Consider the following 72,089-nt stretch of genomic DNA (forward strand, 5'->3'; position numbering starts at 1 on the left):
TCTTCAATCTCTTTATGACTGGGGTGGAAAAATGGGGTCCAGCACATGTCATCAGTATACATCAATTTCCACTGGCTACAAGAAATGAAACATTAAACAATATTAATTCTTCTTAGTAGGTCATTAATTGAAAGAGATTTCCTGAAAAAAAAATCAAATCTAATAGTGTGGTGACCCACGTGATGGAAAAAAATCAGCATTTTTGTTCGTTTTTTTTTTTTTTGAATCGATTCTATTGCAGCTAAACAATAATAATTCACAAATGATTTAAGACTGCATCGTTAGTATAATATGTTTCTGAGCTGAGCAGATTGTGCTTTTACATCTGTCAAGTAGGAGGGGCAATGTACTCCTGTTAATTGATAAACAGATTCTTTCAATGCAGGGATCCCTCTGCCTCACTTCTCAGTGATTTCAAAGTTCTGTCTCTTGCTTGTGAGCTTTAAAATGTTCTCTGATCTATTTATTTTCATTTTTTATTTAATGAAATGGTTCAACTGTTTGGAAGTCTTCCATTTCTGTTTAAAAATGAGAATTAAGCCTGAAAATTAGTTTGATTTGCCTATGTTGTGTCATGTTGATAAGAGATACGTAATATTAGATAATTGCATTATTCTGGTAATGTAGACTGGTAATGTAGACTGCTTTAGCATATAAAGAAAGATTTTATTTCTGTGGTAAATAGTTAGCTGTTGTACACGGTAATTTGTTCCGTGATAGAATTTTTCTCAATGACAGTGTCACTGCAACATAAAAACATAAGGTTGGGGGAATGCATGGCTCTTAGATTTTAACGTATCTTAATGAATGATGCATTATATAACATATCACGATGAGAAAATACAGAAAATGCATTTCTGACAGATTAAGATGTTTGAATGTCTTGCAACAGCTTTGATTGATTCAAATATTTTTCATTTCAAATTTCCAATTTTAAAACAGCACACCCTAAAAATCAGGTCAGAATGCCGTGTGTAATGTCAGAGCTAAGATCTATCAAACTGAAAGGCTCCAACAACGTTTTCAAACCTTTCTCAATTGTCAATTTAAGTTAATTGAAAATGAAAGGTCTCGCTTTCAGGATTGGGCCATTTAAATAGAAACCTGCTGCTTTCATTTTGTAGAAGGGCAATCTCCCTCCACATACGTGTTTTTAAAAGGTTCATTCATAATTCTCCCTTCACACTTCTATTGGAAATGACAGAATTCATTATTTTGAGTTCTTGAACTATTTTTCTGCAACTTGGGTGATGAATTGTATGAGATCTAGTTCATAACGTGGCACGGCAACCCACAAGATTTAAAATTCTCAAAGCTCGATCTGTCTTTTTCTGGCATTTGCCTGGCACAGGCGCAGGAAGCCTCCATGTGCATCTTCTGCCTCTTATGGAGTAGGAGGTTGGGATTGTTTTATTTAATAGTGACTAGGAAAAAGACTCGCACCCTTGCTCGGTAATTCACTAGAGGTATCCAGGCAACAAGGACATACATTGCAGTCAGCAGTATACAAGGTGCTGTGTGAATTTTCCTTGCCTCCTGTTTATCTGGGAATGCAACTGCAATAAACCTACACAAATAGCACTGTTTCCACTAGCTATTCCTAGCATGGCAATGTTTATCCCTACTCTTTTGGTTTTTTATTTGTATTTAGTTCTCTGATGGAAGAGGATTTTTTGATGTGTATGTGTGACAGTACCTGCCCAAACACGGGGATTCGGCTCAGGTGGGAGAGGGAGATCGAGCCTCCATGAAATGACAAATACGACTCAGCTTGCAATTGATAGTGAATCTATGGCAATGTTGCAATGAGAATCCCCTTTTTGAGAATCATTTTTGGATGGGGTTGCTAGGCTACACCAGCCTGGTTTGTACTTGTCTGAGACAGTAGCAATGTCCATCAGTAACCAGCTACTTGCTAACTAAAATAGAAAGTTATGCAGATTGAATTCTCCTTTTTCTTTGTTAAATAAGACATTTTTTTCATTCACTGCCGACATTTGAAGTATCAGCACTGGACACTGAGTGGAACTAGTTCATACTCTCAGGGCTGGTCCAGGTGCTTGAAGATTACTCACCACAATGACCACATTGCCTCATGTATCTCAGGCAGTTTTTGTGCCTCCTGCAGCTACACAGTTGTTTGTTTGTTTTTTGTTTTTTGTTTTTTTTTTTTTAAATTGATGACTATAACGAGAACATGTTTCAGGATCACACCCTAAAGTATCTTGCAGGCTGTCTTTTGCTATGCCCTTCAGGATAATAGCATTTATTCCTTTTTCAAGGAAATGTCAACCTGATGCTACATTAGCAGAAAAAAAATCCTTGAGTAGAGGTCTAGACACTACTAAGAGAAGTGAGAAGGTGATCACGTTGTGATTGCAAATTAATACACACTCACTGTCCTCTCTCTGCACCTGATAGCTGTAGTCAGGTGTTGGCTTGTACCTGCTGTTGTAGTTCCAAGGGTAAAATTATGATTTTGGAAATGGGTAGGATTTTGTTCACCAAATTGCTAAATACTTCACCTGTTTGTTACTCTCCTGCTCCCAATTGCTAAACAAGCTGAAAACAGTCTTTTCTGCAGGATCATTTAGTAGCCACGCAGTGACCCTGTTAGGCGGGATAGACATCCTGTACGTTGTTGGCTGCATGTATAGTTTCATATGATTTCTGGGCAGTTATCATTCAATCTGTATTTCTTCTCTTGTCTTCACAAAAATGGAAGTAGGCTTTTTACTTGCGAACGGTGAAAACAATGCATAGCTTTTACTGCTAGTTCTGATTTTGGTGGTAGACGCTATCTATATATTAAGTATATATTATCCTTATTTAATATCCTTCTTGCCTTTTGGGACAACAGTGATATTCCTGACTTTAATGTTCAAATCCAGAACATTTCAAAAAGATTTACATTTTTTAAAAGACTTTAATGTCTTCCAAGCCTCTTGTCTCAGTTCACGTTTTACAGTGTCTTACTCTATATTATTGCTTTTAACTTTCATTTTTTCCTTTTTATCTGACTCTCTGAGCTTCTGTGACTTTTTATATTACGATTAAGCATGCAATTTTAATGAGTGGTTTAGAGAGACTTAGAGACAATGCTTTTTAATTTCCTTCAGTTTTGAAGTGCCAGAACTTGGTCTGACACAAGTTTAAGGCAGAACTTTAGATTTTATCATAGTAATATGAGTAACTTTGACCGTGATAGTAAGAGAGAAAAAAAAATGCAAAGGAAGGCACTCAGTTTTAATATGAGATTTATCTTACTATGTTTAATTTCAGAATCTTCTTGATAAATTACAGAAATACAAGGTAGTCCCTTTAAGAGTTTAGTGTTGACACCCAAGCTTGCATGGAAAACAAGATCATTATATCAAAGACCAAACACTAACTGCAAAAATAAAAAAAAAAAAAATAAAAGGAACTCTCCACTGTAATTTTCCAAAGAGCAAAAAGTAGCCTCAGGATTAGGGGGAAGAAGTTTTAGTTGTAAAAATGTAAAATACATTAAGCTAATTGCAGGTGTATTAGTCTGTCTTTGTGAGTGGTTTTTGTTTGTTTGTTGGTTAGGGCTTTTTTTGGTTTGAAGTGAGTCAAGATGAAAAGAACTTATCTCAAATAAAAAGTACTTTACAGGGTCTGTGTCTCCTTAACTACTGTTATTTAGCACTGAAAGTAAAACATAAATGGGATGAACCTGAGCGTCCGCTCCCAGGAATTTACTATCTATATTACATTTAAAAATGTAAGTGCATTCTGTACTTCACAGAACATGAGTCTCTTTTGAGCTTTGGGGTTAGTTTGAGGTCCACATCTCAGCCAAAGTTTTCAAGCTTCATTCAAATGCCCTTGTTTTCAGATAAGTAAGAGTGGAGAAGAAACACTGTAAGTTCCCTGACGCAGGCTGGTGCATTTCACTTCCATTTTCAGGCTCGGCCGAAACAACTGAGGTAGCTTAAGGCATTAACATTGCTTGCTTGTCCACCTCATCTCCCACCTCTCCTGAATGTCGTTGTCCCCATAACAAAGGTGCCAGGATTAATACATATCCCTGTCCGCAGCTGAGATAGTTGCTTAAATTGCCAAGTACGGGGACGCTTGCGTTGATCTAGTGGATGCTGAACTTCGGGGGCTGAGATATGGGTGCGTGCCCACCTCTTCTGTCCCCGTGGAAAGGAATGGTCAGTTCTGAGGAGGCTGATGTTTTAGAGTTTTGCAGTTAGACCTCATCAAATTGTTCTGTCAACAACATCAGTCATTTATTTTCTTGCCAAAAAGAATAAGGTGGATATATAATGGTAGGGATATTTGCCTGCTTGAAAATTGACTGAGGGCAACTAATTTCTCAATTTTAACATCACCTGCATTAGTGGTAAATAGGAGAACAAGCTACTCTACTATAGTAAGCTTTCCAATAGCAAGTCTATAAAGAGCTTTTTAATAATGGAGCAAAACTGTGAAACTTTCAGTTAATCGGCTTACACTTCCAGAGCAAGGAAATGTTAAGCAGTTTGCAGGCTCTAGCTGAGAAAGGAGTTCAAATTTTAACAGAAAATTTACCATGAATTTTGCTAGTACAGAACTTAATAGTGGAGGTTTTATCTTATTTTAATCCAATAGGTCAAGTAATTTATTTCCCAAGATGTATTTGAAGCTGAAAGAGGGTGGAAAATGAAAAACACTCCCAATGATCGTTCCCAAGTTTCTATGGTACCAGAGAGTGTAACTGACCATTCTGAAATTAAGATACATGTATGAATTGCAAAAACCTTGGCAGGTAGAAAATGAGCACAGCTTCGAACAGCCTGAAGAACATATCTCTGAGATTGCAGCAAACTTTTTAATCGTTTATCGTCTCCTTTTGCATCTAGTAGCCTTGAATTTGTAAAGCTGATTTCTTGCTTTCGGTAAGAGGACAAAAATAGCATTGTAGAGCAGTTCCAGCCAACAAGGTGCTTATAAAACCTTAGATACATAGAGAAGATAATGGAGGAAAAAATCTCCTGGTACAGAAGTATTTAATTAGTAACACAGTTAAATCGTTGTAGGGAAACTGCTATTTAGAACGAAACACGTTTTCAAACCCAGAAAGACAGTGTGCCCTAGGAGGTCACTATGAAGACAGCTTCTTTTTCTGCCTTGCTGTTAATTTTAGGCAGTCAAAGTTATAGATTTCTGTTTTTCAGTTTAAGAGCTCTGTTCTACCTCCGACCAGTACAACTGGAAGCATAAACTTTGGGGAGTCCTGGCATCAGACCACTAATGACTTAGAAATCTTGAAAATGGGTTGTGTGGTGCACTTTGCAAAGGCTACATCTGCCCACCACAAGTGCAGCTTGTGATGCTGGAAAATTAAAGATGCGTCATTGCTCTTAGCTAGATGAAGAATTCAACATGTCCTGTAATCTTTGATAAGTCAAGGTGTATTTTTTCAGATATCAAGAAAAATCTGTGGCTTGCTAGTGGCTGCTGTTGGCAGGAATCCTTTTCTTTCAGCTGAAATGCTTTCCATACACAGTTTGGATTTGGTGTGCCAAGGAACACAAACGTCTTCATCTTTGCCTCTTTCTCTGTGTCCTGATCCTAATACCACCAAATTCAAAATTCTGACCCATTTTGTGTCAGAACCAGCATTGGCTATTTGCGACAACCCTGACCCTAGAGTCAGTGTAGTTATATTAGAATTGAAAGAGCAGCTTGTGTACGTACAAGGATATCTTCCAGCTGGGAACACTGGGAACTACTTATAGTGTATCTCAAGCTTTAGATACAGCATTTGGATGAATGTGTATTTTCTATGGCTGGGACTAAATCTGTGAATCATATGAGTCTGCGACTCACTTGCCTTCTTGCCCTGATACAAAGCTGTTATTAGTATGTGACATAGGTAGATTCCTGTTGAAAATCAATAACCTTCCCATAAAGCAAGCCTTACATCCTTTCCTAAATTCATTTAGAATCATTTTGTGTGCCTCATTAGCCTTGTAATTTAAGAAAGAATAAAAGAAAAAGAAAACAAACCAGCCACCTAATATTAAACAGTGATGTAATTTAATTTTTCCAACTAAAGGGGATGTTTACCACACTAAATCTATTTGCTAGTCTATAAATACCTGTGTTTACAGTTGAACAGAGCAGTGGTTCTCAAAATGCGGTCCATCAGACACTTAGTGATGATACACAGTGTGCTGTAGGTAGTATGATGCCACTGCTACCTTTCTTTCTTTCATCTGCAACATTGCTTTCATGGGAACTCAGTGTACCACATTAAATGCATCCCTAAAGGTTCTGTGCAATTGCCCATTAGAAGGTGGATGGTCAATGTGAATAGATACAGAAATTGTTTTACAAACAGGCCCTATACTTAAGCACAGTCAACATTTAAAGCAAAAGATATTGAGTTCTGGAGAGGAAAGACACCATACAACATAGAAGAATATTGTTGACTTTTGTGAAAAACTTCCAGTGAGTGTTTTTGAAGTTCTTTGAGCAGATTATAGCTCAAGAAAGGGTCACTTACTTTTATGCATAGCTGGCAACCTTTAATGATACTGAATCTTTGCAATTCCTTGCAGTAACCCTGTGGGAATTACGCCAAATGAAATAAATGGGATAGGGTTGATGATGACCTACAGAAAAAACTGAAGATAGGCATTATTTGAGTTAGAAAAATATTGAATGTCATATGTAATGAATGTGTGAAGAAATAAGATTTGCTATGCTTGTAAGTATAGTGACACCTACTTTTTCGTGTTGTAAAATGTGCAGCAATACCAAAGCAGATGCAGCTATACTAGACATAGTTGTAAGAAAAAACAAAGCCTTTAACAGCTGCTTTATTAAACAATTCTTACTTTTTTTGTAATTATTTTTTACTATATTTATATTTATTGCCAACATGCAGTCAGTGTTTAGGAATTTTAAATTAAGCAAATTCTTTGCTTATTTAAATTTATTTTTTAAGAATAATCTCCATCAAAATAAAGCCAAAAGCAATAAATATTTCAATGGTTTGTTTTTTGAAATAGATCCTTAAAATAATACTTAAAATGAAAACATAAAATTTAAAATAAAATTCAAATAAGTGGTTGACTAGTCTAGGTCTTGACCAACACATTTCTAAGAACTTCACTTAGAATGATGTCCCACATGTAAGAACCTTACTGTAGACTGTTACTTAAATAAAAATTTATGGTTTAGTAAACTTTGTTAAGAAACAACGCTGGTTGTAATGAAAGAAAGAATCCCACATGTTTTAAATTCTCTGAGCAATTTCTTGATGTCTGTCGATGCCTGTCAATGCCTGTCGATTGAGCCTTGATGCCTATTCTGTCTGCGTTGATACCTATGTCCAAACAGCTCATTTTGAACTTTTTATGTGTGTTTCTATAGAAGAAGAACAACTATGCACATTTTTATTTAAGCAAAACTGTAAATTGTTTAACATCTATGAAGGTCAAACTTGTCTTTTCCCGTTACGTATTTTTCTCCCCTTTTTAGTACAGCTGTCCAGTTCTATCAGAATTGCCTTGCTCTACCTGAATAAATGCATGTGTCCAAGTTATTTATAGACTTGAGTACTAATAAACAAGAATAATGTGCAAAGGTAATTTTTTCTGTACAAGGCTGATCATATATGCCTTGGATTTTGTGTGTGTGTTTGGGAGTTTGGCTTTTTTGTTTGCATGTTTTCTTTTGGTTTTGTTTGTCTTTTGAGTACTCCAACTTTTGCTAAAGACAGAAGAGGAACATCTGGTCGTATATTAGATGTAGCTGTTTGGTTGGCAGTTGCAGCATGAAAAAATGTGGCATACCGTGTTCTTCTTGCATCACTGTAAATTTCTTCCAATCAAATACTTTGGAGAGGGAGTGGTTATTGTCAGAGGAAATATATTATTTTTTTGTAACTTACTCTTGGAGGAGCAGGAGCATCATTCTGTGTGTTAGAGGATGGATTACAGTCTGTACATCTGTAGGGCTGGAGAGCTTGGCTTTAGGGCAGAAGGAGATGTAGCTTAATTGGAAACAGATGAAAGTCAAGATGAGGAATTTGGTGAAGATGTGTGTAGGGCATATTTCCAAAGGGTCTGCTCGCCCATCTTGTGTTTGGAAGGGATGAAATGCAGTGACTGGCCTCCAGCACCTGGAGTCATTACGGCCGGGAAGATCACAGTTCAGACATTGATCATAGGAACTACTGGATAGCGTTGGACTTCTAGGCAGAAGTATCCTGGAAAAGGGACAAAGTCTGCAAAATTTTTCATTGTGAGTTCTGAGATTCTGAGTAAGCTTTTGCCCTCACGTTTTCTTTTGGGAAAAAAGCACACTTCGGTTGTGTGCCAAGGAAATTTTTATATAGAGAGAATGTTTCAGGAGTCAGCAGGCAGTTTGCAAGCAGATGAGATGCAGGAGGAGAAGAACCAGATTGATGCTGAAATTATGAAGCATGGAAGCAGCTGAGAAAGAGCAGAGACAAGGGGTAAATGATGAAAGAGATGCTTTGTTTGAAAACATCTTGGGCTTTGGTGTCATAAGCCTAAAACTTACTTGAACAGCAGGGACAAAAGAGAAGGAGATATGTTAACAGGTGTTGAAGTGTCTACAGATAAGCATCACTGAAGCTGGTGTGGTGGTTAAGATTATAGGTGACTGATGACCTCAGGTTTGATGCTTGGGAAGTAGTAAGGAGTGATGACCTGGATGAGAAGAGAGCAGAACAGAGAGCTCTAAACTGAGCCTTGCAGGAGTCCACAAAGGAAGGATACTCTGCTTAGAAGAAAACAAAATGTTGAGACATGAAAAATGAGTGTTTTCCAGATAAAGTAGTAGCAATAGATTTGTGTTACAACACAGCAACGGGAAAGCTGAAGGTATTAGAGAAATGTGTGTGCATTACAAGGTGTGTATACATCTGCACGTTAGAAAGTTACTTTTAATATATTGCAGCTTATCAAGTTCATTAATGTCTCATTCTATACCATATACACACTCATGGAATCACATCAGGGTAAACCTGATAAGAAGGAGGTACTGCTCTGAAAAGTCAAGGAGAAATTCTAGCAATTTTTCATTGCAACCTAACTTTTTAAAAGCTCAGCCGAAGAAGTAAAAAATAGCTACAGATTTCCTATTTGCAGCTGAATAAAGAATTCTAAGTAAAGCTTTTCAACAAAATGGAACTGTTTTAATAGTCACAGAGACTCTGTGATCATGATCGATAACGCTGTTATTAGTATGTCACATGTGGCATACGGGAATATTCGCACCAATTCTATACACTCTTGCTGATTTCTCTGCTGACCAAACTTTGATTAATTGAGTTACAGCAATTTAAAATCTCTGTGATAGAAGGCAAAATGAATTTCATAATTTTCATTAAAATGCACTTTCATTGTGTTAAACTAATTTTTTAATTCAGTGTAACTCCCTCTGCATGTCGTTCTGTTGGAGCAATTGTATGGGCTTGCCTTGCTTGTACATCAACAACGGCACAGTATGGATACAGACAATTACTTGTTCTTGATTGCAGAAATTACTTACAGCCACCATTATATGACAGAGTATTTTCTAACTGTAGAGAACCTTAATAGATTCTTTGATCAGTCCTTTTATTTCGCAGGTTCACATATAGTGGCTTATGCCAACATTTACGAATGTTTCCTAAATCAGTGCTGTATTTTTGGTGTTTTCCAGATTTTCGTTTGAAGGAAAAGCTTCATAATCCAGTCCTATGAGTTACAGCTATTAGAGCTTTCTTGGGGAGGCTTTAGCGGGTGGGGCTCTGTACGAAGCTACTGAAGGCATATGAATAGGAGAAAAAAATGCATGCAGAGAGTTGAAGACAGTAATTACAAAGCTTTTAAAATGCAGTATAAGAAAGTGCAATAAATGTCCTAAATTTTGAAACAAAAAGAAATTTGTCCCTGTCTAAAAGTTCTTTAAACTGAGATCCTTTGCAGCCCAATGCTTTGTGCAGAGGTATAGATGACATAAATGTAAAGGTTTTTCTCACCTTCCTGGCTACTCAGGCTGTTAAATGTCTGAGAGAAAACTCGGATGAGCATAAAGGATTTCTAGGTGTTACCATTACAGTAAATAATTAGTATTTATAGTTACCATAGTTTAGCAACACACACCAGATGTGTGACAGTTTGCATCCCCGTTTATTTAAACAATAACATTTCATCTGGAAATCACTTTTAAGATCAAGAAGCGTATTTCAGCCAAATCAGTGATTAACATTGACATTGCAACGTCCCTGGAAGGAGGTCTTGTTTTTATTAACACTTTCTCATTTGGCAATGAGAGAGGTGATAGCACCTTCTTGTAGTTCAGGTTTACTTGATGAAGCAAAATAACTTGCAGACCTTGTGAGAACGGGACCCATAGGATTGGTTGTGGTCCACTTTCTCATTTGTGATTTTCTCTTTTTCATTTTGTTTGAGATTGAATTTGAGAGAGCGCTTTGTTCCGGACAGTAGTTTATGGCAGTGGGCTGAAGAGATGAGATTTCATTGAATCATAGAACTAATACACAAAGAGAAAATATGTGAAAATTGAAATGACAAGGTAGAGTAGCTTGGTTGTTGAGGTAGATAAAATAACTAGGTTCTCAGGGAAATGAGGTGGGGATTTTTTTCTGAACTAGATTTAGTTTGAACAAGAACAGTTGAGATGGAAAACCTAGACACTATAAAAACTTGACAAAAACAGAAAAAAATATTCATCCTGCTTTTTCTTGTAACTTTTTGTTGAAGGATCTGTAACGGTGTGATCCCACAGTCCAAAGAAAGAAAACCAGAGTCTGTTTTTTTGTCAGTGTAACACAGCTAAAGAAATAATAAATAGATTTGATTAGAGTGGATTTCTTTTTATTTTATTTACTATGCAACATTGCTCTCAGAGCACCTTGAGATACTGGCATGCACAGGAAAATCTGTAGTACTCAAATCTGTGCGTTAACGTGAGTTGGTTTCATGTTGTGGTTTTTTTTTTTTTTAATCTAGAATAATAGTATATTTATTTTTCTTCCTTTTGCCTTTAGAATCGTTGGGGCAAGTTGTGACTGATCTAAGACATGTGAAGTACCCCTTTGTGAACAGAAGAATAAAGTCGGCTTGATGCAATCATGCCGCAGCACTAACAAGAGATGCACTGGTTTGAGATGAAAAAGCCAGGAGTGCTGCCAGGGCTCTCCAGTTTCCCAAATACTGCCCCCCGCTCTCTCCTTATGTGGCTGGAAGTGAGAGAATTATTTTGCCTTTGATTAATAAGGAGTTAATTTCAGTAAAGCTTCCTTTAACTCTTTGCAAACACTCGGGGGAGGAAGCGGGCAGCCGTTGCTCCCGTGCACGCGAAGGAGCGCGTTGGTGCCAGCGGAACAAGCCTGGGCTGAACCCCCCAAGCAAGAGAGTGTTTCCGACTTTTTTATATTCTTACTTTTTGTATCTGAAAAAAAAAATGTCCATTGCAGTCAAATCTCATATACTTTGAACTTACGAGGACTGTAACAAATTGGTCGGGTTTTGTCAATTTGCTAAGGTTTTCTGCAGAAGTATACTTTTTATATTTGTTTGTGTGCTTTTGAATTTCTATGTTACTTCCACTAGATTCCCACGTAGTATTGTTTACAGCTACCCTGGATAATTTTTTTTCACTCTACCAAAATCCTCAATCTGGCACAAAATAACCACATTCTCATCCTGGCACTTTCAGCTACCAATTACTTCACCAGTGAGCAACACTTAACATTATACGACTGTACTAAGCTCTTACTTCTCTCGCGTAAGCAAATGGTGACATCTTACACGACTGCTTCACTCTTCCGTTTTACTTCTGGAGGAAGTCTTATGTTGACAGCTGCGTTAATTTAAGAGTATGTATACAAAGGAGAGCTATACAAAAATATATCCTGGGAAAGTTTAAAAGCCAGTAATTTAATTTGCTGACTTCTAACTTACCCTACATCTAAGGTTCAGACAAGACCCCAAACTGATCTGAACTATTACTGTGTTTTTCGTATGTTACAGTGATGCTTGTTGGCCTCATGAGGCTGAGTGCTGTTTGCTGCCATAATAAAAAGGTGGCCTATGCTCTAGGATTTTTAATGCTTGCTAAAGTATTATCAGTAAAGTTAATATTTCTACTGCAGACCTGACTTCTATAACCCCTTCCCTTCTTTATTTGCCAAAAGAAATCAAATCAGCTTCATTTTCCACGTGTAGAGTTTTCTGGCAAAACAGATTTCAAAATCTAACCCAGTTAGAGTTTACTCAATCTGCATGTTTGCCAGGGTGACAATTTACAAAGGAAGGAGAACTTTTAACTTTTTGAAAGTGTTGTAATTTGTTGTTTTGTTTGCAGCATGACACACTTTTTTTTTTTTAATGTAAATTTAATGAGCTTGTCCTCTGTTTTGGGAAAGCTGATGGCTAGATGTTTGGATGTGTTAAGTAAATGTATTAGAGGAGGCTAATGCATAACTCTGACGAGCCGTATAGTATAATCAAGACCTACAATGTTTGCTGTAACCATCACAGTCTCTATAATATATTGAACGAATATTGCAGAATAATTTAGAGTCAGATTTTTTATTTGCTGATGACACCACCCCCCCCCCCCCCCCCCCCCGCCCCAAGTCTTCTTGCTGCCACCTGCTGAGGTGGCTTTTTGTTTGATGTTTATACCTGGCCCAAAGGAACTCGGCTGGAAGTGACTCTTTTGAGCCCTCTGGGGACAGCTGGTTATTTGTTAAACAACCAAGTGGGACTGCAAACTTCCTTCCTTAAAAACTGTGAAGTTGATTAATCACCACAGTTAGAACAAGAGGGTGATGAGGCATATTTAATATGAGTGTGAAGAATGATTGTCATAAGAGATAGGTAAGTTGACTAGGGTAGTATCTTCATTAAGTTCACTTACTCTTGCGCAGTACAAACATCATAGATAGAAACAGCTCTGGTAACGTCCCTGTCTTCCTGCCTTTACGAGAGCACTGCTGTAGTTTAGGCTGCACTGCAGAAGTTCGAAGTAATGCCATGGTACCTTGAGAGACGGACCGTATGTGTTCACTGGGAGGTACTGATGAAGGAGCGTGACACTCCCAGTAAAGCTGCTCTTGGTTTCACTCCAGATAGCAGGTAATAAACTAGATCAGAATGATATTTTGAGGCCTCAACCACTCCAATTTCATATCAACTATTTTTTTTATGAAGTACCTTTAGTTGTGTTTGACAATTAAACTTTCGAAAGTAGACTTTTACTTCTTGCTTCAATAACAAGTCTCTCCAATAATTTAACTTAATTTTTATTTGTCTATATACATACATACATGTATACATATATATAGACATGTATTTTATGTGTGTGTATATATAAATTTTACATATATGTATCTATATACACACATTTCAGTGGGATTGAAAATGCAGTGGTCATTGTCTAGTAATAGGGGAAGACACAGCCCTTGCCAGCAAAACATTTGATGAAAGTTTTCAACTGACTTAAGAAATGAAGTTGTTTTCTACAGTTAACTTGTCTTTATTCTTATCAAAACCGTGGGGCTTTCCAATGTCAGGACACTTGGTGGGTGGATACTTCTCAGAAGAATAGAGGACTTATCAGTGTTTGCTTAGGATCTATTACATTCTCAGCCATAAAAGTAGCTATGCTGTCTATAGCACTCATAAATCTTCACCTAGTCAAGGCTACTGTCTCTTTTATCATGCCAGTTTGCTATTAAAAAAATGAGCATAAACCAATTGCATAAAGTAATTATAATCTCAAAACATCCAACTACTTCATTGCTGTTTTTGAAATAATTGAGTTTGGAAAATTGACCATATTACTTATCAGCCCTGCCACAAAATCTCTCTCTTTACCCTTATAATGAAAGCATATTGCTTGAGCACGTCCTCACCAGAGGGCACTGTTACACATCCTCTTGCAGATAATTTTTCTTTTGGTGAAAATAATATCTGGTCTTAGAAGAAATGGTGTATTGGTGTTAGATTTAGATGCACGCTTTTCTTAGGGGAGCTGTTGCTTCTAAGGTACTTTGAACCATTTTAGTTTCTTTGTCTAGATAAATATATTCTCCCTATGGAGAAATGGCCATTGCTACCAAAGCTGGCATTTCAGTAGAGGACCCATCTTTGTGTATCTTTAACAACATTACGTCAACTTATGTAATTTACAAAAAGCAAGTCTAAGAGCTCCTGAATTCTTAGATTTCCACTGAAACAGTAGCAGAAGGGCAAAGACATTTCTCTTGTTCCTGTTTATTTTTGTTGAAGAGAACGGACAGGTAATATCAAGTAAAACCAGTAATTCAACTTTATATAATTATTATGTCTGCTGTTTATTAATTAAAAACATAGGCAATATGATTACACAGGAGATCTCTGTATCTACACAGTTCCATAAGTTTGTATTGCTATTAATAAATGAATAAAAGCAGTTGAGAAAAATAAATAATGATAAAGTTTATGCTTCAGGCTATATTTTATTGTGGAAATGGGCTAGTTTTGCAACATCTCTCAAGACAAATCTTACTCCAATGTCTTTTTGGCCTGATTATGTGTTTATTGGATTTTTATTTATGTTTTTCATAGCTAAAAGTGTTTCAAGTTCTCTAGTATCTGTTTGAGCTTTTGTATGTGTATTTTTACTTTGCTTTGTTTCAGTATTTCCCAAACCACTCCAAACCACAAAAATTAAATAACATGCATCATATAAAAAAATGGACCTTCCACCAAAAATGATTGCAGGCATTTGTTTATAATCAGATACTTTTCTAATGACTGCACTCCAGCATCTACTATTTGTGAACTTTAGTGGCTTTTTGATCACAGAGTGGGTTTTTTTGGTTTTAAGTGAGTCTGTTATCACTGGTCTATTTGACAGCGGCTGTAGAGAGAGAGCTTCCATCTAGAACCCGAGGTGGCTGGGCTGTGTTTGGGGTGACCAGCAGTGAGGTGTCTTCCCGTGGTTGTGTAGGATCCATCTGCAGGGTGACAGGAGACGGGGAACAAAGATTCTTCTTGCTCTGCCTTAAATATTTTCTGGCTCATCTGTTCAACTTTTCCATATGAAGTTCTTGCACACAGTGCTGGTAAAACAGGCGTTACTTTCACTCTGTTCACAAGTAGGAAAGTATTTGAAGGTATTATTATTTCAACTATCTTGTTAACAGAACGATTCATATTTCCTAATCTGTCTCACCAGTCTGTGTCTGTTATGTCACCCTGTACCCCTGTATCAAAGGACCAGACTGTCATGGAAAATGGTAAATGCCATGCAATTTTTATTTTCATTTTTTTCCTAAGAAGGGCTGCAGATGAATCTGTGGAAGTACAGTGTGTCCTCGACACAAAGAAAAAATGTTTAAATCTATAATAAAAATAATTTTTGCAGTGGGAGTGCTCACTGCGTAAGCTTGCAGTTCTTTCAAGGAGTCACTAGGTATAGGTAAAAGGATGTGATCACCAGATGATCTTTAAGGTCCCTTCTAACCTAAACCATTCTATGTTTCTGTGATTGTATGTTATCAACATGTGTGCCTCAATGGACCTCCTGGTGTTGTGTGCTCCCTATGTCCTGGTCCCTGATTGTCCCATCTTGAGAGAGGAAGCAAATGCCATAGCTCCTGTCCTGCTTGCAAGGCCAGTGAGAGGGAAGCAAGTGGGAAGGTGCCCTTCCAGATCTCATCCCAATATAATATGTAGTAGAGCTGGGGTATGTTAGGCTTAGGAGCTTTGAAATGGTTGTGATTTTACACATTGTAACTGTATAGTTAATTTTCCAAAAAGCCTCTGGCAAATTTCCTCAAAAGACACTTAAAGAAACAAAGCTGTCATGGGATAGGATGGAAAGATTTTTCCTGGATTAATGATTGTTTAATAGATAGTAAACAAAGGTCAGGGCTAGGCTTGGGTTTAAGGTTAGCTTTTGTAATGAAAGGAAATTGCTAACGAAGTCACACATAGACCTGTCCAGATAAACAGAGATTCCTGAGACTTCTGTTGTTTAATATATTCATCAGGGCTTCTTCAAAGGAGTCAATTCGTGAGGTCGCAAAGTTTGCTCAGACCTACTGTCACAGGGTACGTCTAGTGTGCATCCATATCTTGAGTATTGGATGTGGACCTGGTAACCCACTTAAAAAGATGAAAGAGAGCTTGCGAAGATACCTTTTACACGTCATTTTAGTGATAGTCAAATGGCAGCCGTCACAGTGATACTGGGCAAGTTTTTGTAACTATTTCAATAGCTTTGGGCAAGGAGCAAGGTACTAATGAGCACTGACACTTTAGTTCTTTTCTCCACAAACTCTGCACTGGAAATCCTAGCAAAACAGATATGTTACAACAGTCGAACAACACTGAGTTCATGGGACTCCTAAGCATGTCACTTTCTTTTCTATTAAGTGTTTCGTAATTTCTGCTGATTTTTCTGCAAGCCCATTTGATTATACTTAGTGCAGCCTTGATGCAGTGTGCTTGAATTGCTGTATCAGTGAGATTTGCTAAAATAAGTCACACATGAATTGTAGGCCATTATCTATCATTAACTCATCTAGAATTTCATGGTGAACTAAGTGCTATGTATAATGTGTTTTCTCAATTGCTACTGGCTGTGTTGTCTTAGTATAGCAGAATGTGGCTGATAGTACAGTCACATGCAGTTCAGATACACAGAAACCAATTTGGAGGAAAAATGGGTTTAGTTAATAATGGCAAATATTTTAAATTATTTCATTTATTTCAAATAATTTAAATAAAAATTTATCATGTATTTATTTTAGACTTGTTAGTTGCATGCATTGCCTGTGAAATTCCTATCCATGCAGAATTAAAAAAAAAATACAAAACAAAACCCCCAAACTTAGGCTCTTTTTTTTAGGATGTGTCTACTACAAAAAACGCATTTTCCATTTAATCAGTTGATGTTTATACTTTCCAAGACTTTATTTCGTAAACCAGATTTAATGTTCACCTGGAACTGAGCTCTAAGAATTCTGTGCTAGCATTTATGAATGCCTTAATAATTTACAGTTAATTGACAACTGATGAACAATGCAACAAAAGATCTAGCAAATACAGACTCTTATCATCACACTTCTCTAGGGAATACTTAGGAGTTGGGTTAGATTTTCAAAGGGGTTCATGCATCAAAAGATGCGAACAGACACCTGGTGAAATACAGCCTGCCTATCCTATGCGTTGCCTGTAAACTCATCGTCTTGCCTGCCAGCGAAAAGGAATAAGGCAAACAAAACCATCAGAAATAGTTGGGGTTGTGGGTTCTCTTTCCCCTTGAGGATGGTGGCACAGTGAATACTGTGGCTATGTGTGTATATGTGTGTAAGAGGGAATCCTCTTTGTTTTGGAGAAGTCTCTGTGCAAGATACCTGCTCTTGTTCAGCCCATTCTGAATGCCAACGATCCTGCCCTTCCCTCTTTTACTCTTCCAGTTGAGAATCATGCTTTTCAGGATGCTGGTTCCCAACAGGATGAGGCCAGTCGTTGTCAAGAGCCATGGGTTCTCTTACAGGCTGTATTTGCGTCTTAAGGTGCCTGTATACTTTTAAAAAATCTCTGCAGCTCCTTTTTATCCAGGTACTTGATCTTCTGCTGGTCTGTGGTTTGTCTGTGCTGCTCATTTCAGTTTGTCCACAGATGTTTTGTTGAGAAGATGAGTTTTAAGCAGGTCTAAGATCTCTCTGCTCCCCACCTTCTACAGCTTTTTGAACTGATGAGGACAGAACATTCTGTATGAAAAGAACATTGGTAGGCAGTGTATCTCACTGTTTCTTCTAGTTTCTTTTTGTTTCATCTCATCTTATCTTGTCTCATCATCTCATTTCATCTCATCTTATGTCATCTCATAATTTAATTTAATTTCCTGGAGACTAGCTACTGCTTTGCACAATCTTTTCTATACCATATCTTCCAATAATTAATGGAATGTTTTAACTAAAATCACTGGAGCCTATAAACACGTTACTAAATATTTTTATGGCATAAAACAATTGCAGAGTTTCCCTTTTATGGCATACAAAACCTGCAAAATGTATTGTCTTGATCTGACTAAAATTTGATTATCTTTTATCCAACTCACCATCAAGTCATCATCTGATTCTATTTCTAGATTTAGTACTAGTTCTAGCCTCAAATGTCTTTTCTTGTTCTACACATTAATAAGAATTTTAGGTAGCTTTCCTCACAGGCTGGTTTGGAGGAAATTTCAGTCAAAAGAATGATACACCATTTTTTAATACTGAAAGGGATTCTGTCCTTTGTTCCCTAGTGCTATCTAGGAGATAGTGCATGTTGCTAATGTTTCAGATGTAGCGCTGCTTTGTAATAATTTGCACATTTTCTGTGTGGATTTGGTTACTGAATGGTATACTTTATGACTACATTCAGTTAAATATTGGAAGTTTATTGTGTGATCATATTTGTTTAACTTAATGCAGATACGTTGGAAAATCAAGAGGAGTGACTTGATAGAGCAACAATATACTAATACTTCTGGTACAATTAATGTCATTTGCTTTTGCATACCTCTAATGAGCAAGGATTTCACTGATGAACTTGTCAGAGGGAGTGGTAAAAGTCTATGTTCATTAACACAGGAAAATAAAAGCCTAATAAGAGTGAAAAGGATAAAGAACAAGCAGACTGACATGAAAGGGTAACAGAATGAAAAATTTCCGGGACTTGAGTGACTTGCAAGGTGAGAAGTGATTAATCTCATCCAGACATTGCAAAAAGGCTGGTTGATCATTCTGCTCCTCACTGGTCACAAGCTCCCAAAGACAAAAAAGATTAATTTTGTTGGCTAGCTGGGCAGGTGGGCTGTGCTGCGGTGCAGCTCTCAATCTAATATGTTATTTTGTAGAGAAGAGGTAAAGAATTGGCAGAAATAGATGTAAATATGAACCTGGGTTCAGTGTTGCACCTAACTATTTAAGCGCTAGGTAGAAAATTTTATAATTTGTTGAAGTTTTAAAGGACTTTTTTTAAACTTTGGTTAAGAATTTTTCATATTTGGATCACTTAAAATTTTGTTGATTTTGAGAACCAGCTTGCTTATTCTTTTTTTTTTTTTTTCAGTTTTCAGTGTCATTATCCTGTGGATGCTTTTTCAGAAAAATTGTATGTATTAATGAAATTTTTTGACTTTGCCTAGTAGTTATCACTCTTGTCACATATCTGTCATCATATTGCTCTAATGACAGAGGAATTAGTCTGCTGAATGTTTACAGAATTCTGGAAGTTTTCTTCTTAGAAAATCCAGGCTTAACTCTGTTATATTTATATAAATGCATATTTCTCAACTTTTTTACTTATCAGCACATTTCCTTAAAGATAATTGTATTACATTTAAACATTACTATTTCATAGAATTGTCCCTAAGCTAAACTGCATAACCTTCTCTTTATCTCTCTGTATACACCAAAGGGCACTATATAAGTGTCATGAAAATAAAATTGTAATATAACTCTGTAGACATTATTTTTTTCAGTATATTTTCTTAATTTATTTACAGTATCCAGGTAAATTTGCATTGATTTTCATTCTGGAAACTAAAATTGTAACGATTAGTGTGAATATATTTGCTTATCCAAGACTTCAGTGCCAGCTTTTGCTATTAAGATTAGGTAAAGTACATGTTGGCCACATTTTCACTATGAGTTCTTTTAACAGTTTAAACATGTAAGTAAACAAGCCACAGTATATATAGGCAGTGTACTTTTTTTTCCAAAAGGTCATCTGTGTAAGTCAGCTACAAATCACTTTTTTTTCGTTGCCAGTCAAGTCTTGTTGCTGCTATTTATGTTACAAAAGTTCTATTTAAATATATTAAAAATGTTTTTGGGTTTTTTATTGCTGGATAATTCAGACCTCATGATTGACACTGTTTCCTGATTTATTTTTAGTTTCTTTATTCGGAAAAGTCTTCGAAATTTAGGGAGGCATAAAGTTGACAAAAAGCTGCATATGTTTTTCCAACCCTCTTCCAATTGCCTGATACTTTGGCAAGAGTGTAAAATTATGTATCAGAAAGTAAAATATGGATTAAACAAAATTCAATCATCCTCAAAGGGGCACTGTTTTGTTTTGGTTTTCTCCCATTATTTACTTTGTCTTTTTTTTCCCTCTATCTGTCCATGTTTTGTTCTCCCCTGCCTTTAAGCAAAATGTTGTGATTTATACACAGTGCTTTACTTTGGATCTTGGCTCAATGAAATAATTCAACACATAGCTCTTTTTTATTGTGGTGTTGTTTCAGCAAGCCATTTTTCTCACAATAGTGTACTGTTTGGACATTTGAAAATTCGAATGAAATGAGGAATTTTTTCCTCAGAGTAGTTTTGACCAACTTTTCTATTTAGAGAGTGCTATTTGAAGAATGTTGCCAAGATATATGCATTTTCTATATATCGTGTGCACTTGCTTGTGCAAACACAACCTGTTGTATGTTTTGCTTACAATATTAATGCAACGTATCAGATGTTATCTAGGTCATGTAATTTGTTTGTTCTGAGCATTTGCTAGTTTATGACTGGGCTACCACATTTGTGCAGCTCATCCCAATTTGAAAGAGGTCAGGTTTCCAGAGCTCAGAGGCTAGAGCTCAGAGAAGAGGAACAAACCACTGCTGAAATCTGTAGTAAAAACAATCTGTCTGACAAAAGGCTAGTTCAAAGAGGGAATATCTCTGGAAAAATCTAGAGAGGATGGAGAGAGCAAGAGAAGAACAAGCAATACAACAGGTGTATCATACAGCAGCGGAAATGCAGTGTAACTCCCCACAAATTCTTTAAAAGAAAATTCCAGATCTTTTTTGCAGACGAAAAGAGATTGAAAGACCAGACCTGTTCAGATTGCCACAGGAAATGCGTAACAGCACTCACAGGCATTTTATTAACATCTGTTACAAAGATTTAAAAGAAGAAAAACTAAAATCTGCTGACATTTTAGTGGAGTGTAATAAGAAATCCAACAGTGGCCTCTTCCAGGTTCAAAAATGCTATAATTTTTTGATCCTGACAAATGATTCCATGAAAGAATTTATCTAGTTTCAATAGTAGCCTAAAGACGTCTTGGCTTAATGGTATGTATTTTTATATTATGTTGAACTGATTTTTATACATAGGGAAGTAATTAAAGAAAAGGGCAAAATCAAAGAGAGGAGATGGAGTGAAAAGGAGACAGTGGGACACAGAGAAAAAGAGAGAAAAGTTGGGAAGGAAAGACTGGGTGAAGTGAAAGTAAAGTGACTGCAGACATTTTATGTGACATAAAGACGCAACTAAAAAAAATAAAATTTATTAATTTTCACAAATAGGAAAAAAACAAACCACCAATCAAGGATGTTCAAAGGGTGAAACTAGAAATATGCAAACTGGAAGTAAGTTACTGTATTTAGGCTGTGACTGTAATTGTGACTGTGACCAATCACTGGGCTGTGACTGGTCTCTAGATTTTTTTGTTAGTTTGTTATTGGCCACTTTTAAAGCAATTCTTCTGAAGGTCAGGCATATTTTCTTGGTCTCTGTTAGGAATAACTGGATCAAATTGTACCTTTCTGTGTTATTCAGAAGTCAGTGTAGATTACCAGAATGTCCCCTTATGGGAATTATGTTTCTTAAAGCTTCTAAGAGAATAATATAATTGGTGAAGTAAAGATAGAGAAAACTCTACCTAAATAGTTAATAGATAACTATAGCTCTTTAAATTGAAGAGATGCGGTTAATATAAGGGAACAGATTTTAGATCAACATAGAAATGATTGTAAAAATAATTACAATATGCTATAGGTAGTATAGCTTGAATTGGACTGCTTGTCAGGTATTTTGAGGAGAGGAAAGTCTGGTTTACCATCAGATGCTCAAGTACATAGTTAGATTTTAAATACCTTTCTTATTTATAAGGATTTGTCTACAGTCTAATATTAAACAACAGCCACCAAGTTCTGTTTGGTGTTTCAGCCATTTTATGTACCTAATTTAGACTGCACTCAAAGGCTAAGGCCCCACATTTTAACACAACCTCAGTGGAGCTATGCAAATTCTGCATTGCATCTAACTCACATCCAGCCGGGTCAGAGTATGGGCAGAAGAAGTGCAGCCTGTACCCATCTGATGAGGCAGACCTGATGTCCACTTCTTCCACCTTTCTGCTTCCCCTAACTCAACTCTTTGAGTATTGGTCTAAAAGAAAATGGATTTGGGCTGAATTTACAAAGCTTTTTTTTTTTTTAAAAAAAAAAACACCCAACCTATTATTTCTTTGTGTGAGGTTGTTTTTTTTTTTTTCCCGTGGTTTGTGTGAAGCAGGATTTAAAACATTAGGCATAAGCCTGAGAGTAATGATAACCAGGGATTTGAGACGGAGGAGAATTAGTAGCAGCTCCAGATATCACTGGGTACGAAGGTCTCTGTCATTAAGGACCACAACTAAATAAACATGCTGGGATATGATTGCTTTATTGCTCTTTGCCCATTTTATGTCGTTTTATTGCCTTACTAATGGCTATAGGATTAGGTGTGTAAGGGAGTTCTAAAAATGTAGAACTGAAAGAGGTATATAAAAAAGTGTGTGTTTCCCATAGAGATTCCAACTTTTCCTCATCATGGATGATGGAGAGACTAATTTACCTTGCATAGATAAGCGAGGGTAGGGAGAGAGGCACAGAGGGACTTAAAGAACAGATCCATTTCTAGGCTTCATCCTGACTTTAGTACAGCTGATGATTTTTATGTGCTTTTATAGTGGCCCCAGTGGGAGAGACTGTGTCATTACAAGTAGTGCTTTTGCCTCCAGAATTAGCCAAACGATATGTTTCTGATCCATGGTCTGTGGGTGAAAATATGCAGATAAGAATTAATTTTATATGTATTTAACTATTAAATAAAACACTCATTTTTGATATTGCAAGAATCAATCTGGAATACTGCTGAAGTAGTATCACTTCTGAGGACAAAAAGTACTGATGGGCTAATAATTTTACTGCTTTCTATTTTGCATGCACTGCAGTTTACAAGATCAATAAAGAATGTAGTGTCTCAGCAGACCTACAATTTAGACTGTAAGAATCTCTGTTCTTGACTAAAGTCCCGTTGTATCTAAATAAGGGTAGTTCCTTTCATCCCTGGTGTCTAGAAGTGGTCTTCTATGTTGCCAGCTTCTTCCAAGGGAGAGAATGATGTATGACTCATAAGATTTCTGGTAAAGTAAAAAGCAAAGCAAAGAATGCCGTCTTAGCTGAAGCCCATGGATTTTTTTGTTTTAAAAATAACATGCTCTTATTTGAGTCTTAAATAGCAGAGGGGTAGATCTGGGATGCAGAAAAAAAAAAATTATTTCAGAACTTTATGAGTGACCAGTGTATATTTTGTTTGTGTTAAGAATTGCTCATAAATGTACGGACTGCACATGTATAAAAATGTATAGAATTGGTCAGTAGCATTGACATAAATATTCGTAAAATAAAAAAAGATAGTGACTGCCCAGCTAAAGCTTAGTATGTAAAAGTGCAAGTCACCCCAGAAAAGTCAGTGAGACTGACTAAAAGAGGTGTAAAGTAGTTCTCAAGGTTACTACAAAATGTCCCTTTGTTTCCTTCATGCCTTCGTCCTTCTTGAAACCCTCTCCACACAGTCAAATTATACTTATTTTTCTGCCAGGCTTTTCTACTACAAATCCTGTTTTATTATGTAGTTTACTCAGTATCTAAACATTAGAGTAATCCAAAGAGCAGGGAATCTTTTATTCATATGCTTCTATGTCAACAGTTCCGCAGTCTTAAAAACCATTCTGTCTCTTATTCCCTGTATGTAATCCTTCCAGATAGTATTTCAAGACATTGTATAAATTCTATGCTTTATTCTACAAGTGGAAGAATATCTGGCATCAACATTGTCTGATGACTTAAGCATTTTCTTGAAGTTTCTTTAATCTTCAGAAATGCCTTTGTACCCTGAGTGAAAGCACTGTATTCTCAGCCTTTATAATCCAAATAAGAATTTTCTTTAGGAGCATGGTTGGTTTGCATTGCAGGTAGCTTAGCATTTATTTTACTCTTATTGGCTGCAGGTATTACCTAGAGGTGAGGATGGAAATACAGCCTAGGAAATCAGCCTTCCCTCATCTGTATATGGGGAAGTGAAGCTTCTGTACACTGTTGTTTTCTTTTTTGAATGTAAGGAAAGTTTTGCTGCATGCTTCAGGAGCCTACTTGCTTGGTAGAGACTATATCATTAGCTCTCCTATTTTGGCATGCCGCTTTCTCAGAAAACCATGACCATTTGGAGATGCAGCTGTTGGAAAGATCATGTGGTCCTGAAAGCTGCATAAATACCTATGAAATTAAAGAAATTGGTGGTAGGTTGGTGGAAGGTATGCACACCCCAAAGATTTTTGCCAAATCATATCTTTATGTTGTTCATCCAAGGTTGTGTGTACTCCTTATAAGGCAACTGCTCCCTCGCCATATATTACTTTCTCCAGTTGTCCAGATTTTCCAATATCCTTCTAGGAAAGATGAAGAGAAGACCTGTGAAATACTAGTTTCTTCTTCCTTTTTTAAATCGATATGCTTTAAACATCTAATTAAGGACTTTGCGACTCCAACACGTATTGACCTTGAAGACTCAGTCCTGAAAGATGATGATTTTTTTCTACTGATTTCATTAGGCTTTGAATTCTTCAGTTCTGGGCCTTAAATATACAGCACTTCAAAGAATATTTTCCTGCTTTCCACTTTCTTAAGTGAATTCTACCGTGAACATTTCCCTGTGTCCCCCAGTGAACTCCATGATTCTTGTTCCTTCATACTCAGCAGTGACTCACGTGTTTTGGATTCAGTCCCACTTGGTTCATCAGGATGATTTTTTGCACATTTTCCGTGTTTAATTATATAATGCCACTTCTGCTCAATTTGTGTAAACATCCTTTGGACTTGTTAGAATTTGATTTTCTGTCAAGGATAGTTCCAAAGAAGAGAAAATGATAGGCAGAGGAAATGGTGCTGGTGTGTATCTTATTTGCAATTCTAATAACAGCTTTGTGAATTTGAACACGTTAGTAAAGAGCACTTCACTCAAGTGCACATTACCACAGAACTTGCTAAACATGCCTAAGAATAATGCTACTCCAATCTGGGCAAATTAGATGGATAACATCATTTGCAGCAGTTGTTAATTATGTATCAGCTGCAGTCACAGCATAATTCTGTTAATTGCTTATTACACTAAGGTTAACATTCTGTCATTTATGTTTGTTTAATTCATAATTAGAATAACACTCTTGATGTTGTTCACTGACCACTTTAAAAAAGAATATTTATGATGCAGATGTTCAGCAACATAAGACTAGAGGAGATCTCCATCGACTTGGCTGATGTCACCAACCCATATAATACCTTTCATAAATTTCTCTGTGTGCCTTAAAACCTGTTAGGTTCCTCACCTCTACTATCTAAATGGAGGTTTGTTACAGTGCCGTAACCCTGCCATGTCTAGAAGCTTTCCACTTGCCAGCCTCAAATTTATGCCTTTGTTCTTATGGCAGCATTGTTTTATTGCCTAAATAATTTTTTCCTCCTATGATGCTTACCGTGCATGATTTATTTGTAGAATAAACTCTCTCTCACTTTTCACTTCCCTGAGATGGGCAAGCCAACTCCTTTTAGTCTTCCTTCTGTAAGATGTACATTCTCGTGCCCTGAACATGGCTGGCAAGCCATTAGCGCTGCCATTCCAGCTGTAATGGCAGCTTTTAACGCCCCCCTCGTGCAGATGGAAGCAGAAATGCTGTTCGCTGTCGGATGAATGACAGATAGCAGGAGGTGTAGATGAGTTCCGCTGGCTCTACGAAGTGTGTCCAGAAGTACTGGTGGAAGCGACTGGCTGACTTCTTACTCTGGCTAAGTGAACAGATATGGTAGTATTTTAGCTGAAATTGTTTGAGCTAATCTTTGCAAACCAAGTCCATCATGATAAATTAATTTATGTATACATCTGAAAAATAGAGAATGCCATGGTAATGGCTGGGGAGGATAGAAAGGTATTGTGATTCTTGGAGTATAAAAATTCAATGGAGAATTGAGAAACTGGGGGACGCTTGGGGAACAATTCTGTATTGGAGAAACACTTAGGAGACTGGCTGGAGAGAAGCTCTGCTGAGAAGAACCAAGGGGTCTTGGTAGACAGCAAGCAAGACTTGTCCCGGAGCAGAGGCAAACAGCATCGTGGGCTGTGTTAGCAGGATTAAGGGAAGTGATTATCCCACTTTACTCAGCACTTTTTAGATGACATCTAAACCAGTGCATCCAGTTTTGCCTCTTCCTCCCTGCTGCCTCACCCCCTTCCTCCTTCCAGAAAAGACATGGATAAACTGGAGCAAGTTCAGTGGAGGGCCACCAAGATGGTCAGGGTCTGGAGCATCTGCTCTGTTCTGGAGAAGCTAACAGACCAGAGCTGTTTCAGCCCAGAGATGAGATGGTTCTGGGAGAGGGAGCCGCACAATAGCCTCTGGTAGCTCAAGGTGGTTTGTGAAAAGATGGAGCCAGGCTTTTCACTGTGGTGCAGATGGGAGGACAAGAGACTTAGGGATGCAAGTTGAAACAGGAGAATTTTAGACTGGATGTAAGGAGGAAAATCTCCCCTCTGAGAACCAGGGGGAAATAGGTCCAGTAGAGGAGCAGAGTGCCAAGGGAGGCTGGGCAATCTCTCTCGTTCAAAGTATTTCAAGATATGACTGGATAAAGTCCTTAGCAACGTGGTCTGACCTGCACTGACAAGAAAGTTGGCCTGAATGATCTCCGGAAGTCCTTGAAATTAAGGATCAAAAATGCATTCAGGATTCCTCATGCCCATAGTGGTATTTCATATAGTTCCTCCTTTTGGACTCATTAAACCAATTATCAGGTGCCATACAAATGCCCATCCTTTTAGTTCACTTTTGTATCTCTTCATTCTTGACTGAATTTTTTATTCAGATCTTCAGAAAATAACATCAAGACAATATATTTTTTATTTTTTATTTTTATTTTTATTTTTATTTTTATTTTTATTTTTATTTTTATTTTTATTTTTATTTTTATTTTTATTTTTATTCCTTCTTCCCTTCAAAACAATATAGCACAACAATCTGCCACAATACTACTTCAGTCACTTTAATTCTCTTCAGTCTCAGAAGTCAGCAAAGAACCCAGTGTCCTGTTTCACCTCTGAGTCTTCTCTTTGCTTTTCTCTCCTAACAAATGAAAAATACGTCTTCACTTACACAAAATAAAACTGCTTACAACAAGGATTGTGTCTTGTCTTTTTAGGACTCAGTGATTCTGAAGAGTTTGGGATCTCAAAGTAATTATTTCTGCCTAGGAACCTAACTTCCTAGGAATAGTTGGGTTTCAGGTTAGTTTTCTTTTTTTGTACTGTTGCTTCCAAGAGAACAGTAGACAACAGTGCTGTAGTTTTGTTTAATTTTTTTCCCAAGGACGCTATGCAGATTGAATTAGGTAAGTCATGTAAATCTTCAATTAGAAAATATTTATTATGTTTCCTATCCCTAACATTTATTATATGTCAAAAAACGCGTACCAGAGAAGTTTCAGTGTTTTAGTTGTACTTATTTGAGGCAAGTCCAAGTTTTAGCAAGAACTCGCGTTTTTGTTAGACCAAGCAGGACATCCACTTCAAACAGCCAACGCTGATATTCTCTATGGTGCAGTGATGTGTGGTTGCTGCTAGGTGTAATGGTCAGTCCACTACAAGAGTGCCTCCAACTCTAGACCTTATTTTGCCTTAAAAAATAAAATCCTGTTCTCCATATTTTTTCCACTCACTTGCAGATCCTGAAAGTTTTCAAATGACTAATTTCTTGTATATGTAGTAAAACCTTAATATAAACGGTCAGGATACACCCACTAGTGACCTTTTCATCACCTGTGTAAGTGAAGCCATCTTTGTTTCCTTGCACACCACTGATACTGACTCAGCTTTCCCGATTCCTAAACAAATTTGTTCTGCAGTTCTTTCTGATTAAGACATTCTTATCTGTGATTTTGCTTCTATTTGGAAGTTGAAAGACTAACTTTTCACAGGCAGTTACTTTTGCCATTCTCACAAATCAGCTAGGGGCATTCAAATACTAATGTGTTTTAAATGCTGATGTATTTACGGAACCTATTGATCAAAAGTGGACTGTCACCTTAGATATTTTCTCACTTGTCTAATTAAAGTAATGTTATCTGGAAGATGAATCAGTTTTAGGTAGTGAGTGTTGTCAGGGCATTTAATCAGTAGAGAGTACAGTTTACAGCTGCTTTTTCTCCTTGGTCAGATGAAAAGGTATATATCTTTACCACATTGTTCTGAAAAATCACCAAAACCTTTGTGTGCAACAACTTTTGTGTGTCCCCTGAGATAAATTTAGCAGATTAGTTGTGATTTCCCTTTTTGTCTGACACAGAGTGTATCTTTGATAAGACAGCCTAACTTCTCGTGGAAAGCTGTTGCTGTGGCTGTACCAGTGCAGGGTAACTGCATCACAGTCCTGGCCCCAGGAGATTCACCTGGAGAGCATCCCAGCAAGACGCGGAAGCGACCTGTGTCCTCTGCACACCTTGTCTTTCTGGTTCCCCAGACCAGAGCGGGTATCAGGTTATCAGGTAGGCTCTGAACCTGTGTGCATGCTTGGTGTACCTTTCAAAGGAAATTATAGAGGTCTGATCTCTGGTCACAGGGATTTTGGGTACACGTTCATGAGCTGGCACTGCAGGTGAGACCATGCAGGACAGCTGTCCCGCATTTAGGTACAGTAATATAACACTTACTTTGTCCTTTCTGTTATGAGGAATGTTCTTCACCTATCTTTTTTTTGGATTATATCACATATATCTCCATTTCTATCAAATGCAGAGATACCTGGGTCTGATTCTGTCAGTCTTCATTTGGTACAGTGTCCATCATTTTATGATGACACAGATGTTAGGTTGGCTGGCTCTCTGCAGGAAGCTCAGGCCCTCTGAAACTTGTCTTAAGCTGGAGCAAACATCCGTTATGTGAACTAGGAGTGCAGCAATATTTTTAATTCATTGTAAAATGTGATAAAGGATGGGTTTTTTTTCTGGCATTCATAACCTGTAACAGATAGGGTATATGATAGACTTTCAGTTTTGAGAAAGTGCTCAGGTGGATAGTGCAGGAGGTAGGTCTCCACCCAGGGTCTCCACCTTCAGCTGTCTGATTTTGGGGAGCCTAAATCCAGATGTCTGTTGTATTTGTGTGAGGGCTTTGATTAGACAACCAGTGGGAAGAAATGGGTGTCTTGAAAGGTGATTCAGTTTAACCTACTGTTAGAGATCGGTTTAATGAATCTGTTTAGAAGTGCCTGTTTCTGATTGTTGTATACAAAGGGAGTTAGGCATCTAGTTTGCATGCAGATGACTATATTGTAGACATGTGGATTCAAGTGTCATAAACACTATCTTTAGTTGTCCTTTGCCTCAGTTCTCTGTTCATAAAAAGAGGAATATAGTTTGGCCCTCTCACAGATCTGGAGATAATGTTACTGTCTGCAAGGTTCTTAGATATAATGGTGGAGTCTACCTACATGAATACATTAAAACCAAGGAATATGGCCACATGAATATTGCTAATGTCCAGAAAACCCACTCAGACACAGCTGTTATCTACAATATTTAAGGTAAACCTGGTCAAGTAACCTATGTTATTGCATCCACACATAACTTTTCAGATTGGATCTTGATGATTCGCATTGTATTTTTACTCATAGCTGCATCTGTGTTAGTTTTTCCAAGTTTCCTCTTACCTGTTCTTAAGATAAAGTACAACTTTGCTGGACTGCTTCTCTCAAAGTTTCCATGCCAGTGAATTTTTTCCTGCTCAACTTAATTTCTGACTTTATTAATTAGAGAGATGCAGATCACCTTATTTTTCTAGTATTTATCAGCAGCTTTTAAAAGAGACTTTTACTGATTTTGAACTTATTAAAATCATTGTTAAAAATATGTTTGGAGCAGCGATATCAGTATTTCTTGGAAGTCACAGTAGTTAATGTTTCATTCCTACCTGGGAACACACCTAGCGTGTGTTAAAATTAAAAGATAACCACTGGCCAATTGCAGAGCGGATCAGTATGTGTAGAGCAAAGAATAGACTTAAGCTCCTTCTCCAGAGGATTCTATTTTACATGCTCTGGGATCTGAATTTACTGCACTTACAGTGCAGATGCCTCTGCCCATAAAGATATCAAGTTTCCAGGGCCATTCCGGTTCTTAGGACAGCCCTGTTGTTAGTATTTTCAAGGAGATACTGTTGTCATTTCGTGTTTGCTGAAACCAAGAATTACTTTGTTCTTGTAAGGAAAACAATGTAATAATTTTAACATGAAATTTCTTGGTTTATGACCTACTGTAATGGTTTCCTTAGCACAATTTGGGATTTTTAAGTTTTGGGTTATTGGTTTTGATACACTTTACAAGCTGGATTTTCAGCAGTACTCAATCTCATCATTATTGTTCTAATCTCTTATTATTGTTCTAAGAGGGAAAAATATCCCTTTGAAAATCAGGGTATTTTACATGCATGCTTCCCCAGGAGATGAGTTGTTTTAAAAATCTTCATATTTATTTGATGCATAAAATCGAGTAATTTTGTTACTTTGAAGAGCTGATCCAAATATCATTGAAACAAAATATATGCCTTTATGCTTTTGTGTTGTTCCTTTATTTGGGTAGTATTTTGAATTTTCTGCCACTTTGCTATACTTTCAGTTTAAACTCTTAGTCTTTAACACTCTCTGAACTTCTCATTAACTGATTTTTGTAACCATAAAAATGAGAGAAGTTGTCAAGCTAAGCATAGCCATGCCAGTATCTTGGAAGAGTTAAGCCAAGTGTGTTGACACAACGTTCTTTCTGCAGGAATTTGATGAGTCAGTTTAGACTCCAGTTAAAAATTTTAATTTTAGACAGAGTAACTGAAAATAATGGGACTTGTCTGACTATTCAGTTATTTAATTAGCCTTTTACGTAGGACCAAGAGTTACATAGTCACTAGCATGGGCAGAAGTGCGCTGAGTTTGTCTTTAAACTTTATGTAGAATATATAACTCATTCAGCAGGGGATAGGATATAGAAATTAGAATACTTGTTACAATTAATTCATCACACAGAAAAGAAAGAATCTAGGCAAGCTGATTCTTGCAACCTCAAACAAACCTTGTCTTATTTTGAACTCTTATTGTGTATGACAAAAGCAAGGTTGTTTGTGGGAAGAAAAAAATAAATCAATCCATTATATGATATTTCTCAAGATAAATGTGCATAAATTGCAGGTAAAATTTATCTAACTGGCTATATAAATCACTGTTTATGAGCAAGTTTGCATAAAAACCTACGAAGAAGGCTTATTAAGAAATTACTAATCACCTGGGAATGACTGAACAGGAGTATTTAGTTTTGCTTATCATCAGTACCATGAGGATTTGATTTTTTCTTACGTCTGAACTCTTTCCTCTTTTCTTCTCGTTTTATTCTGCTCTCCAGGACAAGTCTCTGATTAATTTTCCTGTGGGTATCAGAAAATAATAAGTTACCTGATCTAGACAAATAATTAACAAGTAACTCCAGTCATTTAACTGTAACTCAGCAAATCTCACTGCAAAACTCTATGCTACAAAAACATTAAGCCCTCTAAACCGGCAATGCTTCATGGCTATTGTGAGTTTTCAAGAATAAAATGAACTAAACGATATTCAGTTAAAATAGAAATATTAAATACTAAAGTTTACCAAATATTAATTTGCATATCTAACAGTAAACCCTATCTGTTGCTACATAAAAAGCAAAAGTATCCTATTTTTTATCCTTGCTCCCCATGAAAATGAACAATTTTTGAATAGTGCCTGCTAACTCCAGATAGGGCTAGCAAATTTACTGTTAATCTGGATACAAAGCAAGCACAGGAGTGGATCGAAGTGGCAAAATATAGATGTACTACTAGCTCATGGAGAGAATCTGCACACGGGCAATACAATGTCAGGAATTATTAGGACCCAGTATGTAGGAGGGAGAGCTTCCTCCTGTCAAATGCATTTTTGTAGGTATACTCAATGATAATTCAGGAGGCAAATCCAGCTGTCACAAAAATGCTGAAAATAAATTTTCATGTGTACGTATATACATATACACATACTTATGTATATATAACCCAAGATTTTCAATCTGCGTAACATTTGATGCCTGATTTGTAGTGAGAATTACAGAAAGAGTGGAGAGTCTGGGAAGTTTCAGGTGTCTTACATTTTCCATTCTCCCCCAGAAATTTAGAACAGTTGTGGAAGATAATGAGGGTTGGACTTAATGATCTTGAAAGTCTTTTCCAACCTAAATAATTCTATGATTCTGCATATGTTGCAAAGTCTACTGTGAATAGCCTCCTGGAACAGCCACGTAAAGGAATATAACTACTTTGTGTCTGCAGTTTTTACGTCCTAACCCCTGTACCTGGCATACTGTGTTCTGACTGTCATTAGGCTTCCACTTCACCATTAGCTGTCCTCCTAAACCTTCCCTTAGAGATGTGCTGCTTCAGCAGGCACCACCTTGGCCTTGACTGTTCTATTGCCCAGCCACACTGCCCTCCGTCAGCGCAGTTGCGCAGCTAATAGTTGACATTTTGTGGTGGCCTATATGCAGTGGTCCCTATGTGACCTCTTGGCTATGAGATGGCTTTTACTGGACTGTTTCCTACTCTAAAGCAGTGGTATTATTTGGTGGAAGGCTATCCAAAACCCTTATGCTAAGTTGAAGGCTGAGAAATTTCAGAAGAATGTTTCTAAGTATTACCTGCTGACAGACAATTATTAAAGGTGTAATCCAGCTCTCCTCGGTTGACGAAATTCACTGCAACATGAGAATAATAAAGAGTGAAATAATAACAGTAGCAGCAGTCTTCCTGGTTCTGGTAGGGAATCAGAGGGGAGATGTGCAGCTGCAGGGCCACCACACACAGACGCACCAGGGATTTCACTAAACCGTTGACAGAAAGTAGCACAGGGCATCTGGAAAATGCAGAAGATATTACCTTAATAATTTTGGTCTGTGTAGAGTTTGGGTGAATGTGATCCGAGAATCATCCTCAAAACACACCTTTCTGTTAAAGAGAGAGCACAACTAAGGGTTTGCGAGTGGGAATGTGTTTTGTACTTTGTGAGATGCCACCTGAGGCACCCGCTGATATTCTGCAAACTGATGTATGCGCGCATGTGTAAGTGATAAATAAAATCAGAAAAACCAGATAGCTTTGTTTACCTTGACCTTAAGCAGTGGATGTAACTTCTTGCCTTTGCATATGGTACCATTATGTTACTGTTGCTATGCTAGTACCGTATCCCCTCAATGACAATATGGTATATAAAGTGAATAAATCATTTATCCTTTTAGAATAAGCTGCAGAGAATCGTATTTGGAATAGGGAGGGAGGATCTGAAAGTGGGCTATATACTCAGCCATTGTAAATTATCTTCAAAATTATCCTGCAGCAACTATTCTTCAGGCTCAAAATATTTTAGAGCTTTCATATTCCTTTGATATTTGCCCTCAAGTACAGACAGGGCAAAGGCTCTAGTGGATGTGAGATTAAAATTGTAAATTGCACTTCACAGAATTTGGAGTGTTAAATCTCCTACTCAGCTTTGAAACTCGGATGTAGACTGGTCATTGACATCTTCATAACTATTTTGGCAATATTTACAGCTTGCAAAACGTGCTAAATAGGGTGGTGCTAAATACATGCTCCATAGTGTTTTACAAGTCAGAAGCCAGACGTGTTCTTTGTTTTCTGTGTTTATTCATATTCATGGCTGTTGAGGTTGTAGCTGGGTGTTCTGTAAGGCAGATGCTTTACGAAGCCAAAAGCATAAATATAAAGACAATTCAGAGCTTGCAGTAATGGTCTATTCCCTGTTACGCCAAAATGAAAAAAAAAAATCAACAAAACCCCTCATCATAACTTATTGAAGAAAGCTATGTATTTTTGCTGTATGATACTGTGGAGCCCAACATAATGAATCACCAATTCAAATGAAAAAGGAGGCAGATTCAATATGTGCAAGAATCTCGTTTTTGTAGAATGCCTGGGGTGGTCTAAGTGTCTAAAAATGTATGTAATGGAAACAGGCTTAGCCTAGATTTCCCACAAAGATTTGTACTTATGTTTCACCTGGCATGATTTGTTGCAGCTAATCTTACCACCTTGCCTAATAAGTGTGCCGTGAAAATCTGTTATTCAATTCTGGTACTGGCTTTGCTTTTCTAGTGTTTTGTTTAACCACTATATTTTTAGGACAAAGTCAAAAGGAAGATGCAAAACGAAAAGGCAGAGAAGCATCTAAGTGCCATAAATTTACTTGATAAAGCTGATAGTTGATCCTGGGTTTGAGAAGTGAGCATGAGATGGTGCCTTTGATCTGGAATACTTTGATACTGGAAGCGGCTGTGCTATGCATTTACTCTCATGATTCACAAATTGTTCTGAAAAATCCTTTAACATTAACCAGCTCAAAGGCAACTTTGTCCTTGTTTAGCTCTGAATTTATTTTTTTTTTGGAGAGGGGGCATGACGATGTTAGAGACTTGCTGTAACTTTTTAGTGTTGTGGAGGACCGTAGCCATGTTTCCATCATGGTATTTAGTTCTTAAGCACAAAAGGCTATTTATTTTCCAAAAAGTCTAAGTTTAGTAATACATGTTTAGATTTTATCACTCATTTTCAGCTGATTCAGTAGATTTTGTCACTCATTTTCAGATCTAGTTCAACTCTAACATTTTATAAAAAAAAAAAAATCCCACAATCTCTATCAAATAAAGTAACACTGCGGTGTTACAAATCTTTTGTGTTGAACACGTCATAATTTTATATATTTTAGAATACAAGCAAACATTTCCCAGTCATTACTCATGGACCATTTATGAAATACTTGGGGGTGGGTGTCAGCAGAGCTGACGTGACGGTGACTAGCAGAGTTCTACTTGGAGCTGAGGGTGTGTTACAGGAGGGAGACACTCGGTCTCTGGTATTACATGGGCGTGTGTCTTTATAAGCCAAAGATGAGATTCCTCACTGGTGTGCGGAAATTTGCACGCCACTTCCTGGGTAGCAAGCTTTTGGCAAATAAACCTTCTAACTTGGAGATCTTTAGCTGAGTTTACTGTAGTAAGGTGACGTTCTGGCTCAAGTCCTGTGGTTTCATTAGGCTTGGTTGGTACAGACTCTCTGCGTACCCTGTCTCACATGCGTGCCAGCAAAGGGGAGGAGAGACATGTCAAAATGTGTGTTTTATTAACACACTGGATAGATATGCCAGCTTATTGACACGAATAGGATGCCTTCCAAGTATGTCCACCACAACTCGCTGTACTTGCAAAACCAAAGAAATACTGTGAAGATGTATTCCTTACACGGAAAACATGGGAAACAAGAAAAAAAAACCTGAAGTTTTTGTAAAGACTTTCTTAGAGAGACCTACATTTTTTACTGAGCTGGAATAATAAAAGGACACATTGCTACTTATAAAAAATAAAATAAGAAAAAGAACCAAACCTGTTTTCAGTAGTGATAGTAGTTTTTATTTTTTTTTCGTTTTTATTTTCATGATGACTTTTATGGAAATAACCTTGATTTTATTAGCTTGTGTTCTATTTTATACCACAATCAGAAAGAATGATTACATTTAACGTGGAGAGCTGAGCAATTAACAGAGTTAATAGTCTTAAAGATAAGATAGGAATGCTTTCTGTATGTGATTGTGAGGTCATCAGATTTAAAGAAAAATCCCCAACAAAACTACACGAACAAAAACATTGCTGTGTACCTTTCTCTTTCTCCACAATTACTGCAAAATTTATTTCAAAAAATCATTTCTCACTCAACTTCACATTATCATTTATCTGAAGGGAGTGTTTCGCAGTTTGACTAATTGTACAGTTTAAAAACTACTGCTTACCTGAGGCTAATATTTCTTAGCTGTCAGTAGCAGATGACTTGACTTAGAATTTGAAAGAACATCTCATACTACAGGCTGCAAGGTCATTCAGAATTTGAAAAACAGTGTGGATGTCCAAAATGAAATCTGCTCTGTAGGGGTCTGAATTCTAGTGGACATTATAAAGCTTGGACTGACATGTTCATCATTAGCTTATTTCCTCAACTGCCCTAATTTTAGGACTGCATTCTGATCCACCTAAGGCAGGAGGAACACATATTAATATTTTACAGTAGTCAGTTAGTATACATTAATTGTTCATGATTTACTTCATGATGCCAAAAATCCCCCAGAACGCAGATTTTATGATGGAAGATTTGACTGTAAAAAGTTTCCTTAGCAAAACATGAAAAAATAATATAAAGAAAGGCTTTCCTATAGTGTACATTTTTCCATATTAAAAAATCAATTGAAATGAGTTTTTATATGACAGAAGTATGAAGGGTCAATTCATTCCCTCTCTTTAGTAGTCACTAAGGGGCCTTTTTGGCAGCACTGAAGAAGTTCTGCTAACAGTGGTGGGAATAGCAGGATTTGATCATGTCATTCATGATATCTTCCATCTTACATTCATTCCCTTATTTTAAAGTTACTCATATGCCAGAATGTTTTGAGGACTGGAGTTCTGAAATAAAGCTAGCTAGTCTTAGATATGTTTGTATTTGTGCAGCGCAAAATTTTGATTTGAAAAAGCCAGAGATTATTTATGGAAAATCTTATCAAAACTTATGCACTAGGGAGCAAAAGGTAATTCTAGTTAACATGTACACCTTTGTATATTATTTTAAATAGCGTATTTAATACAATGAATCACTTGGCATGTAGCTAGTAACTAGTTTTGTAGCAAACACTATACAACTATAACAAATTATTATAGCAAATACAGCAAATTTTGCTGCTGAAGAAACTTCAAAATGAACCATCTGATAGCATAAAATGATTCCATCTTGTGATGAAACTACTGTGATTTCCTAAACAAATAACAGCCTGTCAACAAATAGCTTTTCATCAATCTGAATTTACAAAGATACTTAGTATGCTTCTTTAAGAAAAAAGAAAAAGAAAAATAGCTATTGTGAAAGATAGTGAAACTTGGCACACTTCCCGCACTGTGATGTGATAATTTGAATAGAATTCCTTCCATGATTGTGGGCATGAAATACTCCAACATTTCAGCCATAAACTTAAATATCTTATGAAATTCTCATACATTATTTGTCTTCTGTGGTGTATAGGAGCAATTTGTAGTTACGTTGGTCATTAATAAATGTGCTGTTCATAGGAAGGCATTATAGGTTTGCCCTGTTTTAACTAGTAACTTTTGCAGGTTTTTGATATCTTATTGGATATAATAATGGATGAGTGGTTTAAAGAAAAAGGAATAGCAGTAGGTTGAAAAGGACAGCCCCTGTGGACACCTTGCAAAATCTGCAGAGAATTTGTGCAAGCAGTAACGTGATCATAAATGCTCTTCAGTTTGGGAATAGTTCTGTGATAGCCACTTAGACAAGAATCTTGTTGTCATGATTAGGCCACTGGACTCCACTGAAGACAGGATGATTTGTGCCTCTCAGGTAGCCCTGGGGACTTGGAAATTAGAAGAATGAATTTCAAATGCTTTTTTCTTAGGTCCTGTAAATTTTCCTTTTACATCAGTAGCTTGTCTGTCATCCATTTCTTTTCTTTTTCCTTTTTTTTTTTTTTAAATCAAGAAGTTTTTTGTGGTGCCATTTTGCAGCTACTTTTACTGAACAGCAACTGCAGGTGCTCGTTCCATTCAAATAAGCAGTTCAATGCTCTATATACAGTTATTGGCTCTTGTTCATTAAATGAAAACTGGACAGTTTTCCTGTATATGTAATCTTCAATGTAGCTGTTGGTCTGTGGTGTAAAGGGTAGACTTCTGTAAAGAACTTTTTGAGAAGTAATAACATTTTAAATTATGCTATCCGGCATTTAAAACCACCTGATTAGCGAGTGAAATTCAGCTATCTTTTGCACAGATTCAAGTGGTATTACAGGAGGAGTTTTTAACTGGGTTCGTACATGCCATGTGTACCAACTGATGCGCAGTGGACCTACCCAGAGATTCTTCCTTTCAGAGAAGGTGAATGATTTTTTTTTTTTCCTGTGCATTTGAATTGTCCTTGAAAACAGCATGCTGCCATCACATCTTTTGTGAAGAAGAGTTGGAGCAGGAAGCCACCTTCTGAGAGTGGGCAAGGTCCACTGCCTCGAGCCATTGCAGCAACACCATATGTGATGGAGGGGATCAATAAGCTGGCCTTTCTTGCCTCAGAGCTTGTGTTGCTTGAGGCCTTGGTTAAGCATGTCTACAGAGCCAGCTCGTTGATGCTGTTAAAGTATGCTAACAGTTGTAAATATGGGAGGTTTTGCAGCTGTCTCTTAAAATACAATGATGGATGTTTTGGGTATGAGGATAGTCCATAATTGTGTCACACTTCCTTATTGTTCTGAAGAGAGAGAGCAAAATGGCATGTGTCTCTTTACGTAGAACACCCAGAATGGTTGGTGTAGGACTGTTTATACCACACGTTGACAACAAAATGTGTGGCAGAGGGCATAGGAGGTAGGAAACTTCCTGTGCGTCCTTGGGTTCACTCAAGAACTGGAACCAGTGCAACTCCTGATAAGGCTATTCTGTAAAGCATTCCAAGATTATCAGATGGGTTGCACTGTCATAAAAAAAAAAACAAACCAACAAAAACCAACCACCAGGTAGAATATAGCATGCAGAAGCAGTTTTCCAGCTCCTCCCATTGCAGCACGTAAGTGACACAGTTATAGTTAACTGTGGATTATCAATCACTGTGAAACAGAATGGGAAGGTTGTACATTTAAGCAGCTTTCTCACTGGCTTTGCGTTCAATCATGAGGCTCTCGGAACCAATGCTAGACTTGGAAATGGCAAACTACAGTGAAGTTTTAGATCCGACATATACGGCACTGGAGTTCGAAACTATGCAGATTCTGTATAATGGCAATGGTGAGTTGTGCTCTGTGATGCAAAATCAAGCCAGTTAACAGAAAAAGTGAAGTTTAGTAATGCTATAATGTGTTAGGTAAACGTTTTATTAATAGAGCATTTGGGGGTTGTTTTCAAACTACAAATCTGCTCTTTTACACTTCATCACTAACTCTAAGTTAATAACATTATAATTCTTTAACATTAAGGAAAATAAAAGAGAAGTTATGTGTAATAAAGTAACTGAATTGTACTGTCACCAGTCAGTTAATCAAAGGAAGAAAATGGTGTGTTCAGCAGTTGTTTTATTTACTGTAAGACAAATGAATAACTAGTATTGACAGTTTGGACATGAAAGTGTATTTCGTATATAACATTTGGAAGGACAGGACACAATTATCAAAAGGCTTGTGAAAAAAATTAGCTGCTGTTTCTTGATGCCTAGTTTCTAATTGCGGGACTAGTATTTTACTTATTTAAATGTTAATCTAGCCTTTCTAGGTATGTGTATATATGAACTAGAGTGATTTTTAAAAAAAATCACATTGACTTTCTAGAGGCTAATGTTTAGCTGAGAAAAACTATTTGCATTTGGCTAATGTAACACTTCAGGTGAATTTTTTAATGCAATAAATTTTTGAGAAACTGTATCAGTAAAATTTACTTGAAATAGGAAGCACACCATTCATTCTACCATTGTTGAGTACTGACCAAAAAAATAAAATGTCAGTCTATGAAAGTGAAGAAAAGTGTCAGACAAATTAAACTACTCTAAAATGGCTTTCTAAATCTTCTCATATACTTAAAAAAATGTTTTATTGTATCATAATGTATATTTCATAGATCTACTGTAGTATGTATTTTTTAAAGGCAGAACAAATATTTAGTGATTTGCAGGAAAAATACTTAGCTTCTGTGTTTCCACATGTTCCTGCCATATAGAACATAAGTTATTTTTTATTGTTGAGCTTGAAGTTTTATCTGAATTTCTGATGATACTTTACAGCGAGCTTAGTAAACAGAAAGGCGATTTGGTTATTGATTTAGGAAGAAAAAACAGATCTTTATGCTCTAAGTGATTTTGAAGTTATCAACAATGATTATGTAACTTTTAGATTATTTCTCTGCTTTTTTGTTCTAATATGGATGATTTCATTGGTCATTTGTTTTCTGCTGAATAGCACCCTTTCATATCTGTTAATGTTACATTAAATGGGATGGCAGATTAAGGACATTATGCTGTGTTGCATTATGTGTTGGTGATTGAGCTAGTTAAATTATTCACTGTGATTAGTTTGATAATTATTAGTTATTAGGTGTAGTCTTTTTCTGTTTAGAGTTTGCTTGGAGTTTAGCCTGAATATTTTCCTATAGAATTTATAAGAACATTGTCTTGTAGCTGCAGTGCTAGTCTGGAACTGAAAGCTGCCTCTTGTGAACCTTCCTATGTGTCTTCTCTAGCTGTCTAAATTAAGTAGAAACATTCAGAGAATTTTCACAAGCCACCTTCAGGCAGATTATGCAGTTCTGTTGAATTCAAAGGATTTTGCAGAATCAGTCAATTTCCCAAATTTCATTTCAGAATAATACCAAGGGAAATAAGTAAGTCCTTATATATATACACAAAGTATATTGCTATGAAATATTTCATCATTAAATTTGAATATTTTATTTTTATTTATTCTGCTCTATCATTATGATGCAAAATTACAAAACTCCAAAAGAAAGGTTTTGTATTTTTCTAGCTAAAGTAATTCTGTAACCCATTTTTTAAAATAATTTTCCAGTCATAACTAACCTAGTTTTAAAAAAAAATCTTTACAGAAGCAAATTCTTACCTTTAAGATTTCATTTTTATTTAATCAATTTTTAATATAACTCCTATCAATTATGTCTCTGTAAAACATAAAAAAGTTGCTGCTTCTCTCTTTGTCTAAAGAGCTCTATTTAAATTGTAAGCTCTTCAGGACACAGTGAAAATGTTATATTTGTGTAATACATTTCAGTTGGATCTAGTACAATATGAATAATATGTGTCAATATTAACTGTTTTACGTTTTGATCTGTCCACTCTTCGTGAACTCATGTACTTGACTTTTGAATGTGTGTTTGAATAACTAATTAATGTGGCACTGTTTCCTCTCCCTGACTGAACAACTACAAATATTTAGGGTATATTACAAACAGCTTTCCTTTGGTAAAACCAGAAGCATAACAGAAAAAGCAATTTTGTGATTCTTTCTTTGAACACGTCTGTTAAACATCGTGACTCAAAGAAGAATAAATATGTCTGTTTTGATTTGAGGTGAATGTCTTCAATATTATTTACCATATTCAGTGGCTAATTCTTAATCATGTAGCTAATATTCTCTTGTGCAAGTAAAGTCTGCACCAGTGTTTCTTTGGAAAATTTGTTCGAGGAAATAACATTTAGACAGTCCTCTTAGCATGCTTTTTTCTTTTTAATTAAGTATTGTGCAAAAAACTGTCTTGTCTTTTTCTTTTTTGAATGTCACATATGCCATTGTATGTTTGTATGATAATTACCAGTTATTGCCAGCTCCTATGAGAACTGGTGTACGAGAACTTTGCCAGCTATCTAGGCAACACTGCTTTGTGCTAAAGTTCCTCTACGTGTCAGAAAGAATGCATGTGTAATTATACATGCAGTTACAGTTTAATTTTTAACCCCTTTCGGTTGGAAAGAGTTTAGAATAAAATTATTTGTTGTTGCGAACTTCACAACTTCTGTTAACATCTCTATAATTTTCAAAGTGTTCATCTGAATAAGAACCAGATGTAATCAGATATACCATGCTGTATAAATACTAAGTGGCAATTAAAAGAGAAAAGGCCAGAGAAAGCCTCCATTTAAGTATAAATTGTTCGTGGGGTGGTTGTTGAAAGTCTTGCCCATAACGACATATGTTGTTCTTGCCTCTCTTCAGACAGTTCAGGAGAAGCTGTCAACATGAATGCTGCTGACAACGGGGTCAGTAGTCTCTGTGCAATATGTGGAGACCGAGCGACCGGAAAACATTATGGTGCTTCCAGCTGTGATGGATGCAAGGGATTCTTTAGACGCAGCATACGGAAAAATCATATCTATACATGCAGGTAATTAATGAATTTCAGCAAAAATTACATTCAGACCTTTTCAGATTTTTCAGAACTATGTCAGGGTATTTTCAGCTTTTTCTTAAGGAATTCTAACCAGTGGTTTTGATCATAGAATCATAGAATGGTTAGGGCTGGAAGGGACCTTCAAAGGTCATCTAGTCCAACCCCCCTGCAAGGAACAGGGATATCTCCAACTAGATCAGATTGCTCAGGGCCTCGTCCAACCTGGCCTTGAACGTCTCCAGGGATGGAGCATCCACCACCTCTCTGGGCAACCTGTTCCAGTGTTCTACAACTCTCAACGCATGGTTCCTGGTATATTCTTATGATTAGAAAAAATTATTTTATTCAAGACTACTTGATATTACACATTCCAAGTATTACATTCCATATGTCTGTTGATATTGTTGATATGATATCACTCGAGCTGTTTCACTCTTTTATTTATGATTACAAAGGTCATCTCCCAGGAAAAAAGAAAATGGAAAAATTCTCATATTTTCACTGGCATGTGAAGAGTGTAATTCTTAACTGTTTTCTAAAAAAATTTTTTCTTTTTTTTTCTTATGAAGGCAGTTCCTGAATAGAAAGGCTAAGATTTATGAGTCTTGTTTTAAGGGCTGTACAAGCACATCTGCATATCTTCTCACTTTGGGTGACATACTGCTCTTTTGAGTGACCATTTTCCCCCCGTCAGGCTGAATGGCAATCTGCTAATTTCCGGATGTCTGGCTGCCCAAATTATCACACTGCAGATCTGTGCACCATGTTTGACGAATTGCTCTGTGCATGCATAAAACTGTCCATAAAATGTCAGTTTTAAGCCGTGCATGGAATACATGGAAGCTTCTGTGAGTTTAGACAAATCACTAAAAGAGAAAACTTTTTGTAAAGTTTGTTCGCTTGTTACTAGAAATTTTGTTTGCTACACTATTCCTTAGTTGCTAATACTCTTACAGGGAAATCTCTTTCTTATAGACGTACCACAGTGATATAGCATAGACATACCCCTGAAGTGGTGTGACGAGAGCTGATAAAAGTGGTTTCGAGAAGAGCTCTGCAAAACATAGATCTGTTTATCTAACACACGCATGCACAGCAAAAAGGCAGAAGCAAACAGGGAGCAGGGGGGATGGCTCATATACGTTCCCCTTAGGCACACCTGTAGATATGCATGAGAGCTTGAGTAAGCCTTCTTGCAGTGTCATGCTCTGTGCGTTTCCTCATGACTTTATTTCATTGTGTTCTTAGAAAATTTTCCTCCCATTTCCTGTTTAGATTGTCATCTCTAATGATACAACATGTAGCTTATTCATTAATATCTCCCAGAAGGAGTAAACTTTGCCAGCCAAGGGTGCTGGTTTTGCAGCTGAGGGCTCCTCCGTGCCAGTGACATTTGGCATTTTCCTTGATTGCCCTTTTCCTTGTTGTATTTGTGGCTTTTCTTCTCTTTTTCCCCCATTGCCATTTGATGCAGTCAGTTACTGACATATCTCACAAATAAACTGAGGTGTAAAGGATGTGCATAACTCCAAAATTTTCCACACTTGCCCATTCCAGGGCATATTTCTGTCTATACACGCACATATATTCTTGCAAACCAAGCAGGTATGAAACATCTCTCGAGACTGATTAATAGAAAATAAAAAAAAACCCAAACAACAGAAGAAGAAAGTCTGTGGTTATAAACATTGTTCTGCCAGGCCAGATTAGTTGGGACTTTTTTTCTTCATAATCAGGGGGCTGCTTTATTAATGCTTTTATACATGTATATTTTCTTATCTCTGATAGATTCAACCGGCAATGTGTCGTTGACAAGGACAAAAGGAATCAATGCAGATACTGTCGTTTAAAAAAGTGTTTTCGAGCAGGAATGAAAAAAGAAGGTAACAGAATAATTTATTTGATACACAAAGAGAAATAATCTGAATTAGTTTTAAAATGTAATAAAAATTCTAAAAAACTCTAGCAGAATAATTCAATGGAAAGTCTGCTATAATGCCTTCATAATAAATGCTTTTATATTGACGTGAAATATGCATTGTCTAGTTTTCAGGTGGGTAGGCAGTTCTAACACTTTGAGCATTAGCAAATCTATGGGTTTAAAGTGAATTTGCAACTGTTTAATCCATGAATCTTGGCACGGAAATCCCTTGATTTCTAAGTGTTGAGCCATATCCTGGAAAAGTTCAAAGTGTGAGATTTTCATTTTAATTTTTACCAAACTTGAGTTATAAAATATCTGTCTAGGATTTTGTTTCTACCCTGCCTAAGTAATGACAGTGCCAGTTTGCTGGTTCTTCCCTTAAATTTCAATGTTTAAGCCAGAGGAAGAAGTGTGAAGTAGAGCGAAAAAGTAATGGTGAGAACAGTAGTGGTAGCTGTCAGTGGACTGTCCCTATTAATTGAAAAAAATTTCTAATCTCGTTAGGGCTTAATATGGGAAGATTGTTACTTATGCATCTCACTTACAGACATGAAGAAACATGCGTGTCACAGTGATCCTCCTGTCAAAGTGGAGGTCCAGATGTCCACAAGAGCAGAGCAATAGCAAAAGAAAGGCAGTGGGAATATCAGAGGATTTTTATATCACATTTTTTGGGACTGTTGCAATTATGATGTAGAGGCAAAAGATGTCCTAATATGGTTCAAATAAGCACTCAAAAATGTTTCTTTCCTCACAAACTTTGCCACCTGCTTTGTTGGGAGCACGGTGTATCTGCCTGAAGGCCAGTGTGCAACGTCAGGTGCACAGTTCTCCTGTACTGTAACTAGTCTATAACATTTTTAGTCTATACATAGCTTTCCTAAGATAAAGAAAGCTGTTTCTTTATGCTGTCATATATCTATACGATCGTACTGCTTTGCTAGTGATCAAGTTTTGGTATAAGATAAAATGGATTTTGTCCTTGCAGCTGGATGAGACTATTCTAAAAAGCATTACACTGTGTATATATGAAATAGGTTTGCTAATTCTTGTGGATCTCCTTGAACACAGTTTAGCCTTTTGGAATTTGAGCCATTAAAATCAGTAACATATTGTATATGTATGATCAATCTGACATGAAGAAAAGGGAAGACCTGTGTGTCCACAGCAGCCCTAAAGGTTTTGCAAATAGCAGAGCTTCGTGGACTTCCAAAACCCGGAATTAAAGAATAGTTTAGCTCAGAAGGGATATCTGGAAGTCATCTAGTCCAGGCCCTCATTTAAAGGAAGTCTAACTTCTGGGTTCAGCCAGGTAGCTTGAAACCCTGTCCGGCCAGGTTTATACAGTCCCTGAGAAGGGAGATTTCACAACCTCTCTCAGAGACTTCTTCCAGTGCTTGACCATCCTCACTGGAAAGAGTTTTTTTCCTTGTATCTAATTGGAACATATCTTACTGCAGTTAGGATAGTGTCCATTGCCTCTTTGTCCTTTCATTGTGCATCTGAGAAGAATCTGGCACCATTTTCTGTAAACTACAGAAATCATAGAATCATAGAATGGTTTCGGTTGGAAGGGACCTCAAAGATCATCTAGTTCCAACCCCCCTGCCATGGGCAGGGACACCCTCCACTACACCAGGTTGCCAAAGCCTCGTCCAACCTGGCCTCGAACACTTCCAGGGATGGGGCAGCCGCAACTTCTCTGTGCAACCTGTTCCAGTGCCTCACCACCCTCTGAGTGAAGAATTTCTTCCTTATATCTAATCTAAATCTGCCCTCTTTCAGTTTAAAGCCATTATCCCTTGTCTTATCACTACATGCCCTTGTAAAATGTAAAAATCAGACCTCCACCTCTGCCTTGGAACTCTCTTTTCCACATAAACAAAGATCTCTCTGCCACACCTTGTTTGTCCTGTGGGTTCCATCTCCATAGCCCTCTGCTGGACACTGCCCAGTTTTCCAGCACCTTTCGTGTACTGGGGAGCCCAAAACAGAGAAATAATCACTTCCCTCAAGATGCTCATGAAGCCCGGTGCATGGCTAGCTGATACCACCATGAGGCATGCTGCTGACTGGTATTAAGGAAGTGCAGATATATCCTGCACAAAACTTTTACCCTAATTTACACTACTCTGCCTCCTCTGGTCCCACTACCCATAAAACTTTCCTTTTTCATTGTGTCCAAGCCATGTTTATTCAAGGATTCCCAGTGCCAAAATAATTAAAAATGCTGAACTGTAAACTGCACTGCTTGTGTGCTGTTATACACCATTGAGGGATGTCTCTAAGCATAAGTGTATCATAGTCTATATGGTAGTTTCTCAGCTTCTTTCTAGCAAATAGCTTTCTTTTCTTCAGGGCGAAGGTAAGAAAGGCTTTAGCTGGTAAAAGCTATACAAACTCTCTTTGAGCAAATATTTCCTCTTCCTCATGGAGTCTCTGTTTAAGGCAATTTTAGCCTGAATTGACAAAAAGACTTTAGCAAGGCAGACAATACGATCTAATAATCCAAAATTATACATACGCAGGAAAAAATTGAAGCATTTCCCTATGATTCTCAAAGTGCTCCGTCAGTCACTTTCACTAGTGATTGTCAGAATAGCTTACTATTTTTCTAATACTAATCGACACTGACCTTATTTTAATTATCTGTGTAGCACTTAAGCTGCTGAGGTTCAGCAAATGCTTTTCTCTCCATTCTTTTAAAAAGGTTATATTTTTTGTTTCCTGTCTACACGAACATTTAGCACTTCGTGTTTATCACCGCACAACATTTCTTACTGTGACCTTAATAAAAGGCCCATCAGTGAGTGTCCTTGGCAAAAAGTTAGTACACCTCTGGAATAAACTATGTGCATTGTTCAGATAAACCCTGAAAACTATTCAGTGTATAGAATATTTTATTTTTTTATTGAAGCCTTTGGTACTACTCCTAAATTCTGTAATGCAGATTGTTTCCCACAAAATAGCGAACATATCTTTGGAAATAAAGCTGCTGCTCTTAAAAGATGATGAAATTCCGTGTGCAATAAAAAGATTTTGATCAGCGCAATTCTTTTTTTTTTTTCTTTTATTTTCTGCTTGGCCTAACCTTGGACATGATCTAGGTTTTAGAAAAATCTGATTGATAGTTTTATTTTTTCTTCTTCCTTCAATTCAAAAGTAAGCCTTGTTGCTTCCTAAGTCTTGCATGTGCTGATTAAGGATTCCTTATCCAAAGCCCTTTCAACTGCCTTTTTTTGGACCCCATGAGAGAAAACGTACCAGACTGAAACTTTTCTGGTGCTTTTTTTTTTTTTCTCAGTTAATATTCTGTAAACTGGATAGGAATGCAATGTCACTGAGGAGGAGCATGAGATTTAAGTTTCAGAATTATCTTACTAGTGGATTAAGTTCAAGATTCATTCCTGTTTTAGGGTTTCTAACAGGAGAGCAGGAGTAGGGCTTTCACACTTCCTCTGACAGACATTTTGCCAGTGCTGGTGCTGTACCTCTTGACCTGTTCAGTAATTTGGAGATGGCCGTTTCTACCATTATCATGAAGCCTCACTTATTAAACTGGTTAAAATAACAGAATGACAGCATGTGTTCAAGTTCAAAGGGAGAGGTTTTACTGTAATAAAGCCAGTCACAAAAGTGCTGATAATTCAGTGTCTATCTACAATTAGTTATGTGTAGTTTTTACAGGCAAACAGTATACAGATAGAGACCATAAACATGTATTGTCATCCTTCCTCATTACTTAGAACTAAAAGCACAAAGTCTTTTTTGAATGTCATACTTTTTGATTCTTATAGTTATCTAGTAAACTTCTGAAATTATATTGTGTGGTAATGTCTACAGGTCATTAAATGGTATGATTATTCTTTTCCAGCTGTACAAAATGAACGGGACAGGATAAGTACAAGAAGAAACACTTTTGATGGCTGCAACATTCCCTCTATTAGCACACTGTCACAAGCTGAGACACTCTCCCGTCAGGTACTGAGATCTACCACAGAATTATTTGATGACTTTAAGACCATTTTTTCTAAAGTTAAATACTTTTCAGTTTCTTTTTGTATTAAATATAATTACTGAGATTACTTTTTTCTGCTTTCAAAATGCACCAAGCGTCCTCTTCTCAATGAAAGAATAAGTAATAGAATACATTCTTAAAGCAAAGTTAAGAAAAAAAATTCTACTTGTTCAGGACAATATGTCCTAGGCACCTTTCTTAATAAAGCTTTATGGTTCTTACTGCTTTTAAATCAGTTGCTGTCTCAGGCAGCTGGTGGCATCTATCTATCCTTGAGGCTGGCTTTCCCATGAAACATTAGGGAAAAAATTGTCCAAAGCCATTACATTCAAAGGGGTGTGGACACTCATTTCCTTACATTCTTTTGAAAATCCCATTTTTAATATCCTTAGACATTATAAATAAGGCAAACAGAAGTGTTCCAACTGCAGAGTCTATTCCTATCTTGCTTTTAAATTTTCTTTGTCTCATCTGAACTTCATTTTCTCTTTCTTTTTTTTTTTTTTCCCTATCCAATCAATTGCTGAATGGAAAAGTCTCCAGTACTTTTCTGCACCTCAGATAAATCATGGCCATTGATTCTGCATTCTTGCACCTCTTACTAACTTACTTAGAATTTAACTGCCACCTTTATGATTTCATGCTGACTGATTTATATGTCCCCAAATGTTTTGTAATCTCATCCTTTATCAGCATCTCTCTTATGGTGGAACTGTCTGTAAAGAATTGATGCAGGAATTACTGGGTGATAGTGTTTGGCACATATTGCGTGTCTGGACAGACTAGATGAACATAATGGACCTTCCTATCTTTCATACCTATACAGTATGAAAAATATACCTATTTTTACCTCCTTTGTAATTCTTTGAACTTGCTTATTGTGCTTTTTTTTTGGTGTTAGTTCCTTAATCATTTCCAACCGGTATATGCAATTCAGGAATAAGAGCTGTCTTAGACAGGATTACATCCTCAGCCTTTCCTGGCCTAAAACATCACCTTATATACGCACAAATTTATGCTACTTTTTATTTTGTATGTTGTAGTAGGAGAGAATTACTCCCAATATGCTAAGCGTATGTGAAGACACACTCTTGACCTCAAAGACCAAGAGGTCACATTAACATGGTGGAAAATCGGTCTTAAAAGTCCCTGGTTTTCCCTCAATTGAATGAGTCTGTAAGATTAATTCAGTCCTGAGGAGAGACTTGGAGAAGGTGGCAGTGTCACAACTCATTGGCCAAGTCCTTCAGCTGTGAAATGAGGATGAAATTGGCATTCATCCCTTCTAAAATTTTCATATCAAAATAGAGAAAATGAATTATTTTGTCCCTTAAGATCCCTCACAGGGTGATATTGTCCAAGTACAATGTTCCTTCTGCAGACCCAGGAGAGGCTTCCTGGGTTGTGTAAACATGAAAGCGGTATGCTGGACTCTCATAGGGATAAGGGCCTGTGTCTCTGATGGTCCTCAGGATGACAGAGATATAGTGTTATATTGTCGTGTTCATAAAGTCATTAATGAGTACAAGTTGCACTGGGAGATGTTTCATCTCAATATAAAAAAGAAACTTTGTACAGTGAGAACAATCAATCACTGGAAAAACCTTCTCCGGGAGGTAGTGGACTCCCCGTCACTGGAGTTTTTCTAGATGTGATTGAACAAGGTGCTAGATAATCTCATCTAGACTTCCTTTCCCACAAAAGGTCGGATGAGATGATCTTCTGCAGTCCCTTCCAAGCTGGGCTGGTCTATGGTTCTGTGAAGTCAGCAACTTTCATGTTGCATCCCAGAAATGAGAGGCAGGTTAAAGCAATAGAGAAATAGAAAGTTCACAGCTTCATATCCTTGCAACCCTAGGATTGCATACCCTAGATATGCAACCCTAGGAGCTTATAATGAAGTCCATGGGAGTCATTCCGTGAATCCCTGGCAGAAGCTCACCAAGTTATTTCAGCACAGAGTCTATAGTTTGTCCTATAAGATGGAGTTTATAAAAATGCGTAGCTTTGATTAAAAAATATTAAAGGAAGGATAATGTATTAAGTTAATGAGTCAGTAGGTCTAATGGCTATACAATCTGCTTGTTCTTTACCGTCTTGAACTAACTTCTAGTTGATGCATGGTAGTATATTTTTCTGGTAGATCCAAGCACCTCCTGCTATCAGAACTCTCTTATCTGTGTAGGTACTTTTGAGTCATGATCAAGACTCTTACTCTTCTGGAAAAAATGAAATATGTTCAATTTCTTTACTCTCTCTGTACTGAAGTTTTTCCAGGCTGAATTATTCTGGTAGCTTTCACCTGAATGATATTCAGTATTTTCAACTTCGTTTTTGTAGAACAGGTGCCAGAAATGGACTCATGATTACAGCAGGGATTTCACAAATGCTCTGTCTACAAAAAGACAATACCTCTAACCTTTTTTCTACATGATAGCTTTGAATTATCTGCCTGAAGTTTTTTTTTCACCTGCCCAGCTGCTATATTTCCCTGAGAACTTATGTTCAGCTGGTTAACTGCCATTAGTATCTAAACTGTTTTCAGTATTTTAGACTACTGAATTATGTAGGAAGCACTGAGCTTTAGTTCAGAAGTGCAGGTCCTTTTGACTGCCCAAGGATAATAGATCCCACTTGGGGATTTAGCATGGATCTGAGAATGAAGGGGATCTGGTAGGAGTTGCTCTAAATAGCATCCCATATCCTGAAATTTGTAGGTACAGAGTATTGGAAGATCAAACATTTACTTTGGGGGCCTTGTACAGTGGTGGAGTTTTGTTGTTGTCAATGGGATCTTTTTCTTTTCTTTTTCTTTTTCTTTTTCTTTTTCTTTTTCTTTTTCTTTTTCTTTTTCTTTTTCTTTTTCTTTTTCTTTTTCTTTTTCTTTTTCTTTTTCTTTTTCTTTTTCTTTTTCTTTTTCTTTTTCTTTTTCTTTTTCTTTTTCTTTTTCTTTTTCTTTTTCTTTTTCTTTTTCTTTTTCTTTTTTCTTCCCTCCCCTACCCCCCTTTTCCCCTTCTTCTTTTTTTCTTTTTCTTCCCTGGTATGATAGCAGCTATAAACTGACGTTCTTGTCTCAGGCTTGGTTTTATCTTGTCTTTCCTGCCTGACTTAAGAGCAAGCCTGGTTTTGTTCCTTTCCTTGAAAAGTCATTAAGAATTTCAGGATTTGGCTTAGTAATTATGTGAAAGTGCCCAAGCTTCAGGCCCAGAAATATATTGCTCTCTTCTTATTTCACAGAACACTGTTCACTGCAGGTGGTCTAATGCACACTCATATCCTTTACATTTGCTCTGAAACGTCTCAGTCCTCTGCCTATACTGCTGCTTCATCATTACAAACCATTCTCCTCCAGGCACTAAAAACCCCCTGTTTTACCTTATAAAGTTAATGATACTTATCTTTTCACTAGAAGAAGATGCTACCCCTTTATCTCTCTCTTTCTTTGTCCTTAATGTTACTGCATGCCCCTATGAGCCCTTTTTTTTTTTCTGAAATGAAGTAAATGTTCCATTTTAAGGGAACAAAAACCCCCAACTTCCCCGTACAAGTAATAAAGACTCTGGTGTATTTAAAAATAGTATTTTGGAACGAGAAGATATTGTATCATGATATTAATAGTGTGTCTTTTAACATACTGTAAAACACTGGTAATAATGAGAAATAAAATTTTATCGTTTACGTGCAGACTTATGGTCAAGATATTTCTCAAGAGTATGCATAATTACTGCTGCAATTTTTTCTTAAATATGCTGTTAACCAGTGAAAATGCAATTTATGAAATTTAACATTGTTAATTTTTTCTCTCTCTATGGTCAGATCTCAATCTCCAGTCCTGGTGCTAGCACTGACATAAATGTTAAGAAAATTGCTGGTATTAGTGATGTCTGTGAATCTATGAAGCAGCAACTTTTGGTCCTGGTGGAATGGGCTAAATATATTCCAGGCTTCTGTGAATTACCACTGGATGACCAGGTATAAGAGGAGACCAAAGAGAGAACTTTAATTACTGTCCTATTATTTCTGTGATATTTAAATATTATAATTAAACAGTCATTTTTTGTCTGATCAAGTAGAACTGGGTGCTAGACCCACCATCTTAAAATTTTGTGAGGTTTTGAAACAGCACTGCCACAAAAAAACAGAGGAAATTGATAAGGCTCTAGCATGTTAATAAAAACTCTTTCTGTGTTTTGTGCTTTCGGTATTCTTTAGGAAGCAGAGATAACAAGCTGCATGCAAAAATGAAGAAGATCTTGTAAAAAAAGCCTGACCTTGCAGTGTTTACTTCATGTTCACCTTTCATTATGATATGGTTTAAGACAGCATGGTTTTTAATTTGAAGCAGGTCTTCTCTACTTGCAAAAAAATAAAAGCCATAGAATCTCAAACAAATGCCAAACATAATGATATCAATCCATAGCAACAATCTTTCATGTAATACAATGTACTAAAATTATACTGTATGTAATGAGTGTGGGGAAAAAAAAATCAAACCTTGAAAATTCTTGAGGGTTTTTATGACAGAGGTCTGATCTATCGTCGTATCTGTAATATATCCTAATATATCACTGGGTTTAAGAGTAAATTGTGCTGGCACACTCAGAACCAGTGTCTCCACATGCAGTAAGCAGTTCTCTCACCCACCACCTGGGCAGGCGGTTAGTTCATGGCTCAGGATCTCTTGATTCCAGCCCACCAAAATCTGATTCAGTTTGAAAATGACTTTGCGAAGTGGAATTGAGTAATTCTCCCTTTTTTGCCTCTTCAGTCTTTCAGTTTTTAACAAAATCCTGCAAGGAGGGATAGATCATCCTTGGGTTTGAGACTCAAACTGAGCTCATTCCCCCTTATACTCTTCCTCAAGAATATGGAGGTGTTTCAGGCCACAAGAGAGTCCCCAAAATAGGAGCTTAATGATTTCTTTGCAAACCCACAGAATATGATATGTGTGCACAAGCTCAACATAGGGGAATAAGTTACAAATCTGTTCATGTGAAAGAAGGAGAATTTTAAATGCATTGTTTACACAAGGGCAGCAAATGTAAGCAAAAAGACTGCTGTTTTCATTGTCAAGATGGCATGAAGGAAAAGAGAAGGGATCAGATGTCATTAAAAAGTTCCTGTCTGTATTAAAAAAAAACCCAAACTTAGAAAGATAGGCTGAAAACACCCCTGCAGTGCTTGAAGAGTACACGTTAGGAAATACTGCAGAAACTTAAGTATCTTAGAAGAGTAGTGACAAAGGTATTGGAAGTTAAAACAAATGCCACTTCTGCATTTGTGATAGCCTCTTTCTAAGGGGCATTGTACATTTAGTCATAAAATAAACCATCTGGTTTTAAACAAACGATTCCTGATCTGGGAATCAGCCCAATTTACAAACCGTCGAGTAGGCCACAGCAGATAAGTCAGCTCTATTGAGAACCTGAAAAGTCTTAACACGTTAAGTGTTCCTAGGTGCTTTACCTCACTCATAAAGTATTGGCTTGGATTTGTAAGAGAAGAATTACTTGCTAAGAGAGGAAAGAGAGGCCAGTGCTGAAGTTTCAATCAGACATTAAAAACAAAGGGAAGTAAATAGGTGACAAAGAGTAACTAATGACCACATTTTTAAGTTCCTTCCTGGTATGAATCAAGTTTCTTCTTTGTTGGCAGTAGTGGATATTTTAGCATATCTGGCTTCGTTGGGGAAAAAGCTCTTTTAGGTGCCACATGAATTTTTGATTCAAGGTGAGAAAAATGAAACAGTGATAGTGCCAAATTTACTGTAACAGTTCATTCCAGCCCACTGGAATCTTTAGAGTCAGCTTAAAATTCCAGAGAAAACTTTGTTAAGAGAATAGACACTAGGAAAGAAATGCAAGTATTGTATTTATTGAGAAGTATTTTGCAGAGCCGTACGTTTAAAATCTACACCAAATGCGACAAGTGACAGAGAATGACAATTTAATTATAGCGTGCTGTTAGTACAGTGCTAAGGTTTTTATATTCACTTTACATTTTACATTAGAATCTTAACAGTGTTAAACATGTGCCTATAGTTGAATAGACTCATGGTAATATGCATCCTCGTTTCTTTTGCCCTTATTGGGACATACTGCTTTATCTTCTAATGAGTCTGCTGTTTTTTTCTTGAGGTTGCCCTGCTAAGAGCACATGCTGGGGAACACCTGTTGCTTGGAGCAGCAAAACGGTCCATGGCGTATAAGGACATTTTGCTTTTAGGTAAATATTGGTTTTGTTTTAATTAATAATGATGATGTTATAGTACATTAGCAACCATGTAATCACTTAAGTGGAACAACTGTTCTGGCACAATCAAAGCAATGCATTCTGTGAATGCTAAATAGCTATTAATGACATAATGTCGCGTGCCCTGTTCTAGCAAAAGCAGGTGGACGGTTTCCTGTGAGTTAATATGGCTAAAGGTTTATTGGATACCAGAAACCACAACTTAAGGGAGTTCTTGGCAAATTGTCTCCTTACCTTAGCATCCTTTCTGCACCTTTGTCATGTAAAAGAAAACCAGAACAAAGCAACAACAACAACAAAAGTCAACCTGTGGGCTACGTATTATGAAAATCATTTATCTGGAGCTTTCCCAAGAGCCCTTCAAACATAGTTAGAAACGACCTTGCACACTAGAAAATTGGATAGCTTGTTCCCTGCAACTCACTTTCCCAAGAGCCCTCTCACTGCTGCCCTGACATTCGCCATGTGGCCATCATGTAAACAGCACGTCTGTTGTCCCCTGGCATGTGTGACATGGATGCATCCATGGCATGGTGAGGAGTCGCGCCTGCATAAGCATGTTCTTGGTCACTTGAAATGGCTCCTTCACTGGGTTGTATAAAGAGAGCATGACTGTTAGGAAACGGGACATCGTCCCGTGGTAGAAGCGTGACTTCCCTTCATTCACAAAACAGAGAGGCACAGTGGTATGATGAGATGTGTGCCTGTGTATACACTGACGTGACAAGGTGTGTTAACATTGTTTGACACAGTACTCTGCCAGTTTGAAGTGCACCCTGCTAAATATGGTCTCATTAAACAGGTGCAGCACTTGGGCTGTTTTGTGAGAAAATGTGTAGGTCTTCTTGGATAGGATTTTTAATGTGAGGCAAGATGATGAGGAATACAGACTCAAACTAGTTTCTTCACTGGTGGTGTGGTACAAGGGGATTTTCCACTACTTGTTCTCCTTCCTCTTTGGTCCTACCTTTTCATAGCTCTTAATCAGCTTGAATTTATTTTTACACATATCATAACATTAAAGGGGTAGGAAGGGCTTGTTCTGGATATACTACTCTAACCAGCAATCCTTTCAAATTAAAAACTATCCAAATCACCTTCTTCGCCTAGTTCTTTCTCTAGATACAATTTTACTGACAAAAGTAACAGAAATAAAAAGGAAATATTTGCAGTTTTATTGAGATTAGTAGGTAATAAGGACAAAGAATGAGAAAATAAAATCAGAAAATTATAGTCAACATCACCAGCATCAGCATATATACTGAAGCAAGAAATAATTTGAGGTTCCAAGGCTTATTTCTGATATTGGAGGTAGATATCTGTATAGCTTATGAGTCATTTTGACATGGATCTCTTGGGATATAATCATCAGCTTTACTTTCTAAAGCTGCTTGGTGATTTCTGGAGGCTCTATGGCTTTCCTACTGTTCTCACCACTTATGTTAGATAATTTCTGGACAGAAGGTGAATTAAGATGCCATGATGGAGACTTCCCCATAATGAAAATTTAAAATTAAGAGAGCAGGGAAAATTCATTCTTCACTGAAAATTTTAAGATGCCTCTAAATTTTATAAGGAAAAGCAGAAGCATCTGAGAGTTTCCGATGCCTTCTCTGGAAGAGAACTTCTTTGTCCGTTGACAAATCTGAATATTATTTCAATAGGGGAAGATGAAATTTTAAAATAGTTTAGCGTTATATTTATCTCTTATCTAAAGATAAAGGCCTACTTTCTCCATGCTTGTACATTCAACTATGGACCTCAGTCTTGTGAACTAATCAGTAACTGTACATGTTGGCATGTTTACAAGCACAGATTATTTACCAGGTGACGGTTGTATTTTGCATATATACTCTACTTGCAAAGAACAGTTTTGTATTATGCAAAAGTGAGTTATTGCTTTAAAAAAAAGTTAATTTGATGAAGCAAAATTAAAGGTGCTTTTGAAAACGGGCTACAATTAGTGTGTTACATCGCAGTCTTTATATCAATTTGCATGTTGGTATTCTTTCCCTCCAAGGCAACAATTACATAATCCATCGCAACAGTACTGAAGTAGAGATCAGCCGAGTGGCAAATCGGATTCTAGATGAACTAGTTCGACCCTTCCAGGAAATTCAAATAGACGACAATGAGTACGCTTGCTTGAAAGCGATTGTGTTTTTTGATCCAGGTACCTTTTCAAAAATATCTCTCAGAATTATTGTACACGTGATTGTATTGAAAGTAAGTTTTGTTGATGTAGCATCTGCTCATGTTATCTAGCTGATGGAAAAGAATGAAATGAAAAAAAGTACGATGCTCCTCCCAAATCATCATCTGCCTTGACTTTGCGTTTTTGTCATTTTTTAAGATGCAAAGGGCCTAAGTAATCCAATGAAGATTAAGAACATGCGTTTCCAAGTCCAAATCAGTTTAGAGGATTATATTAATGACCGTCAGTATGACTCCCGAGGAAGATTTGGAGAACTTCTGCTTCTACTGCCTACACTCCAGAGCATCACTTGGCAAATGATTGAGCAAATACAATTGGTTAAACTATTTGGAATTGTTAAAATTGACAGTTTGCTTCAGGAAATGCTACTGGGAGGTAAACTAACAACTTGTTAAATTTATCATGTTGTATTATGTTGCATTTAGTATACTGGGACATTGAGGGAATCATAATGTAAGCAAGCACTTTGACCACTGCCTTGTTGGCTGAGCTTTGAGTCATATGACTGTTAGCTAAAGCCTTCTTGTCTTGGCTGCTTATCGTGTTACAGTCCTACAGCTTCAGATTGTGCTGTGTGCTTCTCTGTCATTTCTGGGTATCTAGACGTACAACTCCCTAGGCAGATGGAAGAATCCTTACCAATATTTCATGAAATCCACTGCTAATGCAGTCAAAACAGTGAAAATAAACACAGTGCTTAATATGGTTGAAGTCTGGTTAAATTGTTTAATGAATACCCAGAGGCAATTATTCAAATTGCCAATCAAAATATTTGCTCTACGGAAATGTAATTATTGCAGTATAAGTTACTGGCAACAACATGCTCTTTTGAATTGATGTGTGCTCATGTTATTTTTGCAGGTACTTCTAATGATGCCAGTCATCTGCATCATCCAGTACATCCTCACTTAGCCCAAGATCCATTAACTGGCCAAACTATCCTCATAAGTCCAATGTCTGCTCCTGTACATACAGAACAGATTTGTAAGTAATTGCAAGTTAGCCTTCTGTCATAACATTTCACTGTTGCAGTTAAAAATATTAATTAGAGTGGTGGCCTGTCAGTGCTCATAGAGTTATTTCATCATCATTCTTAAATTAAAATAATTGTGCATTAAAAATGTATGTATATAAACAGTGTTAAGTGACACCCTTTGACCTGAATTTAATCTAATTTTAAAAATTCAGCACCATTTTGATGTATCATTTTATTAAACTAAAAATTCTGATAATTAAAATATGCTATCTACCTAGCATGACAAATATAACAGAACTTCCTTTTGGGGCAATAGTAGGTATATGTGGATGCAGAGTAAGCCAGAATATAAAAATATATAATTCTTTCTAAATTCTTTTTCAGCAACTCCAGAAACTCCATTACCTTCCCCTCCTCAAGGCTCTGGGCAAGAATACAAAATGCCTACAAATCAGGCTTCAGTCATTGCACAGCAATCTATTTTGAAACAAAAACCATTGTGATAATCTTTCTCTGTCTGTCTTGCTCCTCCTTCCTTCCTTCCTCCCTTCTTCCCCCCTCTTCCTTCCTCCCTCCCTTCTTCCCCCCTTCCTTCCTTCCTTCCTTCCTTCCTTCCTTCCTTCCTTCCTTCCTTCCTTCCTTCCTTCCTTCCTTCCTTCCTTCCTTCCTTCCTTCCTTCCTTCCTTCCTTCCTTCCTTCCTTCCTTCCTTCCTTCCTTCCTTCCTTCCTTCCTTCCTTCCTTCCTTCCTTCCTTCCTTCCTTCCTTCCTTCCTTCTTTTTTATGCACTAGATGAATTGGTGGGACACTTGCACATTTAAAATCTCAGGATGATAAAGGAAATAATTTCCTCAGCAGCCACTACTGTGGGTGTTTCTTAAAACACGTTGTGATTTGGAAAGTAGTACTCACTGTTCTGACTGCCCGGTACAACTGTAATTGTGGACACTGCAGTCTGACAAATGTGTATAGAGGTTGATATTATTTTTAGATCTTTTAACTGCACAGATAAATTTTTTATTTCCTGTTTTAGTTGTTGTCTTAATATTATTGGTTTAGATGTGTATATAATTTTTTCATTGTGACAGAACTGGTTAGTGCTTGTTTAGCTGTGAATTGTAGACATGAAAAAGTGGGTTAATCAGACAGAAGCCAAGATTCCTTAAATAGTGAAACAGTAGGCTACCAAACAAAGCCCACATTAAATAAAAAGGAGAAAGTAATGGACAGAAATACCCAGTTAATTTTTTTAAAAAACGCTCCTGTTTTGAAAGAACCATCTCTTTCAAGTCAAAATTCAACAAAAGAGTTGAATCCTCCCTGCTCACCTGTTTGTGTGAATCAGCGGGCCTGCCACGTGCAAGTATGTTTGAGGACTTTTGACAGTAATGTCTGTATCAGTCAATTTGGTGCCGAGGCGTGGCTGCAGGCATTCGTATTGCTGAACTGTTAGAACAGCAACTGGTATGCATTTTGGTAAGGACTAACTAGTACTCTCCCAAACAATTGCTGGGCACATTTTGGGAATTAGGCCAGTCTAGGACACTTTTCAGTAGGCGCTTTGGATATGGCCACCTTGCTTGAGGGGCACAGAGAGTATAGCTAGGAATATGGCCAGACCATGCCACTTGACCTCAGAACTGGAGTATAGACTTCGTACTCTTTGATTTACTAGTGTAAATGCAGCCATTGCGTTTATTTGCTGAACTGGCTGGTGAATTCATGTTTCAACAATCACTCTAAACTTCACCTTCAGAGAAGTTCTAGTTATGTAGTAGCTCTGTGTCCAGAGAGGTATGGCTTACTAAGTCAAGCAGCAGATGTGCCTGTGCTCAGCTCCAGATGTTCCTGGTTTGAGCCACGGTATTTCAAGCCAGAAGACAGCCAGCACATCAAATACTCATTCTCTGGATTTTTAAGAGTTTTCAGAAGCTTAGGATGAGTTTACTTACTGTGACCAGCCCCCTTCTTCTCCTCTTCTTCCCCTTCCAGTCTGGGGGGATCCAACACTGTCTGAGTTTTGTGTCTGGAGTCTATAACCACCCATCTGGATTTGGACCCTCTGTGGATTTGCACAAAGGGAACCTTGTGACATATGCTTACTTGGACATGTAACGCTCAGTTACAATTTGTGAAAATGATCTGTTATGATACATAAAGCGATCTTGTTGCTCATACAATACTGATGTCATAAGAAAATCACCATTTTGCACATTTTATCTATCCCAGACAGCAATGATTTTCCTTTAGTACTTTAAAGTAGACTTTCTTCCCAGAAGTTATGTAAGAGAAAAACAGAGGAAAAAGAGAATAAAATACTGCAGTGTGCTGAACTATTGTGAAGAGAAAACATTGTGGACTCAGAAATTCTCAAGGTGAGATGTTGATCATCCCAAACCAGACACCTGCATTAATCACAGCATCCAAAGATGGTGTAGTTAAATCTCTGGCTTTTAAAAGTTGCTCAAACAAACTGATATGGTTCTTCAGATATATTTTTGCAGGCAAGAAATGAGACACAGTAAATGCTGAGCTGACCTCAACGTTCAAAAGGCTTTAATGAGAATACACTTACCACCAAGTAGATGCTGCATTTCTTTATGTTATTTTAAAGTAGTTGCTTTTGTAAAGTCTGCATACAGTAGCGCTTAATGTTTACCTTTTGTTTTTTAGAGTGTTTTTCTTTTTGCTGGTTACTGTTTATTTTTTATCAATGCATTGCTCTTTTTACAAGTTCCTTTTAGTGTGAGTTTTTATGACAGAATAAAGTACCAAAGTTTTGCCATTAACTTTAGGGAGATCTGGACTGTGCTATTTTTACAAGTTGGCCACCAACGCTTTGTGAGGAAACACAAAGTTAAAGTATGCGTGAGAGATACTGAGCAGCCCAAACGTTGACCGATGGGGGTCACTTTTGTGTACTTGTCATAGAAAGTGTTTGGCTCAAGCTGGATCTGCATGACTTTACTGGGTCAGATTAATTAAGTCAGTTGCATAAACCTGGCGGTACTGGTCTGACTAAAAACATTTGACTGGAAATAAAAAGTAGTCTCCAAGTTGGCCACCCTTGCCTTATATAAGCAATGTGCATAAGACCTTAATGGGTTTAGTTTTCACACTGTACTTTAGATATCAAGTGTACAATAAAATGTTTTCACACACTGCCAAAATGTACTGGATAAAAAATATACTTTAATATTTTATCTGACAAAAAGTTATCTATTTTGTACGATATCTTACATTTTTGAATAAGAAGAATACCACTGTAATTTATTGGGAAAAGCTGATTTATTTTATAAATGTAACATTATTTTTGTAAACTTAATTATGAAAAATCAGAAATGATTAGCTTTGTTAAATATTAAATTATAATGAGATGTAACTTTATATGTTTGAACTCTGATACCAAGTTTTTGTGTTGAGCATTTGGAATTGAAATGGTTGCTGGAAATATTTCAAATGGACTGTTTTTCATCAAAGCTCAATAAAGAAAAATGAATGATCCAAATGACACGTTTGCCTTTTGGTAATTTTGTGACTATTTACATAAACAATGACAATGCTTTATATTGCTTATGTTATGAATAAGTATAAAACTGAAACATACTTTCATCTGTGCGGTATTCACAGCATCATAGGGTGGCTGAGGTGGGAAGGGACCTCTGGAGGTCATCTTGTCCAACTCCCCTGCTCAAGCAGGGTATCGAAATCGTATGAAAGAATATAATGGCAACATTTTAGTTGATTCTACTGTAACATGGCAAAGTATTACAGGGCTATGGTTTTCAATTTTGAGTTCTGACTCAGAAAAGAATTGAAGCACATGCTGAATTCCATCTGTTTTTAAAATGAAGCATATGTTCAACAGCGTGTGGGTTTTTTTTCTTCTGGACAGGGATAACTTAACAAACCACTCCGTTGCTATATTGCATTGCTATTTAGGCTAACTTAGTTGCAACTAAGCAGTTATTTATTTTGTAGATACAGACTTTAAAAACTTTAGAAAGATTCTTTAAGATACATTTTTGTAGATAACCAGTGTCTCCTCCGTCTTGGAAAGTATGTTCAGTTGTGTATCTCCTCTGAGTACCTTTTGAATAAAGGTGGCTTTTGTTTTGTGTTGTTTTTTTTTTAATTGGGGGACAGTAATAACACAATGAGTTGTGCTCTACTCCGGAGAGCAGAGCTGCAGGACAAAGCTGCCATGGGAGGCAGAAGAGGCTTCACTTCTGAATGCTGGACATCTTCATGTCCCTTTGAGAACTTATGTCTGATTACTCTAGGTGAAGAATTTCTGTGCCCTTTACCTGTAAATGCTGACTTGAGTGAAGGAAGTTAATGATTTTAGGGAACAGAAGAGATTTTTTTTCAGCCTACAATGGAGAAAACATGAGAAAACTCCTACACCTTCAATGCTATCAAGTGCTGACAGACTCTAACCATTTCCATAAATCAACTTTACAAACAGCTCCAATAGGTGAATCAGGAGTGTGTATTTTACAGAGGGAGACGGATATATTAGCTTTCAATTCTAATCATTGTACAAAATTCTTCACAACTAAGGAATTCTGAATGTGGGTGAAGGTATTTATTGAGTTGCAGGAACTTTCTGTGACAGAAAATGTAACATTCTCGGCATATAAGAAGAAAATCCATTACAGCTCTTGGTTAATATTTGTGTACTTGGCAGTTCTGTTTTCACCTGAAGGATATCTGTCAATCTGTGACTAAGAATTTTTATGTCTTTCAAATATACTACTTCTGGTTTTGCACCTCCAATATTTGTTACTTATGCTGAAATACATAGAAAGAAAATATTTAGCTCTTCATTTTCCAGTAAGTCTTTCATAAATCTTCTGTATTGGTTTGCAAATGTCTACATTTTTCTTACTGTCCCTGATGTAGAGCCATTAGCTTTCTTATTTTCCTTTATTCGCCCTAGAGAAAAAAAAAAGTACCCCAAAAATTTAAAGTCATTGCATTAACAGGTTTCTTTCTCTTCCATCAGTTTTGTAATATAAAAAGAAAGGGAACATAGTTGTCATCCAGGCTGGCATTGATCCCCAATTCCTTCTGGTTCCTTATTGTCTTGTGGCAAATTAAAATTTTTTCATTTATTGGAAAGTTTACTTTTAAATAAGAGCCCTCTATGAAGTCAAAATATAAACTTGATTACAGTGAGGGTAAAGTTGCTGAACTGCAGGAAATATTTTCAAAAATCTCCTCCATAAAAATGAAATAAAAATGCATGCCTGATTTCTAATCAAAATTATTAATATAAAATTATTAATATTTCTATGAAAGGGTAAGAAACTTAAAGACAGACATGAAATATAAAGACTTACACAGTGAAAGGGGACTGCCATCTACTATCACAAGATGGAAAGAGGCAGGTCATTCTTACTGAATACCAGCAAATCTAAATAGCCTCTAAACAGGATGGGCAAAATCTCATCAAGATGGAGGAACAATCATGTTATGCCTAAAAAATGTTCTTACAACAATGATCTATTTCCTTAGGGTTGTGGTGGAGCTATGATTGCTACTGGCATTATCTGAGTTAAGTGTCAGTCAAAGATGCCACATCATCACTAGACCTGCTGGTAGGCCTTGAGAGGGTTGTCACCTCCTCACTAACAGTGCCTGATGTGACAGCTGCTGCAGGTCCCTTGATGGCGGTATGGCCTTGCACTGGAACAGAGCTCTTAATTGCAACTGCTGATGATTCTGGGCCTGACACCACTTTTTCCTTTTGCAAGGGTGAATGCCACCAACGTCTAACATGATGAGGTGCGCTTCATGGGGTGAACGCCTGCAAATGATGAAGATTTTCCTTTACCCAATCTGATTAAGGAGTGGTTTCATCTGAAGCTTAGACATGCTCTGAGATTAGAGAAGAAAGTCTAGAAATCCACCTTTTTTAAATTTCTTTGACTTAGATCTGAACAGCACTGGCTAGTATCTTTGAGTCTTATTGTAGCAAGAGGGCACTCTTTGGATGGTTGAGAACCTCATGTGTCTGATTAGGCTCAGGGGCTTTGTGGGGTTTGGCCTCCCACGTAACCTCTTCTGCCATTTTGTTAGAAGGTTGACCAGACAGCAGTTGCTATTTCAATTTTAGAATCTTGAATGTCTTCAAGGAAATGCAGCAACAAAGATTGCTCAGGGAGATGTTTCTCTGGGAGTTAAATTACCTTAAAAAATTAAAGGAAATAGTGAGTGGCTAGAAACAAATATTTTAACAGACTATATGACAAGGTGTACTACAGTCTTTCAAGGGAATTTAGTGAATGGAGGAAGGAAAGGCAGCCTGCACAAATCTGATAACTCCATCAATTCCATATTATGAGAACCTCCACAGTGGAGGTATAAGATGAAACAGCTTTGCTCAGTAAAGCTTGTTTTGTGCTCCAGTGCGTTACCTGTACATTGCAAACATCAGATTAACCTGGAACAGTTGATTCCTTTACGATTTTCCTGGAGCAGTTTATGAAACATATCCGAGCTGCTTAACGTGCCCACAGACAGGGCTGCAGTGCAGGGAGGCCTGGGCATGTTCTGCATCACTGCTCAAAGACACTTCCTCTAATTGTTATTTAAACACATTCCTTATCAATGGACAGTAATGCCATGGAAGTGAAACAAGATCCTTCACATAGTCCATGGCAGCACTCACTGTCACCAATCTCCTTTTATCATTGCATCTTGTTGCACATGTCACAGCGGAACCTGCCGGTTGCAACATCTGCATTACACTTGCACATGTCCCAACCACTTTTCCTGGAGTGGCTCCGCAAGTTCCCCCATTCCGGGAACACTGCAAGACAGTGAGCATGTGGCGGATGCTACAATGCCAGCAGAGTCACCTTGCAAAGTGATCATGGTAGCAGGTGGTCCATCATGCTATGTTATGCTTTATTTCATAGTTCTCACAGGCCAACTGAGATAGGGTAAAAACTCAGTCAAGTTTTTAGTTGTGTACAGAGGCAACATTTCAATTTGATACAACTTTGGAGAAAAGTGTTGAAGCTGGTGATGTTCTCATCTGTCATCTTCACAAGTGGCATCAGCCACCCGATCTGCAGAGTGCTCGTGTCACCTATTAGAATGGCCCCTATTTTCTGTCTTTTGGAAATAAAGCAATTAAATAAATTGGGTTACAACTGCTATCTAGCTAAAAGTATGCCAAATTCATAGCAACACAGTTTTGAAATCATATAAATCTTTATTTTTTAGTCTATGCATTTTGCTGTTTAAACAAAATGGTGCAGCTTATGCAACATTTTGATCAGCAAGCAGTTTCGCCCCCCCCCCGTTTTTTTGACCCCCCTCACAATTGAATGAATTTTCATGAATATGACTGCCCAACAAAGCATCCCGTTTTTCAGATGCCTGCCTTTTGTAATTTAAATAATGCAAGCATATGAACATAGAGATTTTGCATTAAGAGGCAAAGGCAATCTCACCAAAAGAGTTTATTCAATATATTTCCAACATCATCTATTCCAAGATATAATTAAGATTACCATGGTCCAAGACTAATTTGCTGTGGTTTCCAAAAAGTGAAGCAGATAGCAATTGTAATAGAGGACAAGAATTTTCCATATAAAATTTTTCATTGTCATATTAGATTTTTTAATGAGCATTAGTCTTGATCAGAAATGTAATAAAATGGAACAATACTCTAAAATATGCAGGCAGATGTATTATAAAATAGCAAACTTTATATATTTAATTTATGTGCTGTGAAGTACACTTTTCTTTTGCAACATGAACATTAATATCCATTTTTTATCTCAACAGCAAAGTCACGATTTAACTGTAGCATGATCTGTCCTCTATTTTAATGCGGGGTTTTTTGCAGGTTGATTAAAATTGCATCATGTGATTAAATACATAGAGGCAGATATTCCACTCCTGTGACACTGTGTCTGTTCAGAGATTGACAGCCTGAGGTGCTGCTCATTAACCAACAAATAATTTGAAAATGAAAATAGGGATGAAGTCCTTCTGGAGGGCAGGAGAGGAATCCACAGCTCCCTGATCGTGAGGAAGGCACTGCTGGAGCTTTCAGCTTTTGACTTACAGCAGGAAACATCTGCTTAAGGAGAAATTTGCACTTTGAAGATAGGGGTAATAGTGGGAAAAAAATTCCTTAAAAAAATAAAGTGTTTTTAGTCTCAAGGGTACCCAGTTAAAGAGGATAGATTCAAGAAGGTTTGATGAGCACTGAAGGGCAGTCAGCCAAGGAACTAACACAGCAGTATCGCCTTTTGCACAGTACTATTGCCTTTTGCCATGCCTCAGCTTCTGGAGGTGTATGAGTACGTGAAAAGAAATCTTTCTTTTGTCATGGTCAGAGCAAGCTTCAAGGCATCATGGTTAACAGAGAACCTCCTCAAACAATGAAATTTACACACAGAAAAATCAGAAGCAGTATTATTTTGATTTGGAAATAATTCAGCTTATTGATTTTTTATACAAGTCAATCTTTCTGGAATTTTGTGCTCTTTTCAGATTTTAAATGCTTGGAATTGACCAGGCTATGTCAGATGTCATCTTCATGTTCTGCCTGGTGGGGGGGAGTGGGGGTGGTGAATGAAGACATTAAAAGGCCAAAAAAAAAAGCCAAAGCAGTGGGAACTCTCCGACCCAAAGAATACGCCTCCATCAGCACACTAAATAGACTCACGGGACCTACTTCAACTAAAGCATGTGAATGGAACTATTTGCTCAAATTACTGTCTTCAACCCTAATAATATCATTTGCTGGTGATAAAGGTTCTTTAGTGTAATAACTACTAATTGCATTGCTTCGTCCTCTGTCTCACCTGAATCTTATCTTTCCCAGAATAAGAGTCCTTATTTATTTACAGCTTAATTTATATTGAATCCTGTGCCTGAGAATCCTTGAACCCATCAAGCTTACAGCACTTGTGTTGTCACACTGATAGCCCCATTTCATGTGAGCTTAGGCTGAGTTTCCTGGGGCAAAAAAAAAAGCACCCACTAGAACAGCTAGAAAGGGCAAGAGAAAACAGCAGCAGATTTAGAAGGATGCAGAGCATCCTGTCATTTCTGTTACTCACTGCTGCTGAACTCACTACTTACTCTTTATGACCTCTGAACATGTTAGTGACTGCACGGTAGTTCCTCATGTCATGGGGAGACATATGGTGCCACAAAGGTCTGTATGCTGCCACTCATTTTCTCTGTGCAATCTACATCTGGATTGTTATGGGGAGTGTTTGGAAGGACATAAGCGGCACAGTTATTTCATCCTATTCTTTTGTTTAAAAAGCATAAATGCAGGAGTCATCCTTTGCCTCTCTGCCCTTTATTTCATTCATAAATACTGATGCTGAAGTATTAGTAAAAATGTAACATTTGGAACAGATCTTGGCTGACGCATTTCACTTTCTCTACCACTCACCTCACTAAAATCAGTTTTCAGCAGTGTTCATTTTGCAACACCACTCAGTTTTATTGCAAGGTAGTTGAAGATTTTAATCTAAGTTTATGACACGTGACTTTGGGACAGTAATGAAGAATACTGGTGTTTCTGTAAGTGAGGTATCATTGCAGTCAGAGTGTATGCTGCAATGCTTTAAAGCTACTTTTCTCTAAATTCTGTAATTTGGGTGCAATGTGTATTACAGGTTAATCCCCAGTACACACAAACCAATTCACCAATTTAAACCTCATTATTTCCTGTCACTTCACTTTAAACTACAACCAGCACAGGAGCCAAAGCTGTGCCCATTGTCCACTGTCATTTGCTTTATATATGGAGACACTGAGAGTTATTTGTTGACCTTTGAAGTAGAGTGTCAAGCTCCTTTAATATTCTTTCGTTTCAGATGATGAGGAATACAACCGAGAGTGCTCCGGCAGTCCCACGTGACGCGTGTCCTCGGTGGTAATGAGGCTAAGTGGTGCAGATGACCCCACATGTAAGAAGGGAGCAGCAGACTCCCTGCTCCAGCGTGTCAGTAGGGCTACATCACCCAGCGACTGCAAGGGACTTACGTTCTGCTTCTTTTTGTGTGGAATAAAGACAGCTCAGCCTCCACTAAAGCTGCTGCTCCATTGGAATGGTTCTTATTCATGCATTAGGCATTTATTAGAAAAATATTACAGAGCAATATTATGACACAATACAAAATATTACAGTATTATTGGAAGCAAAATTTTGCTAAAAAGCATAGCAAGCCTACCTTGGAGTTTGATCAAACTCTGTTGTACAACTAAGCAAACTTGAGGAAAGATAGCAGGGGTCCTATTACGTCTGTTCACAAATTAGGAGTATCTGGGTATCACTCACTGATGTAACCTTGTGTACTCGAGTATGCAGCTGCCCTCAGGCCATGAGGTAGAGCTCTTCAGGCTGCTGAGACGTTTGAGATACAACCTGAGAAAACACTTAGCACTCTGACCCAATGCAAGGGAGCACTTAAGCAACGCTTAACTTCAGAGTCATGGTGATTTCATCAGAGCTGCTTATAGGCTCTAAAGCAAGCGTGTTCTGGCCAGCTGTGCCATGTAGGGACAGGTGGCATGCCTCTGCGTGCCACCCTGCAGAAGGGAAAACAGTGCAGTGCTGCAGCCCATCAAGCAAATTGTTATTATTGTTTTAAAAAGCACAATCACTTTCAGCAGAACTGCTACTCTCTCCCGTCCACAGGAAACAATGTAAGAAGAAAAGACACAGAATGAGCTAAGTGTCCTGTGTAAATTGGAAAGGCTCCTCCACCTCCTCATTACTTTGAATACAAAATTAAGTGCAGATGGAAAATTCTGATATTTATCCCTGGACATTGGTGAGAGTTTTGAAGGGAGTGAGTAGTTCTTTACAAATGCATATAAAGTGTTGGTGGAACTGAGTGCTCAGCCATCAGCTGAGTAGAAACTTTTGTTCTATGACAAAGCTAGGCTTCTAAGTAAAGTTCTACTCACATCCGTGCAGTAAGCTCCATGACTGAATGGACTATGAGAGTCTGCACTATGTTCTAACACCTTTGGACACAGTGACGGGAACTTTGCACTATAGCTAATACGTGAATCTAAACTTTGGCACCAATCTTCAAAGATATTTTGTCATCTACTACTGAAATCAATGAAAGCTGGGTATGTAGGTAGGAATTAAGTGCCCATGTATCTCTGAGGATCTCGCCTTTGATCTCAAAATCTGTCAGTCCAGCTCATTACAACCTCTATGTTTACTTTAAAAAATATACAAGGTATGAATTAAGGATAAGATTAATTAATAGTGGCATTAACTGTAGCAAAGCAAAGAGATAGATTGCACTGACAGAGAAACTAGAAAGGATAATGGATTTAATGGCATGTGTTCTAATGGAAAAAAATAACCTACTGCATGAGACTGTCATATCTGAAAAAAATGTGGCTACCATTTACAGTTCATATAGGGACAAAAAGGTTTATACACTAGCAGTATATAAATCACTGAAAAGAGTAAGCTGAGATCTTTATAGTAGCAGTGATATATTTTCCCTTGTGGAAGCCCTAGCCCAATTTTGTATCTACAGAGTCTCCCTCTGGCTCAAGGGGCTGACCTATCTCAAACACCTAGCTCTGGGGAAGGATGTATCCTGAGTGGAGGCACTCAGTCTCTCTCGGAAAACACTCATTGAGGAACAAGCATGAAACGAATCTCTTGTCTTCATTTACTGCAGGATAACACAGGGAACTCATCATTCAGCCTACCAGCTGCCATGGTTATAATTTAAAGTATGTCCCAAGCAGGGTAAAGACAGAGTCCCCAAATCAAGACTGAGAATTTGACCAGTGGGCAGTGAGCCAGAAAGTTAAGCCTTCCTAGTCCAGATACCTCCACACGGGAATTCACGTGTGTGCTAACAACTGAGCTAACAACTAAAAGACAGAACAAGACATTGTCTCGTTCATCACCCCTTTTCTTAACCAGGCTGTGAGTCTTCGTGAGGAAACTTGATCAAGTTCAAAGCTATTGAGGATAAGATGCTCCTGGCTGTGTATATAAGTAAAAATTTAGGAGCTTTTTTACAGGACCATGGTGTTAGGCAGAGAAGAATTCTGAGGATAGTGGCTGGGACCTCAATCCCTCCTATAGTCCTACCTATATTTAATGATGCAGGATGATTCTGTGGCCTCTGAGCCGCCTCTGGGCTCTCACTGGCATGCCAGCTGTCATACTGCAAACATTATACCTGTGTCAGTACAACATTAAACTCTATAACACACTGCTACGGCTAAACTGCCTTCAGACCCAAGCCAGCATTTCCAGGTATGTCTGTGCTAACTTGGTATTCTTAATCTATGCTGCACTGTGCAGAGCAGGCATGTATTTCTGATGGATCCCTTTGTAGACCAAGTTTTAAGGGCTTTCTTCAGAGGATTCTCTATCACTTCTCTGAGTCTGACTTCTTAATTGATCCAGATGATTACATCTACAGATGTAGATGTAATCTGTAGACAGGATGGAGGCAGTAAGTAAATTTAAAAATTAAATACAATTGAATATGATGACGGTGATACCGATTTATAGTCAAGCTGGTATAGAAAGCAATAGATGATGACAGCAATAATTCTACCTGGAAATGGTGTGGTGAAATCTGTGAGGCGTAAGGGGGGATGAGGTTTGTTCTAAATGCTTAGTAGTAGGAAGTAGGTGCCTAAGTCTGATGGCTGCAGTTGGTCCCAGCTTGCTGTTAACATCCCAATTGCACTTGTTCTGTCAGTTCAAAAGTTGTAGGGGGGAATAAAAGAGAACAAAAAAGGAAGCCTTTGCAATGATACTAAAATGAACAGTTTCAATTTCATGTTCCAAGGCATTCGATTTAAGCAGCTGGATAATGGAGGAACATTATCTAAGAACTTTGTCTAAGGAACAATGTGCTGATACATGGGCCAGATCTCCAGGTATGATGGCTAAGTGCACAGACCAATTTGATGAGGGAGGGAGGGAACATACAGGAAGAAGAACTCTTACCCAAGCCCTCCCGTCATCCTGGGGCTGCCGTGTGCAGGTCCAGCCCTCAGGCACAGGCTAGAGCAGCTCTGGGTCTACCTTGCTAAGTGGACAGATCCCTCTGCAAGCAAAAGAATGTTATTGACTGCTTTGTTCAATTTGGTTTTAAATGATTCATGTACTAATTGAGCTTCTACTACTTACCAGCCGAAATATCATTTGACCTCCCTGTTAGGGAACACAGTCTTGCTCCAGTGTCCTGACAATTGTCATTGTGTAATTGACCACCACCACCAAAAAATAAACAAGTGGCTGCAGAATGAATTCTGCTGATTGAATTTGTTGTGTGAGAATGATCAGGTAAATGTAGTGCTGCAGCTGTTTTTTTCAAGTGACAAAACTATGAAATGCTTCAGGGCACCAATGAAAATAGGCAGAAACCAGAACCTAGTACAAACTGGGAACAATAGTCCCCGGTGAATTACTTGTTCAAATGCCCTAGCTCGTGCTAGTAATAGAAAACATAGCAGAAAACAGTATCTGGTCTTCTTCATAATTATTTACTAAATCCCAGAATATTTGAAAAATGAGGTAAAAAAATATAAAGGAAGGTGATTTAAAGGGCTCCTACCAGAATAACTCTGACAAATATTCAGTTGACTGGTGGGCCTGTGTTTCTGACTGAAAGAATCCCTTCTTTCTTTCCATTAGTTTTGTTTTTTGATGTTGTTGTTTGGTTTTTTTTTTCTGTGGTAGTTAATGTATCTTAAAACACTTCTTTATATTTGGGCACTGCATCTTTACAAGCATTCATCTGTGCCATAAAATCTTTGGCACAGATCCTTTTCTTTCCAGTACTTATGTATCTTTTCCTAAGAGGATAGGTTTGCATTAGTGCCCCAAATGGTGATAAAGTGTGGTACAACTAAACTAGCTTTCTGTAAAACCTCAGATGGCAGGGAGATGGCCACCGTGACATCCAGTGAGTGTCCAGAAGAACTAAGGGGACACTTGTTGAAGTAACTAGACAGAAGGCCTCAAGGAGCTAGCTAGAAATGCATTTCCATAATGGTCTGGCATCTTCCTCTACTCTTTCTTCAGAAAGGAAGGTCAATGTTTATCCTTGAAGAAAGGACTGATTGGATATGTGGAACCCTATTCAAGACCTGACTTGAAGCTTCATGGACACTGAGCAACTCTGGACTTAGCTTTGAGTTGGATGAGGGTTTTTTTTTGGTTTGGTATGGTTTTTTAATTCCTTTATTTACTCTACAAAGAGTAGGTGGGCAGCTGATATGACTTACAAGAGGTAAAATTGACCATGAAAAAACTGAAAGAGCAAGTGCTCAGTGGAAACAGAGCATGATTGTGATTCTGTCACTTTTGTCCATACAAATGCATCAGGAGAGGGAGTTATCTGGACCCAGTTTGTCTCCAGGGCAGCTACACTGACAAACCAATAACACCTCAGTACCAATAACTGACATACTCTAATCTCCTAAGCCTTACAGGCTTGGCCAGCTTCTCTATGGCTGGAAAAT

General features: G+C 37.4%; 1 protein-coding gene across 2 annotated transcripts; it reads left to right on the plus strand.

Moving 5' to 3' along the window:
- Positions 1–38,978: 38,978 nt before the first annotated feature.
- Positions 38,979–58,083, plus strand: HNF4G (hepatocyte nuclear factor 4 gamma). 2 transcript variants are annotated; one of them, XM_086609410.1, is made up of 10 exons: positions 38,979–39,097; positions 42,025–42,189; positions 43,984–44,078; positions 47,994–48,100; positions 51,954–52,109; positions 54,275–54,362; positions 56,410–56,562; positions 56,743–56,979; positions 57,466–57,588; positions 57,965–58,083. In XM_086609410.1, the coding sequence occupies exons 1-10, from the start codon at positions 38,979–38,981 to the stop codon at positions 58,081–58,083; spliced, it is 1,362 nt and encodes a 453-aa protein (XP_086465536.1). The 2 variants fall into 2 exon arrangements, with proteins under 2 accessions (XP_086465536.1, XP_086465535.1); XM_086609409.1 differs by having other exon boundaries at positions 38,979–39,093; positions 42,021–42,189.
- Positions 58,084–72,089: the final 14,006 nt, after the last annotated feature.

This window comes from Tauraco erythrolophus, chromosome 3 (genome assembly GCF_009769465.1).
Source record: "Tauraco erythrolophus isolate bTauEry1 chromosome 3, bTauEry1.pri, whole genome shotgun sequence".
Classification (NCBI taxonomy): domain Eukaryota; kingdom Metazoa; phylum Chordata; class Aves; order Musophagiformes; family Musophagidae; genus Tauraco; species Tauraco erythrolophus.

Excerpts from the sequence above, each read along its gene's own strand:
- HNF4G (XM_086609410.1), top strand. The coding sequence starts at position 38,979 with ATGAGGCTCTCGGAACCAATGCTAGACTTGGAAATGGCAAACTACAGT. Across the intron at positions 52,110-54,274 it reads AATTACCACTGGATGACCAG|GTTGCCCTGCTAAGAGCACA; the intron begins GTATAAGAGGAG and ends TTTTTTCTTGAG. Across the intron at positions 56,563-56,742 it reads GATTGTGTTTTTTGATCCAG|ATGCAAAGGGCCTAAGTAAT; the intron begins GTACCTTTTCAA and ends TCATTTTTTAAG.